This window comes from Oncorhynchus masou, chromosome 18 (genome assembly GCF_036934945.1).
Source record: "Oncorhynchus masou masou isolate Uvic2021 chromosome 18, UVic_Omas_1.1, whole genome shotgun sequence".
NCBI classification, from domain to species: domain Eukaryota; kingdom Metazoa; phylum Chordata; class Actinopteri; order Salmoniformes; family Salmonidae; genus Oncorhynchus; species Oncorhynchus masou.
The window spans coordinates 20,713,715-20,785,803 of record NC_088229.1 but is presented as its reverse complement, the minus strand read 5'-3'; the positions used below and the strand labels follow the sequence as shown (position 1 = coordinate 20,785,803).

At 42.3% G+C, this 72,089-nt stretch overlaps 3 protein-coding genes and 2 pseudogenes across 4 annotated transcripts; 3 read left to right on the top strand and 2 right to left on the bottom strand.

Annotated features, from left to right (window-relative positions):
- The window catches only part of LOC135559321 (uncharacterized), a 2,404-nt pseudogene extending 2,103 nt beyond the window's left edge, over nucleotides 1–301 (top strand).
- A 15,701-nt stretch (nucleotides 302–16,002) lies between these two features.
- Nucleotides 16,003–19,292, top strand: LOC135504173 (ORM1-like protein 2). Of its 2 annotated transcripts, none has more exons than XM_064922514.1 (4): nucleotides 16,003–16,080; nucleotides 17,110–17,283; nucleotides 17,464–17,615; nucleotides 17,774–19,292. In XM_064922514.1, exons 2-4 carry the CDS (start codon nucleotides 17,110–17,112, stop codon nucleotides 17,907–17,909), a joined length of 462 nt encoding a protein of 153 aa, XP_064778586.1. In that variant the 5' UTR covers nucleotides 16,003–16,080; the 3' UTR covers nucleotides 17,910–19,292. The 2 variants fall into 2 exon arrangements, with proteins under 2 accessions (XP_064778586.1, XP_064778585.1); XM_064922513.1 differs by having other exon boundaries at nucleotides 16,066–16,169.
- A 2,515-nt stretch (nucleotides 19,293–21,807) lies between these two features.
- Nucleotides 21,808–25,700, bottom strand: LOC135504172 (nuclear envelope integral membrane protein 1-like). Its single transcript, XM_064922512.1, has 9 exons — nucleotides 25,555–25,700; nucleotides 24,687–24,808; nucleotides 24,134–24,353; nucleotides 23,966–24,038; nucleotides 23,778–23,871; nucleotides 23,466–23,580; nucleotides 23,094–23,319; nucleotides 22,809–22,985; nucleotides 21,808–22,533 (listed from the first exon to the last, which is right to left on the bottom strand). The coding sequence occupies exons 1-9, from the start codon at nucleotides 25,646–25,648 to the stop codon at nucleotides 22,353–22,355; spliced, it is 1,302 nt and encodes a 433-aa protein (XP_064778584.1). The 5' UTR covers nucleotides 25,649–25,700; the 3' UTR covers nucleotides 21,808–22,352.
- Nucleotides 25,701–29,404: 3,704 nt separating this feature from the next.
- On the top strand, nucleotides 29,405–51,277 carry LOC135504170 (CD63 antigen-like). Its single transcript, XM_064922509.1, has 8 exons — nucleotides 29,405–29,514; nucleotides 30,706–30,791; nucleotides 44,883–45,071; nucleotides 47,432–47,506; nucleotides 47,644–47,742; nucleotides 48,920–49,066; nucleotides 49,194–49,277; nucleotides 50,841–51,277. The coding sequence occupies exons 2-8, from the start codon at nucleotides 30,726–30,728 to the stop codon at nucleotides 50,904–50,906; spliced, it is 726 nt and encodes a 241-aa protein (XP_064778581.1). The 5' UTR covers nucleotides 29,405–29,514; nucleotides 30,706–30,725; the 3' UTR covers nucleotides 50,907–51,277.
- A 2,524-nt stretch (nucleotides 51,278–53,801) lies between these two features.
- LOC135559320 (LETM1 domain-containing protein 1-like) lies at nucleotides 53,802–69,738 on the bottom strand (annotated as a pseudogene).
- Nucleotides 69,739–72,089: the final 2,351 nt, after the last annotated feature.

Sequence of the window (72,089 nt, the reverse complement as noted above, 5' to 3'; positions counted from 1 at the left end):
CATAGCAGCATATGCGGTGGTACAGCAACTCCCTGATGGCTCACACGTCACGCTTGAATCAGCCATCATCCCTCAGCCGGCATCTGCACAACTAGCTGAAATCATCGGACTGACACAGGCCCTCATCAGAGCAAAAGGAAAGACTGTGAACATTTACACCGACTCAGCTTATGCCCATGGAGCAGTCCACACTGATGGACCACAGTGGGTAAGAAGAAACTTCACCACAGCAGGAAATCTTCCAATCAAACACAAGACACAGATGGAGAAACTGATAGCGTCAGTATCATTGCCTGCATAGGTAGCTATCATGAAGTGTAAGGGACACCAGCTACTAAAAAACAGAATCAGTGCGGGGAATGCTGCAGCCGACAAAGCAGCCAAGAAAGCCGGAGGCTACCAACCTAAACAAATGGTACTGCAACCGCAAATACCGCAGACAGAGCTTACCCAGAAAGATATAGCTGAGCTACAAGACTCAGCGGGACCCTATGAACACTCAGTCTGGGCACAGAAAGGGGCAACCAAAGGCTCAGATGAACTCTGGAGATGTCACGACGGAAGATTGGTTGCTCCAGCAAAACTCTGCCCAGAACTCTTACGAGAAGCACATGGCCCCACAAACGAAGGCAAACTGAAGACCCTTCAAAAGGTCTCGCACATCTGGTGGCACCCTCACATGAAAGAAATGACTGACTTATTTTGTGACGAATGCAACATTTGTGGCAGCCACAAACCAAAAAAACGTACCAGACACCGATGGGTTCATACCCAGTACCTAATGCATGTTTTCAGGACATTAGCATAGACTACACCGACATGGTCCCTGAAAATGTATCCAAAGGAAAACGTTATCTCCTAGTCATGGTAGATAGGTTCTCCAAATGGGTAGAAGCAATACCAACAGCAAGGGAGGTTGCCAAATCAGTCATTAGGTGGCTACAGACCGAGTTAATACCCAGGTATGGCATCCCACGACAGATCAAATCCGACAATGGGTCGGACTTCAGTAACAAACACCTAAGACAGGTGGAGGAACGATTTGGCATAACACACAGATTTGGGTCTGTGTACCACCCCCGGTCGCAAGGTCTGGTGGAACGCGCAAACCAAACGTTGAAAGCTAAGATAGCTAAAGTGTGTGCAGGTTCGAAGTTGACATGGGTTGAAGCCCTGCCCCTGGCACTGATGGCTATGAGGGCCTCACCAGGAGCAGGCACCCATCTCTCTCCTCATGAGATAATGACTGGAAGAGTCATGGCACACTTCCGGGTTGGAGCGAGCGGTCGCATCTACACTTCGGTCCGCAGGTAGTATAACTTTTCATTACATTTCATTATAGTACAACGGTTTGATTTGTCTAACCTTAGCAATTTCTTCTTAGCTAGCTACATAGCCGTCTTTTTATCAAAGATAATTGCGTAATTATCGTATTTCGTCGTCCTAACGTAGTCTACACTGCTATCTGCCCAGCAGCTAGCTAACGTCCACCGTCTACCGAATACCAGCACTGTAGTAACTATTACACTCAACTGAACGACTTGATTAGTGTAGTGTTAGCTAGCTACATAGTTGTCTTTGCTGTCTTCATATCCAAGATAATTGTGTAGTTTAGAGTGTGTAGACTTAGAGTGATTATCTTAATTTACCGAGGTTAGCTAGCCAGCTATTTGTCGTCCTTAACGTAGGAGATACTGCTAGCTAGCTAGCCAACAGCTAGCCAACGTCTACCGAATAGAACGTCAACAACCCGGTCAACATTCCGCTTCGCTCCACAGGTAGTATCACATTTTCATTTCACTTCATTACAGTACAACGGTTTGATTTGTTTGATCGTAGCTAGCTAGCTACATAGCCGTCTTTGTATCAAAGACAATTGTGTAGTCTAGAGCGATTTTCTAGGTTAGCTAGCCAGCTATTGTCGTTCTTTTAACGTAACGTAACGTAATCAACACTGCTAGCTAGCCAGCTAGCCCCCGAATAGCAGCACTGTAGAAACTATTACACTCAACGAACGACTTGATTAGTGTAGTGTCAACAACGCAGCCACTGCCAGCTAGCCTACAAAGTCAACAACGCAGCCACTGCCAGCTAGCCTACTCCAGCAGTACTGTATCATTTCAATCATTTTAGTCAATAAGATTCTTGCTACGTAAGCTTAACTTTCTGAACATTCGAGACGTGTAGTCCACTTGTCATTCCAATCTCCTTTGCATTAGCGTAGCCTCTTCTGTAGCCTGTCAACTATGTGTCTATCTATCCCTGTTCTCTCCTCTCTGCACAGACCATACAAACGCTCCACACCGCGTGGCCACGGCCACCCTAATCTGGTGGTCCCAGCGCGCACGACCCACGTGGAGTTCCAGGTCTCCGGTAGCCTCTGGAACTGCCGATCTGCGGCCAACAAGGCAGAGTTCATCTCAGCCTATGCCTCCCTCCAGTCCCTCGACTTCTTGGCACTGACGGAAACATGGATCACCACAGATAACACTGCTACTCCTACTGCTCTCTCTTCGTCCGCCCACGTGTTCTCGCACACCCCGAGAGCTTCTGGTCAGCGGGGTGGTGGCACCGGGATCCTCATCTCTCCCAAGTGGTCATTCTCTCTTTCTCCCCTTACCCATCTGTCTATCGCCTCCTTTGAATTCCATGCTGTCACAGTTACCAGCCCTTTCAAGCTTAACATCCTTATCATTTATCGCCCTCCAGGTTCCCTCGGAGAGTTCATCAATGAGCTTGATGCCTTGATAAGCTTCTTTCCTGAGGACGGCTCACCTCTCACAGTCCTGGGCAACTTTAACCTCCCCACGTCTACCTTTGACTCATTCCTCTCTGCCTCCTTCTTTCCACTCCTCTCCTCTTTTGACCTCACCCTCTCACCTTCCCCCCCTACTCACAAGGCAGGCAATACGCTCGACCTCATCTTTACTAGATGCTGTTCTTCCACTAACCTCATTGCAACTCCCCTCCAAGTCTCCGACCACTACCTTGTATCCTTTTCCCTCTCGCTCTCATCCAACACTTCCCAAACTGCCCCTACTCGGATGGTATCGCGCCGTCCCAACCTTTGCTCTCTCTCCCCTGCTACTCTCTCCTCTTCCATCCTATCATCTCTTCCCTCTGCTCATACCTTCTCCAACCTATCTCCTGATTCTGCCTCCTCAACCCTCCTCTCTTCCCTTTCTGCATCCTTTGACTCTCTATGTCCCCTATCCTCCAGGCCGGCTCGGTCCTCCCCTCCCGCTCCGTGGCTCGACGACTCATTGCGAGCTCACAGAACAGAGCTCCGGGCAGCCGAGCGGAAATGGAGGAAAACTCGCCTCCCTGCGGACCTGGCATCCTTTCACTCCCTCCTCTCTACATTTTCCTCCTCTGTCTCTGCTGCTAAAGCCACTTTCTACCACTCTAAATTCCAAGCATCTGCCTCTAACCCTAGGAAGCTCTTTGCCACCTTCTCCTCCCTCCTGAATCCTCCTCCCCCTCCCCCCTCCTCCCTCTCTGCAGATGACTTCGTCAACCATTTTGAAAAGAAGGTCGACGACATCCGATCCTCGTTTGCTAAGTCAAACGACACCGCTGGTTCTGCTCACACTGCCCTACCCTGTGCTCTGACCTCTTTCTCCCCTCTCTCTCCAGATGAAATCTCGCTTCTTGTGACGGCCGGCCGCCCAACAACCTGCCCGCTTGACCCTATCCCCTCCTCTCTTCTCCAGACCATTTCCGGAGACCTTCTCCCTTACCTCACCTCGCTCATCAACTCATCCCTGACCGCTGGCTACGTCCCTTCCGTCTTCAAGAGAGCGAGAGTTGCACCCCTTCTGAAAAAACCTACACTCGATCCCTCCGATGTCAACAACTACAGACCAGTATCCCTTCTTTCTTTTCTCTCCAAAACTCTTGAACGTGCCGTCCTTGGCCAGCTCTCCCGCTATCTCTCTCAGAATGACCTTCTTGATCCAAATCAGTCAGGTTTCAAGACTAGTCATTCAACTGAGACTGCTCTTCTCTGTATCACGGAGGCGCTCCGCACTGCTAAAGCTAACTCTCTCTCCTCTGCTCTCATCCTTCTAGACCTATCGGCTGCCTTCGATACTGTGAACCATCAGATCCTCCTCTCCACCCTCTCCGAGTTGGGCATCTCCGGCGCGGCCCACGCTTGGATTGCGTCCTACCTGACAGGTCGCTCCTACCAGGTGGCGTGGCGAGAATCTGTCTCCTCGCCACGCGCTCTCACCACTGGTGTCCCCCAGGGCTCTGTTCTAGGCCCTCTCCTATTCTCGCTATACACCAAGTCACTTGGCTCTGTCATAACCTCACATGGTCTCTCCTATCATTGCTATGCAGACGACACACAATTAATCTTCTCCTTTCCCCCTTCTGATGACCAGGTGGCGAATCGCATCTCTGCATGTCTGGCAGACATATCAGTGTGGATGACGGATCACCACCTCAAGCTGAACCTCGGCAAGACAGAGCTGCTCTTCCTCCCGGGGAAGGACTGCCCGTTCCATGATCTCGCCATCACGGTTGACAAATCCATTGTGTCCTCCTCCCAGAGCGCTAAGAACCTTGGCGTGATCCTGGACAACACCCTGTCGTTCTCAACTAACATCATGGCGGTGGCCCGTTCCTGTAGGTTCATGCTCTACAACATCCGCAGAGTACGACCCTGCCTCACACAGGAAGCGGCGCAGGTCCTAATCCAGGCACTTGTCATCTCCCGTCTGGATTACTGCAACTCGCTGTTGGCTGGGCTCCCTGCCTGTGCCATTAAACCCCTACAACTCATCCAGAACGCCGCAGCCCGTCTGGTGTTCAACCTTCCCAAGTTCTCTCACGTCACCCCGCTCCTCCGCTCTCTCCACTGGCTTCCAGTTGAAGCTCGCATCCGCTACAAGACCATGGTGCTTGCCTACGGAGCTGTGAGGGGAACGGCACCGCAGTACCTCCAGGCTCTGATCAGGCCCTACACCCAAACAAGGGCACTGCGTTCATCCACCTCTGGCCTGCTCGCCTCCCTACCACTGAGGAAGTACAGTTCCCGCTCAGCCCAGTCAAAACTGTTCGCTGCTCTGGCCCCCCAATGGTGGAACAAACTCCCTCACGACGCCAGGACAGCGGAGTCAATCACCACCTTCCGGAGACACCTGAAACCCCACCTCTTTAAGGAATACCTAGGATAGGATAAAGTAATCCTTCTCACCCCCCCCCCCTTAATGATTTAGATGCACTATTGTAAAGTGGCTGTTCCACTGGATGTCATAAGGTGAATTCACCAATTTGTAAGTCGCTCTGGATAAGAGCGTCTGCCAAATGACTTAAATGTAAATGTATGGTCCACCAAGGGAGGGAGGTCATATGCCCGCCCTTGATGTGCAACAAATTGAAATGTCAGACTATGTGAAAAAACTTGATGGAACTCTCTGCAGCACTCTCTTCTCAGGTTCGCAAGGTCCAAGAGGGGGAGCTTCCGGGAGACACGCCACCACTGAAGGTAAAAGTTGGTGACTGGGTGAGGGTTAAAGTCCACAAGAGAAAGTGTCTGGAACCCAGGTGGACTGGACCGTACGAAGTAAAGGAGGTTACTTCACACTCAGTCCAGGTCAAAGGTAAATCAGGCGCACCTTGGCACCACCTTACACATTGCACTCCAGCCCCAATTCCTTCCAGAACACTGACGGAAGTCAGAGCTGATTTAAGCAGCCTAAATTCGATTCCAAATGAAGATACTCCTGACTCAGGTGATGGGGCATCAAACTCCACCTCCCCTGACGAAGGAACCTCGCCCAGTTAGAGGGCCATCTCTCTCTCCCTGGGCAAGGCTAGGAATGCCTTGTTTATGATATTCCTACTGATATTTGGAGTATCTCTGGGTACTCTGACATGGTTAATGGAACGACAATCATTCAATGGGACGTCGGGGTCTTATACCCCGACCCTTCTTACTGAAACCGTCCCTGACATCACTCTCTCCAATCACTCCCGTCCCAAACGAAGTACTACACCCACAAAACTACATTGCACCCCAGACAAGGTTAGGAGCACCACTCTATGTGTACCCTCAAATGCAACCACCACCATTACACTACCTTGGGGGGTACTGGGACATGCTAGGAATGGATTGGGAGGGCATGCTCTTTCTTACAGCAGATTTGAGTGGTATATGACGAAAGGGGGGGGTTAAGGAATGGTCCTGGAAAAACCTGGTAGCTGAGACTGGTCAAGACTGGTCCAGCTACTCATCAGGACAAACAGTTCTTATTTGGCGGAAAAGATTGTCACTAACTAGGACCGGTACCAACCTAAAACTAATTATTCGACCAAGCACTGGGACGGGTTGTCAGGATTTTATACTTGCTCCACATGTAGATTCCAGCAAGGCTCAACTCTACTGGCAATTTAAAATCTGTAGTATGGAACAGGCTCAGCCCACTGCTATTACTGTAAAAGACGATAAAATAAAACACGTTTCTAAACCTAAGGGGAAGGGAGTATGGGGTCCTGTAACTTTGGTCACCACTCCTACCACCTCTGATGACACCATACTCACTGCCACTGGAATTTCGGGTTTTCCAATAATTGGCTCTTATTAACCGAACAAGCAGCCAATACAACCCTGCAAAGTTGTGTTGTTTGCATGGGAGCCAGGCCTTTGCTCCGCATAGTGCCAGCCGTTATTACCAGTGACTGCCTAATGCCCCTTATGGATAAAGATAACCCACCTGCAAATTGCTCACAGTGGGACGCAGTCTACCCAGTAGTCTCCGCCATAGCCAAGAAACCAATATTCTCCTCTGTGGTAGCTAGAGCTAATTTCACATGCATCAACATGACAGGAGGAGGCAAATTGTTGGGACAGCTCCCTGCTAGTTGGTGCTCGCACACTCACATTCTCACGGCTATTTTTAAGCCTGTATCCAGAGCTGATGTGTGGTGGTGGTGTGGGGGAACTGGACTGTTTGACAGACTTCCCCGCAACACCACGGGTACCTGTGCACTCATAAACCTCTTGTTACCCATCTCTGTCTACCCCATAGGCATCCAAGACCTTCTAACTCGCATAACAAACCAGGCCCCTATATATTGGCCTAGCAGGACCAAGCGTGCAGTTGGCCCACTCGCTGGGGATCCAACCTACATTGATGCTATCGGGGTCCCCAGGGGGGTGCCAGATGGGTATAAGTTAGTCGATCAAGTTGCTGCAGGTTTTGAATCTTCAATCTGCTGGTGGTGCACAGTGAATAAGAATATTGACAGGATAAACTATATTAATTTTAATGTCCAGAAACTAGGCAACTGGACTCAACAGGGATTCGAGGCTGTTCATGGCCAATTGGCTGCCACATCCCTCATGGCTTTCCAAAATACGATCGCAGTCGATATGCTGTTGGCAGAGCGTGGTGGTGTATGTGCTATGTTCGGTGAACAATGTTGTACCTTTATTCCCAATAACACAGCAACTGATGGTAGTCTGACCGTTGCCTTAGAGGGACTTCGGACTCTTAATGGGAAAATGAAATACCATTCAGGTGTTGACACCTCTATGTGGGACTCCTGGATGGATGTATTTGGTAAATATAAAACCCTGATTTCCTCTGTCCTAGTGTCTATTGCCGTTTTTGTAGCTATCCTGACCCTGTGCGGCTGATGTTGCATTCCCTGTGCCGGCACATTGGCCACTAGTGTTATTACCACTGCAATTACCCCGTTGCCCAAGGATCAGGCCCATTTGTATCCTCTATTGGCCACCGAGGACCCAGAACACTCCCTTGAGGAGCATCCCCTCCTCAAGGGATGCAGGCACGTTTTTGTATTTTACTAGAGGGGGTGGAAATATTCATATATTGCCGTTATTGGAACTATTATACTATTTTTCATTTATAGTGTTCACGTCTTAAAAGACGTGAAGAGGGGGACTCAAAAAATTTGGTTGGCGCCGAATTGTTTGTTACTTCTCTTTTTTCTTTCTATTATTCACGTCTAGTAGACGTGAAGAGGGGGATTTGTTATATAAATAATCATATAACCAAGCATCACTAGTTAGCCAATATTCTGGTCAACCCAGTTGTCCTCAGACAACTCTTGCCCAGGTGTCCTCAGTCAAGCATAGAGCCTACGTGCAAAAACACAAGTATCCTTGCACAACACAACTTAAGGGAAGGACACATGACTGGCATCACTCAAAAATATACTCCCCCCGCAACCCACAAAGAACATCCTGCTCTCGGTCCTGTTCTTAGCAGATTCTCACAGCACTAACAAGCTTTGAGTGCCAAACTGTTCCACTGATATTGGTCTTTGCAAGCACTCCTGTCAAAACAGGAAACACCGTAGCCCAAGACAGTAACCACCGGCTCCCCTTATCTCACGCTTCCTTGACACACAGACATTTCATGAGCACGAACACTCACACTCTACCCCCCTCTACTGGTCGGGTTCCTAGAGCAGAGGACTCTGCTGTGCACCAACGGGGCTCCTGCTCAGGCTCGAGCAGGCCCGCCTCCAACCTTCACCATCCAGTCTGAAGACAGAACGACGAGACTCAACCTACATCATTCTATGTATAAAATCCGCTGCACACTCTGTCTAAGCAGCCTTTTCAGCTGACTCCTTCTGAGTCATATGACTAGGTCCGTGCATGCTTAACTGCAGGACAAGATATCTCTGACTTAATAAACTGCCTTTTTGCTACACTTGAATCCACTCTGTCCAGCGTCGTTGATTTGGTCTCACTCTCCAGTATTTGAACACTAACAATAGACAACATTTGATAATTTGTCATTGGAAAATAGTCCAATGCCTTGCAAACATACTCTTTCCTCTTTATCACCGTATGGCCATGCAAGACCGGAATTGTGAGCGGGGTTTAAGGGGCCTGCCACGTTCTACCGTACCTCATTGCCCGTCCAAATAAAATATTGAAATAAGTATAATTTATTTGACCGAGACGCTCACCAACAGAATGACGGATCAATCTCAGTTTAAGCATCCGAGCGAGCGAAACAGCCCCCCTCTGTCTCAGTAAATATAGACCATGTATCTGATGCTGTCTGGATCAAAATAGTATGGCATGTCATACTACTTCTGGCCAGACAGCATGAGATACATGGGCTACATATAGAGGGCGCTGTTTCGCTCTCTCGGATGCTTTCGCCAGTGAAATAGTTTCAGCAGAGGAAGAGGCGAAGCGAGAGGGCTCACTCTCGACAAATTCTGTCCATTGTAAGCCCAATGCGTTTCTATTGGAATAATATGCAGACCTAACAAAGATTCCCATTGTTAGGGCGGAGGCATAAGCATCTCGTCATTATATAAAGATATCTGGTTTCAGCCTTTTGCGAATTGGAAAGGAAAGTTGGCGGATGCACAGTTCACCGTAAATTGATGTTTCGCCGAAATTATAGAATTACTCTTGTCTAAATAAAATAATTCAAAATACTTTATCAGGGAGCATGATTTAGCCACAGTGGATCATTTGCTTCTTTAAAAGTGTATTGGTGTGGATTGCTTCAAATCACCAGTGTGTTTGGGAAGCCTACGATTTGGAGTGTGGGAAAAATCTTTCCAACGCACCCGGCTTCGATAATCACCAAGCCGTGTGAAGGAGCAAAATATAATGATCTGATGATCCCATTTATCTTGTGGAAACATCATTGCTTTCTGTCCAGTGCTCACTGGCACGGAAAACTGAGGGCCGGAGTAGGCTAATTGTTGCAAGTTCGCTAGCGACAGCGTCCGGCCATAACAAGTGATGATTTTGATACAGTGTTGCACTTCACTAGCAAAAGCTCAAGTCATGACATATAGAAAGGGAGGCAGACAGGCAGAGTACATAGATTCATGTGATTGAAAGAACTGGAATTGTCTTCGGGATATGTTTGACTGTTTTATTTCTCCGTTGTAAGCCTATGTAGTTTAATTAGTTGATGATGGAAGCCTCCTGCATCTCTGAGTTATATGCTCTCATTTATTTAGCCGCCAATGGATCACAGTGTATCAATGTGTCCATATGACAGAGGCTAGTGCTCTGGGCATAGTTTAATTTGAACTTTTAGATTTGATCATTTTGCTATGATTAAACACGTGACAATGATTTTGAGATAGGAAAACGTTATTGTTTAAATTAAACTGTTCGAAGAAAATGTACATATAAAAATAATCATAACTGTAACGCAGATCGGTAGAAACTCACGAGCTGCCTATGTTATTTAGTCTTTACTACTACATCCAATAAACGAATTGTGAACGCGCAAGTGCGTGCACACATAGGGGGTCCCGTGAAAAAGCGTGCCCCCCTTTGGAAATCAAAGGCCCGTCCAACTGATTCGTTCTGCTGCCGGGTCTGTGGCCATGGACACCATTAACTCTATAGTCTAAAATTCACCTGGGAAATCCTCCCGTGACTCATTGGGCGGTATAACGGGACAAGACCAAGTGACTCCGCTGCACTGAGATAATTAACACATGCCATACGGACCTGCAATCAAGCGTAGAAGAAATCAGTCATGTACCTGTCGTTCACAACAGTTGTTACCCTTCTTGTGGTATTTACAGGTGCATTCAGCGCTCCGGTTAACCAACCAGTTGGAATAACGTGAAATTTAAAGGGTATTCTTTACAACTGAATCAACTTGCTAAACATCTCTTAATTGAGGTAAGTTGATTATCATCAGTATTCCGTAGCTATTGATAATGGTAGGGTGATGATAGAACTGAATTTAAGTAGGCTAGTCTAGCCTAGTTCTTGATGCTTTTGTGGGACCTTGGTAGTCAGACAGTTTTAAGTGGAATTTAAAAGTCCCTGCCGCAGGTAGGTTACTTAAACGGAATTTGTGTCAAACTTTCCATCATGTCTTGCAGGAGGTCAGTCGTTTGAAAACTGTGGAAAGAGTTGTCAAATGGCCAAGAGTACTGGTGGAAGTGTCGTGGAGAATCGTAACAAAATTTAACACTTACAAGAACTTGTGAATTCAATATAGGCTTTTAATACAAACATATCAGAAGCCTAGATGGTCTGCGGAACACACCCTTTTCCAGAGCACTGGCTCTGATTTATACACATACACACATGAGTCCATCCCACATGCAAATGAAGTTACTTCCCTCAGTCCATCTGCCACCATTATATCCCAATCTGTGCATCCTGCTTGTTCAGCTCGATAACGCCCGTATCTGCTTTCAGTTAAGTTATAATAGTGGCAGGACGTCTTCATGTCCCAAAAATAATACATGCCGATCTTATGCTATGGGCCCCCTTACGTTCAGCCTGGTGTGTTCTTTGGGATGTCTGTCCTTATTAGGACTCGTAGACTGTGTCTCTTTTGACATTACTTCAGCATCTTCATGTCCTAAAAATATATGGCCTATGTCTACAGTCCATCAGTTGGTCATTTGGCTGACCCCCTCCTTTGTATGTCCCTCTGACCTTGGTTTGTCCAGCTGTCCTATGCTCTCATGGCCTTACTCTGGCCTCCTGTCCTATACAATAGACAATGCATTTTACCAGAATGGCAAATGCACTCTAAGTGTATCTTTCTCTTGTGTTACAGTATTATGTTTCTCCCTATATGTACATCTTTCTCCCACAGAAGCCACAGACAAATGTGATCCAACAAATCTAAGAGCAGATTCAACAGTAAGTCACAACTTTCATTCTGTTGGTGGAATCCATGGACAAATGTGATACAAAGAAAATCTGATCATGAGTTAACTTGGACCAACAAAGTCAACAAGACACATACGTGGTCAATGATTATACACATGCACATTTTTCAGAATTTTTAAAGCACTAACCAGTTCCATCATTTGTCACACACAAAATATTAATTGGTTGAGAAACACTTTTACAAAATGAAGATGATTAATAATATTTTGTCTTTTTACCATGATCCATAAAGCCTTGCCTTAAGAAGATGGTTTCTGCTCTGAAGAACTTCAGGGTAGTATTTGGGATAATTAGTCAGTTCAAGAGTAGCTGTACAAAAGTTGGAGAGAAGTTGAACAAAGTAGTGGAAGAAGTCCTCTTTCAAATGGAGGTAAGTCCAGTGTATTTGATGTCTGAATCTACTGATTTCAATATCTTATTGACTGAGGTGCTGCATATCCTTACTCTAATTGATTTGTAGGAGCCCCATCCTGATTCAGAAGAGAATTGGTCAAAAGTGAACAGCTGGGAAGAGCCAGGACTGTGTCGTGACAATATTGAGAAGCTGTTCTCCTTCTCCATCCTCATGGCTCGGGTCTTTGGCCCTGGTCATCCTGCAAAACACATAATGAATTCAACTAAATATTGTATCTAGAGCTGGGAAACAGGCCACAATTGATTTGTCATCTGTGATCTGTTTCAGTATTAGATATCTAAATTCATTGTATGATCAATTTGGTCAAATAGTCAGAAAAGACAAGTAACTTATGGTGTTGTGTGTTGTGTTTTAAATGTTTCATAAACGCTTATGTATCTGCCTGTGTTCCACTATGGAACAGTTGTTTATAATTACGAATGTATTTATATTTAAATGTATCCATATTAATGTATTAGCGTTTTTATCAAATGTAATTGTGAAGTAACTTAACATATTTCTTAAAATATGTATTTATTTAATTTAGGTTAACACATATTTATCTGCCAATATAATATTTTTTAAACGAAGTGTATTTATATTCTTGTATACCATTCTCTGTGTCAAATTGCAAAAAAATAAACTAACTTTTATCTCGTTGTTGTTGTGTCTATAACATGTGACTAATTTTGCCTTTACATCTACTGTAATAATAAATATCCTTCAACAGCTGAGAAAAGAGGAATAATCTATGCTGGGGGTGCTGGGGAGGTCATAGAGGAATCCCTGATGGCTGTTACACGATTTCCCAAACTGCAGTCAAGCAATAAACTACATAAGAATGAAGCTGTGCTTTCCTAAAACAATCATCTTATTCCGCGTGAAGGTGCACAGCTTCCCATTGTAGCCTCGTACTTCAATATGTCGGTGGCTGTGTAACGCTGACTACAATTCCTTCAGATAATGATTACGTAATGTTGACATTACGGAATGTTGTACTCACTTTCCCAAAATAGGAACTTGCACTCAGTGCACATGAGAGAACGAATAGAAGGAAGTTTGGTTTATGACTCCTCCCTTCGTTGAATGGGCAGATCTCTAAACAGGGCTAGTTAAAAGGGAGATTGACATACCGGTTTTATGGAAGCAAAAGCTTTTCGATGCACATTTCATGGTTCAGCAAAAGTATATATGTGTTTGCATTACAACCGAATTAATATTTAGAATACCAGTAGCATATTATGAGGCACATTTTACACGATCTAGAAGAAAAATAAACGCACACCTATTTAGGCGAGGTGCTGGCTAGCGGAGTAGAACATTTGAAAATAAAAGAGCCGCACACTCTAGGAGCTCAGATGCAAACATTTAATTACCAACGTTTCGACAGCCAAGCTATCTTCATCAGGGTATAATCACAAACACTGCGGGATGACTCGTTAATGTAGTGTTGTCAAAAGACAAGTGTCTGTAATCATGGCCAAGAGTGGCCTAATATCATCGGTTAATTATCAAATATTAAAATGTCATACAAAGAACTTCATACAAACAACAAATGGATAGCATACGATCATAGATTAATTTGACTACAAAAGTTTACAAACTATTACAATGGCAAAGTCACAATAATCACAAGAATGGCTTCAGATCAGTCTACGTTGAGACCGAAGGGCACAAGTGTCTTTAAATTAAAGATCCAGGCAGCCTCTCGTTTAACAACAAATTATCGCAGAATATAACGCAGAGACGAAATCGAGTGGCCTGCCTCCAAGAAGTGGGCCGCAACTGGATAAGTAAAGTTTTTACATCTAATGGTGCGTACTTTTAATTCGCGCTTTGTTTTACCTACATAATTTTTTACCACAAGGACAAGTTATAAGATAAATAACTGCCTTAGTGGAGCACGTAATAACACCTTTGATTGGGATCGATTTCCCTGTTTGTGGGTGTTTGAAGGATCTACATTTATAAGTGCTATTGCATTGAGCAGAGCTATTACGTTTGTAATTTCCATCCAGTAGGGGCGCAAATAGACGTTGTTCAGGAATATATCGGGGTGGTAAATCAGAGTGTACCAATTGGTCTCTGAGATTTCTGCCCCGCGAGAATACGACCAAGGGAAGGTCCGAAAACACATTACCGAGACTATCATCGGATTTTAGGATGTGCCAATGTTTGTGAACAATTCCCTTAATTTGTTCAGAGCACTTTGAATAGCGGGTAGTTAGAACACAAGAAAGCGTCTTTTTGCGAGACTGACCTTGAAAAGGTCGTACATAGCCAAAAAATCATGTTCTTTTTTTTTGGTTATCTGACCAGAACTTAAATACACATCTAGGACAGTAAAGATAGTATTCTGAAATTGGGAAGTAGGGTCACTTCTGAGTTTCTTGTAAAAGGTGTTGTCAAGCAGCTGTCTATGACACTCATGTACGTAAACTGTCCTATCCATGAGTACAACCGACCCACCCTTATCAGCAGGACGAATAAGGACTGACGTATCGGATTGTAAATCAAGCAAAAAGCTTGTTTTTCATCCTTAGGTAAATTATGGAAAGATTTGGACCCATGTTTATTCTTAAGGAGATGTCCAACATCATTTTCCACAATTCTGCAATATAGAGTGATTGCGATTGGCTGGAGGTATAAAATAACTCTTGCTTCTAAAAGGAATCGGAGTATGTGCAGGAGAGCAACCTACTGGTTCAATAGAAGTGTCAGAATTAGGGGAGCTAAAGTATTCCCTTAAACGGATATTTCTAAAAAACTTAAACATGTCTACCTTAACATCAAAATCGTTTCACTGGGTTGTAGGCACAAGAGATTACCCTTTATTAAGCAAAGAGACATGGGCAGGGCTCAATATATTGCTTGATAACTTAGACACTCAATCCCGTGGGTTCTGGGACTGTATGAACGGTCTCCTCTGCCTCTGATAGTCGTTTCTTCTTACCCCGTCGGGTGCGGCATCTAGTCGATGCGCGTGCCTGCGGCCACCTCCGCCCTTCCGTCCGTCCAGTCTCTCGTTGAATAAAAAACTACCACTGGAAGCCGATGAGGCGCTGGTTGTAGAGCGTTGATCGGACAAGGGTGGATCGAAGTAAGCGGCATCCCTCCTGCGTCTGTCAGGGAGAGGGGGAGCAGGACCTCTTTTATCAGGGTTTCTCCAGAAGTAGACTTTACCATCGGCATTGTCTTTTTTGTCTTGGTTGAAATTCTTGATTTTAAGTTACTTTATTTCTGTAGACAACTTGTCCTTGAGCGCTTGGTTAGTTTTCATCAGTTCATTGAATATGCCATCATCATTATCAGCTGTTTGTAGAGCTGTGCGTTTGTCTTTAATCGTGTTATCCATTTCAATAAAATCCTTCTTCAACTGATCAACAATTAATGTCATTAAATCAATAGAGCATTTGTTCAGGATGGCACACCAGCGCTCACAGAAATCATCTGCGCGCTGTCCCAATGATGGTTCTTTTTGCCACCTGAGTCCCCGTTTCACATTTTACACTCAGAGCTACACTTTTAATAGCCTATATTTGTTTAAATAGATGGACTTTGACATGTTTGGTAAGGCAACAGAGGACAAGGGGGATTGTTTTATTTTAAACAACCAAGATTTTGGGGCGGCAGGGTAGCGTAGTTGTTAGAGCATTGGACTAGTAACCGAAAGGTTGCAAGTTCAAATCCCCGAGCTGACAAGGTACAAAATCTGTCGTTCTGCCACTGAACAGGCAGTTAACCTGTTCCTAGGCCTTCATTGAAAATAAGTGTTTGTTCTTAACTGACTTGCCTATTAAAATTTGAATACAATTATTTTCTTTTTCCCTTTTAACATTGGGTAAAAATATGTTTAATGTATATTTGGATTTTCTGTCCACTAATAATAACGTTATTATAACGGAAGATGTATGATAAATGACGTGGAACCATTAAAACTAATCCAAAACGAACAGGGGCGGGGTTGAACATGTTTAGGGATTTCCTGGTTACAACATAAGGTGAATTTCTAACTAGCTCGGTGAGTTTCTAGCTACATTGTCAGGAAAGTTTGATATAAAATGCTAAATGTAATGGATTCGCACACGAGTTGACAGAATCTAACGCACTGTAAGTAGATTTTGCAGATGCATCTACGTTTTCACGGCGCAAACAGCTGTTGTTATTTAGTTAGCTAGCTCGTAACATTAGCTAGTTTAGCCAGTTAATCGACTGTAGTGTTTCCAGTAGTTAAACTTGGCTATATCGTAAAGATCCATGAAAACAAGAATGAGCTTTTTGGTCTTAATTGAAGGTTAGGGTTTGGCATAATGTTAGCAGTGTGGTTAAGGTTAAGAATCGTATTTTAAGAAGATCAGCTGTAGAAATAGGCTGGGTTTATGACTTTGTGGCTGTGGTAACTAGTGACGACCCGAGTGTAGTGGCCAAATCAGGCCTAAAGTTGCTTGAGCTACTCAGTCAGATGTGTTAAAGCTAGACCCACTTGCTATATATTCACAACAAGGTATTAGCTAACGTTAGTTTTCGACTTCTCTTAATTAGTCTGTGAGGGAAGCATTATGGCTGTGGGGATCAGTGGCAAAATTCCGGGAATTCTCAGTTTCCCAAATCCACTTTGATTGGAATTGGAAAAGATTTACAATATGTTTATAGCTAGCTACCTACATTAATAGTATGCAATCAAATATGGTCACTCCCCTGGCCTAGTGGCTTACTGGGAATGAGAACTAGGCTAGATTTCTACTTCCCCTTGACATCAACTTTCTGTATCTGACATAGCGTACCTCATCTTCTCTTGTTGTGATATGAGTAGTTGAGGGAACTCTGTGAAATATGCAAATTATGTACTCATTCTCCTTTTATTTTGTAAAATTTTAGGATAATTTAATTTTAGATTTTCTGTTAACACCATTATCTGGCGAGGGACAAGCCATAGGCCTAGTTCCTTTAGATTCCTTTCCTCTATTAAGCATCAATGTTTTCTGTATCAAGCCTGTATCAAGCTTCAATGTCCAATGCTCATCATGTGTAATCCTCCTGTTCCCTCAAGATGAATGTGGGCGTGGCTCACAGTGAGGTAAACCCCAACACGAGGGTGATGAACAGCAGAGGGATCTGGCTGGCCTACCTGTTGTTGGTCACCGTGCTGCACGTCGTCCTGTTGAGCATCCCTGTCCTCACGGTGCCTCTTGTCTGGACCCTCACAAATGTCATCCATAATCTGGTCAGCCCAAGCATTTATAGTTTGTTTATCATTTTTCCAATCAAATGTTCTCATTTAAATACATTTCTATTTCAACTACATCATGAAAAATGATGGGCTTGTATTATGACATTGTAATGACTAATGAGTGTGTCTGTTGATCTAATAGAGGTGTGTTTATGTGTGATCTGTCCACCACAGGTGATGTACTTGTTTCTGCACACGGTAAAGGGCACTCCTTTTGAGACACCGGACCAGGGCAAAGCTCGCCTACTCACACACTGGGAACAGATGGACTACGGCATTCAGTTTACATCCTCACGCAAATTCCTCACCATCTCACCCATTGTGCTGTAAGACTGAAAATCTGTACATACTATATTTTGTTATGTTAAGTTTTCCTTATGGCTTGCAATGATACATTAATGTGGAAGAGTAACTATTGAATTATTGCATCCTTGTTTGTTATCAGCATTGAATAATAACCCTAAACTAGCTGTTAATTCTTCAGGTATATTCTTGCCAGTTTCTACACCAAGTACGATGCCACACATTTCCTGGTCAATACAGGCTCTCTCCTCAGCGTCCTCCTTCCAAAGCTGCCCCTGTTCCATGGAGTACGAATATTTGGGATCAATAGGTATTGACTAACACAGGTGGATAATATCAGTTATATTCTATTTATGTGTACTTTACTTGTGATGTCCAGAGGCGGAAATTAATAAGAAATGTTTGGTAACTTTATGAGCTGTTTGAAGGGCATTGTTGTTTTATTGCACAGTTCATTTTCGCTCTGTGACTAAAAACAAAGAACCAAAATGCACTGAACGCCAAGCTATATGATTAAGAGTTACTGAGTGCCTCTGCTTTATTTCATTTAATTTATTTTTGTGATGTATGTGTGCAATGTGCTTGTATCCTCAAACCATTACCATTACTTTCTCTCATTACTTTCTCTTTTTGTCAGATGACATGTATTTGACGTTGTTTTCTAGAAAGAGCTATATTGTGAATGTCATCACCTTCAAACCTAAGTCTTTATAGGATGACTTGTATATGTCCACACATTGGAATGTGTGATTACATAGTTTAGGATAGTGGCATCCATATAAATATAATGTTGGATGCCATACAAATTGAATGTTGCCAGTCTTTGCAGTGCCTTAAATGTTTCACTTGGCTGATACATTTTTCCAATTAGTTTGGTAACAATCAATCCATGTGATGACTTATTGGAGGTCAATTTCCATGTGAGCATTCTCAATAAATTATAGTGTCTAATAATAAACTTTCAATATCAGGATTGATTTGTCAGTGTAAATCTAAATACTTTGTCTTTGTATGGAAATTTGGAGTACATCCCGGGGCATACATCATTGTCATTTTGTGTACAAACACAAGTGCAGCAAATGAATAGATATACCCAAGACAAAGAAAATTGTTGCATTGATTGTTCTCATCTAATTCCATAATGCTCCAAGTGTGAAACCTAAGGGGAGTGTTCAGCAGTGAGTGACAACAGCAGCACAGGAGTAAAGTGACGTTGCAGGGGACTGAGGGGTCGGACCATCATGTAAATTCTCAAATTACCTGTGTAGGCGAGGCTGTGAGGATTCTGGGAAACTCCACACACTTTATATGAGGCCTGTGTGGAGGGATATACCAATTCCTATGATGTGCTGATAGACTGGACCCTAGTATTTTTACTTAAGTAGTTTTTGGGGGTATCTTTACTGTTTATATTTTGACTACTTTTACTCCACTACATTCCTAAAGAAATGTATTTTTTTCTTTTCTTTTTTTTATGTACTTTTGCCGCCCATACATTTTCCCTGAAACGCAAAAGTACTCATTACATTTCGAATGTTCAGACAGGACAGCAATATCGTCCAATTTACACACCTATCAATATAATGCGTTGTCATCCCTACTTCCTCTGATCTGGCGGACTTAACACAAATACTGTGTTTGTAAATTATGTCTGAGTGTTGGAGTGTGCCCGTCTGTAAAAAATAAAAAATAACATTTGGGCTGTCTGGTTGCATTTACTTTTTACTTTTGTTCAAGTATGACTTGAGTACTTTTTCCACCACTGTACTTAAGTATGTTTAAAATGAGATACTTTGACCTTTACTCAAGTATTTTTTTACTGGGTGACACTTTTACTTGAGTCATTTTCTATTAAGGTATCTTTACTTTTACTCAAGTATGACAATTGAGTACTTTTTACACCACTGACCAGATACATGTAGATATCTCCATTTACAACCATATTACCTGAAGATTAGCCAATAATTTACCCTAAAACCAGCTCATAGAGCAATAGGTACTCGAAAATGGTTCTACTTCCAGTTTTTTTTATTTTACAACCATTGATTTGATGCATGCCTTTGAACTACTACATGCAAAAATAACCAAGCCGGTATTGACTATGAATATAAATAGCATCGTTAGATACAGTTTTCCATCATTATTGACATCATTTCTGAGTATAGGTTTTTGTCTGAAGTATCCTAGAAGTTTCAAATAAAGCTGCATGTTCCTGGATGTTCCTCTACGGTTTCTATGAAACCACAACTCCTTATAAAACTAGAGATATTTTCCCCAAATTATAAAATATTCAGTTTGGACATCATTTCAGAAATCTGTGCACTTACTCATCAGTAAAACTTGGGGAATTTCATGTAACTGTCCTAGAGTAGCTTGAGAACCACTCAAATAAAAATAGGTGAGTAAAGATAAGTCTATGCTGCAAGTAATCAAACCAGAAAACTGAAGTACACGGTATATAGATAAAGAAAAGGTATATTGCACCCGCTGTTGTTTGTGTACAGTAGTTTCAACAGAACGCATAGACGACAACATTCTTTTGAGGTTTTCTACTCTGTATTCCCCTTCTACAAGCAACAGGCTAGTGGAAATGTCTCAAGATTAAGTGGCGTTTTACAATATCATGAATTTATTAACATCCACATGATTATTTACAGTTTCAACCTTTTAGTTGATAAAGAACAAGATGGACAGAGTGGTCCTGATCCTAGATCAGCACTCCTACTCTGAGAAGCTTTGGCCCAGATCTGTAAAGGTATATGCAAGACAAATTACACAACATAATACAGAATTGCAGCCAGGATACTAAAGTACAATATCTCATAGTATAAACATAGTATAAAAATATTATCCATTTCAACACGTTTTGTCTAAAATAAAATAAAGGCAATGCTTGTGGTATGAAACCTAGAAATCTCAGTACAAATAAAACAAGAAAAAAGATTCAAGTTAAAAAAAACTAACAACCATTTTGTGATGTGTCACACACGTCAAAGAACGATTAAACTACTTGCAATGATATCCTTAAACATTACATATATAAATGGTATCCTTAAACATGTGTTTATATATATATATACATATATATATATATACTCAAATCAATGGCTGTAAACATGCTGCTTCAAATACCAAAATACACTGAACAAATATGTAAACGCAACATGTAAAGTGTTGGTCCCATGTTTCATGAGCTGAAATAAAAGATCCCAGAAATTTTCCATACGCACAAAAAGCTTATTTCTCTCAAATTCTGTGTACAAATTCGGTTACATCCCTTTTAGTGAGCATTTCTCCTTTGCCAAGAGAATCCATCCACCTGACAGGTGTGACTTATCAAGAAGCTCATTAAACAGCATGATCACTACACAGGTGGAACTTGTGCTGGGGACAATAAAAGGACCCTCTAAAATGTGCAGTTTTGTCACACAACACCACAGATGTTTTGAGGGAGTGTACAATTGGCATGCTGACTGCAGTAATGTCCACCTGAATTGTTGCCAGAGAATTGAATGCTGATCCCTCTACCATAAGCCACCTCCAACATTGTTTTAGAGACTCTGGCAGTATGTCCAATCGGCCTCACAACTGCAGACCACGTGTAACCACGCCAGCCAGGACCTCCACATCTGGCTCCTTCAACTTCAGGATTTTCTGAGACCAGCCTCCCGGACAGCTGATGAAACTGAGGTGTATTTCTGTCTGTAATATATCCCATTTGTAGGGAAAAACTCATACGGATTGGCTGGGCCTGGCGCTCAAGCAGCCCACCCATAGCTGCACCCCTGACCAGTCATGTGAAATCCATAGCTGAGTGGCTAATTAATTTATTTCCTGATATGAACTGTAACTCAGTAAAATTGTTATAGTTGCTGCATTTATATCTTTGCTCAGTATACTAACTTATTCCCAACAGATGTCAGCTACGAAATCATTTCCTGTTTACATCAATGCGTTTCACAACACAAAAAGTCAGTTATTTCACATCAACAATAAGACCAAAGAAAACATTTTTACATTAAAACACCTCCAAAATTGTGCCCTGGCAATTTACTAATGAGGAAAGATAACAAAATAATGTTCTGTCATTGCTCCCAGAAAATGAAATGCCAAACATTCTTAAGTCTTCATAAACTTGCTCTTGCTGAGGAGTGTAACACAACAAAGCATGACCAATGACTTAGCAAGCTGATTTGCAAGAATATTCTGATATAATTTTATTTTTTTAGATAGACTAGCATGAAATGTGCATTGTCTAATTGACTCAACCAAAACACATACTGTACCCAAGCTTAGCTTTCTTAATGAAACCAAAAAAATCTAGTTATTTCTGCTTGTTTATCAATGTTAGCTAGCTACCTCATTAATCCTGCTTTGTAGTATACCCCTGTGGTCAAGTTTCTCAGCTGAAATTAAAACACTGGGATAAATCCAAACTTTTTAAATATGCCCCTAACTCGAGGGAGTTCTCCACATGAATTAGATTTACATTTTCAGTTCAGTACATTGCACTCAGGGTTTGGCTTTAAGTGTCAATTTACAAAAATGGTGGTTGCCATCAGCAATCTACAGTAGGATCTATGCTTCAACTTGGATGCAAGACATTCTCACAGGCATACTAATGGCAAGATTCCACTATCTCCTGGTGATTCATGAACACCAGTCTTCGGGTTGGAGGAGAGCTGTGAGGGTGAAAGGCCAGTCAGCACTTTGCTCCATCAACCTTGCTGCTACAGGGAAAAACACCCATCTATGCATCATCACAAGTCTCTGTCATTCCACCCAAGGTCTCCTCTTTTCAAACCGTTCACCATATTCTCCTCATCATTGTCCTCATCCGTGTCAAAGAAATCATCCTCAAAGAAGGATCCATATTCCTGTGCATGCACAGAAACCTCATTTGATATCAGGTGAGGTGAGCCCTCCACAAAATCTGCAAACCTGTGGATCAGACAAAGCATTGTCTTTATTCCAAGGTACTGTACCACAAAGACACATTTTTAGTTAAAACAATGAATGGGAAAGAGACAGTTATATAACTAGTTGACCTAAAAAGACAACCATCACCCACAGACCAGAAGCTAGCTTTTCGATCCAGCAGTAGCCAATGTACATTTGACTTGTTTAGATCACAGACAACCAGGGGTTAATACCAGATCATTAAAAGCAGAATGAACATCATTAGTCAGTATTTCAATGCAACAACTTTCTGTCACCTTTTTGGGGACTGAAGTCGAGAGACTGTCTTCCAGGTGCTGAAGTCTGGACTGCTGCAGTACTTTCTCAGCTCCTCCAGGGCATGTTGCGTCTCCTCCTCCCCCTGTTTCTGGAACTCTTCTTCAGTCAGCAGTCGACGAGGCTCTGGCTTCCAGCGTAGAGTTGGCTTGACCTTACTGCACAAGAGGATTGTACACTATAACAGCAGCAGACAACATGTCACTTGACACCAATACAGGAATGTACACATGTTACCTTGAGTAGTACTACAAACTAACACCTACTGCCATGCAAGAAGGAGCAATGAAACAGGGTACTCCAGGTTCTTAGAGCAGAATGTAGCAATGATGGTGGCCAACGCCACTTGCTGAACCTGGATACCAGCATAGATCAGCAGCAGGCCAAAAAACTGCAGCGTCCAGGACAGGATATTGATACTCCTCTCCTCCACAAGAGGGCCATGACGATAGCACACAGCAAAACTGATAAAACCAACCACTGCAGCATAGCCTAGGGCACACAGACAAACAATTCATGTAACTGTTCCTATTACAAACATGGAGCAATGGTTGTGAACTAATAAGATGTTAAAAGTTTGAGAGGCAATGTAGTTCTCAGAGTTTGTTGTGATTGTGTTGAATACAATCAATATTTACCAAAAGCCACGTGCCAGTGCTCTTTCAGAATCAGCTGCAGGTTCCTGAACACAAGCTGGATGACGTAAACCGAGAAGGACCAGCCACCAACTATCACCACGTAAAATGGGCTTTTCTGAGAAAAGAAAAAGATGATATGGGTTGTGGAATCTAAACATATTTGTATGACTCTCACACACATAGTTAAAGTTCTGGTGACCTTTCTGATTTCTATCTGGGTACTCTGACTTGTTCTTGCTTTGTTCAAATCAAACTGTTAGTAGTGGGTGTGATTAGCTATGAGACTTTGATATAGAAGTGTTGACTTCTTACCTTTGGCAAAAACCGTGCCATGATGAAGATGAGAATGATGAGGGAGGCAATCATACCTGTGCTCATGCCAGCAGAGTAATAGAATACCTGACTCCTGTTAGATATCAAAAAAAATAAATAGCCAATATTATCTGGACCATGTCATTTATAAAGAGGGGGTAAAATGTGAACACAATCCATTTAGTTACCTGCTAAGCGAGTCTGCAAAGATGAACAGCAGCACTCCAGCCAAGAATGTCACAAATAGGAAAACATCAAACTCTGTGGGAGTGAAGCACAGATAGCAAAGATAACACAAAATGAATGGGTAATAGACATGTAACTAACAAAGCAACCCCACCTTTCCCTTTACTTACTTCGTGTGGGCTTTACAGTGTATATTGCTGTAGGGTCGATGGGTTTGATCTTGAAGCAGGTCTTTGGGCTGAACAGGCTGATGCTGAGGGTGGTTTCATTGGTCTGCTCATGCATTAGGTACTGCACCAGACCCCAGACACTGAAATGTTCTAGCTCCTGCAGCTTCTCCTCATCCTCCACAACAGTTACCTTCAGCTGGTTTGAGCTCCATACTCGAACCTATCAGCAATACAACACAAGTATTAGCTACACCCAAATACACACATTACATACATACAGGCTCTCTTTCAAATAAGAGACTTATCATCAAACCCTGAGATCCGATCTGTTTGTGCCATCATGCCAACCCTTTTGTCACTCTAGCAATGGACATGACAAGAGCACAACCAAATACACACATTACATACATACAGGCTCTCTTTCAAATAAGAGACTTATCATCAAACCCTGAGATCCGATCTGTTTGTGCCATCATGCCAACCCTTTTGTCACTCTAGCAATGGACATGACAAGAGCACAAATAGACCTGGGAAGAGGAAATTGTTCTCTTGCCTGGATTCTTGTCCATGTTTCCTTCCAACCTGGGACAATGGGGTTGAGATAGCAGTAGTGATTTGACCCTGTTTTGGCAGACTCTTGGCCATCTTTGATATTGACTATGTTGATCTTACTTCCTGTGAGAATGATAAGATGTTAGGGTCAGCTTCGTGCATTTACTATCCATCAAATCAAATTGTATTTGTCAAATGCACAGGATACAGCAGGTATAAGTAGTACAGTGAAATGCTTAACCAGCTAGCAAACTCTCCTCAACAATGCAGTAATATTAAATCAGAAGTCAGCCCGGACTGTATTCACCAGTAAACTTCTGTATGCTTTACACATCTGCTAGCAAGCCAACTAAAGCTGGACATTGGCTTTCACAGGACTGGATTTAGTTAGTTATCCAGCTAGTAGTAACTACTACTAGCAAGTGGTAACTAACGTTACTACTAGGTTATGTAACGTTAGTGAGCCACCAGAAATAAACCACGAACTATTTGACTAACGAGGTTAGCTGACTAGCTAGAAAAGCAAGCTGACGTTGTGGAAAGTGAAGGGCGACACCAGCTGGCTAGCTAACTAGTTACTGGTAACAGCTCAACTTTCAATTAATCTCTTAGAATTAAGATGTATTAGTTCATGTCTAATCACCTGGCTACTGACAGACTAGCTAACGTTAACAGACTGGCTAGATAGTTCACCTGGGACAGTTAACGTTTGCTAGCTCCGTTCATATAAGCCTTGTTAATGCCTTGGGTCTCAAGAACAACAGTAACTACGCTAGCTGGCCTCATCGTAAACGAAAAGTTCGCCTCTCACATTTCATATTGGCTATCAAATTCCCCGAACAAAATGACCTAGCGAGAAACAACTCTACCTGAGGTTTGTTGCGTACTTAATATACAAAAAAGCACAATTATAAAAACTATTTCGGAGAGAGGTCCATTTTTCCATTTCAGGAATCCCGCCATGACAGACGACTATATAGAAATCACATGGTTCTTGTTACAACAACCAACCAATCACATAAGTAAACTGTTCCGATACGTTGAAGATGCGAAAATGGCATGGATGTTTATGAATTTGTAAAAAAATATATATGGGAAATAAGACATTATGGGGTGTATTTTCTAATTATGATGAGTTTATTTGAAATAATTTAGGTAAATAAATCACACGTCTTTGTGTGAAATAAATACTTTAAAGAAATCTCGTATGCATCATAATCCAGAAATGACAACATTTCCGGTTGTCTCTTTCTGCCACAGTAGGCCCTCCCCGTAACGTTAAAATAACCGCGGGACAGCAATCCCCGGCAGGCGAGGCAAACAAAGGACAGTGTGTGCCGGTTTCCAATGGCAGTAGATGCAGCATCTAATAAGCGTGACTAACAAAAATTTAACAATGTCTCCCTGAACAAAGGGGGATCAAATTAAAAGTAACACTCAGTATCTGGTGTGGCCACCAGTTGCATTAAGTTCTGCTCATGGACTGCACCAGAGTTGTCAGTTCTTGCTGTGAGATGTTACCCCACTCTTCCACCAAGGCACCTGCAAGTGCATCATTGGACTGAGCCTTGCCCTCACCCTCCGATCCAACAGGTCCCAGACGTGCTCAATGGGATTGAGATCTGAGCTCTTGCCTGGCCAAGGCAGAACACTGACATTCCTGTCTTGCAGGACATCATGCACAGAACGAGCAGTATGGCTGGTGGCATTGTCATGCTGGAGGTTCATATCAGGATGAGCCTGCAGGAAGGGTACCACATGAGGGAGGAGGATGTATTTCCTGTAACGCATAGCGTGGAGAATGCCTGCAATGACAACAAGGTCAGTCCGATGATGCTGTGTCACACCGCCCCTGGACATGACTGACCCTCCACCTTCAAAACGATCCCACTCCAGAGTACAGGCCTCAGTGTAATGCTCATTCCTTCGACAATAAACGTGAATCCGATCATCACCCTTAGGTGAGAAAAACCGTGACTCATCAGTGAAGAGCACTTTTTGCCAGTCCTGTCTGGTCTAGCGGCGGTGGGTTTATGCCCATAGGCGAAGTTGTTGCCGGTGATGTCTGGTGAGGACCTGCCTTACAACAGGCCTACAAGCACTCAGTCCAGCCTCTCTCAGCCTATTGCGGACAGTCTGAGCACTGATGGAGGGATTGTGCGTTCCTGGTGTAACTCAGGCAGTTGTTGTTGCCATCCTGTACCTGTCCCACAGGTGTGATGTTGGGATGTTCTGATCCTGTGCAGGTGTTTTTATACATGGTCTGCCACTGCGAGGACGATCAGCTGTCCGCCCCATCTCCCTGTAGCTCTGTCTTAGGCGTCTCAAAGTACGGACATTGCAATTTATTGCCCTGGCCACATTTGCAGTCCTCATGCCTCCTTGCAGCATGCCTAAGGCACGTTCACGCAGATGAGCAGGGACCCTGGGCATCTTTCTTTTGGTGTTTTTCAAAGTCAGTAGAAATGCCTCTTTAGTGTCCTAAGTTTTCATAACTGTGACCTTAATTACCTACCATCTGTAAGCTGTTAGTGTCTTATCAACCGTTCCACAGGTGCATGTTCATTAATTGTTTATGGTTCATTGAACAAGCATGGGAATCAGTGTTTAAACCCTTTACAATGAAGATCTGTGACGTTATTTGGATTTTACGAATTATCTTTGAAAGACAGGGTCCTGAAAAAGGAGCGAAGTTCATTCATACATTTTTTTTGCTGAGTTTACCACATCCCCGTTTGATGTTGTAAATTATCACATCACATAACATAAAGGCCTTTATTCACAGGCACTTCATTTTCTGCTCCTGTGCTGACCAGTTGGTCCCTCAACTCAGATGGTAACTACCACGGATTCGTCCTTTAATGTAGGCCTAAGTGGTCGTCAATGAAAGACCATAGAGCTCGGTAGAGCTCACTCTTCCTAAAACCTGGAAATGAGTTACCTCTTGTTCGTTCAACCATCCCTATGGGGAAAATGAATGGGGAAAGAATAGGATTTTGGGATGAACGCCAAAAGTAAGTCCAAACCAGGCTGAGGAGATCTCCTATGTTTTGTTCTATTAGATAATATCAGTCAGTTAACATGACCTTTATGAATGATGAAGCCTTTATGTGCTTTTTCAAAATGACATAAATGCTTAAAATTCACAGAAATTTACTATAGCTGATGGCGATTATCTCATAGAACAAAACGTATAAGATCTCCTAAACCTGTTACCGCAGACCTTATTTTTCGCGTTGATCCAAAAACCCTACAAAAACATAATTAATTTCTCTATAGACCTTGTCCAACGAACCATGGCGGAGTTCGTGCCTACAAAAAGATGCCATTAGCCTAGCGGTTAACTGCTTCCCTGGGCACGGATGATGTTGATTAAGGCAGCACACCGCACCTCTCTGATTCAGAGGGGTTTGGTCAAATGTGGAACACTGAATGCAGTTGTGCAACTAACTAGGTATTCCCTTTTAGGATTTAAACATGTATTATATGTACACTTTGATTCTTGAAGAATATAGCTTATAAATTTCTCATGAGCTTAGTTCAACTGTTTATATTGGTGGCAAATCTGATGACCGAATGGTAAAGAACATCTCGTCGCTCGAGAGCTCCCTTACCTGCCGAACTATAAATTATGTCTCTGTAATCTAGCATGGGTAGGATGGTCATCTGAATCAGGGTTAGTTTGGCAGTTGGGGTGAAAGAGGAGCGATTACGATAGAGGAAACCAAGTCTAGATTTAACTTTAGCCTGTAGCTTTGATATGTGCTGAGAGAAGGACAGTGTACCATCTAGCCATACTCCCAACTACTTGTATGAGGTGACTACCTCAATCTCTAAACCCTCAGAGGTAATAATCACACCTGTGGGGAGAGGGGCATTCTTCTTACCAAACCACATAACCTTTGTTTTGGAGGTGTTCAGAACAAGGTCAAGGGTAGCTTGTTGGAAAGCTTTGTTGTAAAAGCATTTAAAACAAAATCTGGGGAGGGGCCAGCTGAGTATAAGACTATCATCTGCATATAAATGGATGAGAGAGCTTCCTACTGCCTGAGCTATAGGAAGTCCCATTGCTTTAGGACTTGGTCAGGTGGTTTAAGCATGTCCTAGTTTAGGTCACCTTGCAGGACAAATTCAGACTTAGTGTAAGGGGCCAGGAGAGAGCTTAGGGCAGGTAGGGTACAGGTGGGTGCTGATGGAGGACGATAGCACCCAGCAACAGTCAAATATCTATTTGAAATTTTAATATTTAAAACCAGCAAATCAAATTGTTTGGGGACAGACTTGGTGGAGACAACCAAGCACTGAAGGTGATCCTTGGTAAAGATTGCCACTCCCCAACCTTTGGAAGATATGTCTTGCTAAAAAAGGTTATAACAAGAAAAGGTTAACATCAGTTTTCAAAACACTCTTCCTTATCCACGTCGCAGTAATGATCATATATCATATATGCATAGTCAATTTAACTATACATTAATGTACATACTACCCAAATTGGGCCGACCAATAAGTGCTCCCGCACATTGAACTAAAATAAATATTTCAGATATCTGCATCTGAAATAAATAGTGCTTCACCTTGAAAGAGTACAGTCTCCGCTCAACTGATAACTGCTAATGTGTGTTGGTGTACTGTAGATGAAAGTGAATCTTGGCTTGTGTTGACTTCTCGGTCATTTTCCATGATCATGTTAACGATTGCTGGATCCGACGTAGAGAGGGAGGGGCTTATAAAACGGAGAATTGCGTCGCTTACTTCACCAGTTTGTTTCCAAATTTCAACCATCGCCTCGAATTACTTTGACGCCTCTACTATTTTCTTGTTGGGAAAAGGTAAATAGTACGCCTATTTAATCCATATATTGTTTTGTTTAACGTTGTAGCCTATAGTTATTATGAAATTAAATTTTTAAAAAGAAGGTACGAGAGATAAATAGAGGTTCGTTTTGAGAATGCGCAATCGACACGTTGAACTAAGATTGAAGTCTAATATAATAACCTTCTGTCTTTACGGTTACTTAGTAGTAATGGAATTTAGCTACATACTGTACAACAAATCAAATTTGGCTACAACAATAGTTCACTTCGTATCCTCTGCCCCGGTGTGTTTTGTTGTGTGGTTGGTGGTTCACTGCTGTGGCGAGCAATGGATGTCGCAGTCTTGTAAAGTAAACTTTCAGTCAAAATGCTATAAGGCTTCTCACGTAGTAATCGTTCCAATATCCATTGTTTTCCCCCATTGTTATGTTATGTGTTAATAATTAATAGCAGGCCTACATAGCTAATGCAGATCATTAGATGTGAATTGAACTAATCTGAAACAGGAAAGCAAAAAAACAATATTTTTATGAACCTGTCACCCACTATTAGAACCAACTTTATTTTTATGAACCATAGCCTACATTACAGACCATTCTGGATGCTAATCGAGCACAAAACAGGAGATTTTTCATGTTGCCTAATGAAATCCAATGAGATTACATTTACCCCAGATTTGAACGCATATAGTGTTGCGCACTAAACTCTTGAAACAAATGTGGTTTTATGGTGTAATGTTAATCTGATGCGGAAAAAGGCCTTTCACTGTCAGCAAGCCTGTGATTCTCAACTGTTGATCAGACATCACACCCTTGTGAATTTATGAGTAATATTTTACTGGACAGTTTCTTTATGTTCTTATGTGTGTTGACTCACTTTTGCCTTCGGTGACAATTAAAATGTTCCCCCACACATCAGCTGATTCCTTACATTGACACTCTTTAAAAAATGTTTTTACATCAACTGATTACCGGCCTACCCGTCAATATTTTCCTTTTTCCTATTCGTACATATTCTCAGCATACCATGCCAGTTTTCTGTCACCATTGACACAATAAAATGTGAGCCGAGCTAAACACACTAGGCCTAGATGATGCAGCAACAAGCGATAACCTGAAGTGATAACCTGAAATGATATCACACTATTTGTAATAAAGTTATTTAATGTCTCTGGTTCAAATGGATTTTTCTTTTGTGTTGATCCAGGGACTTGATACGGACTAACCATGGGTGTCGAGGGGGGAATGAAATGTGTGAAGTACCTACTCTTCTTTTTCAACTTCATCTTCTGGGTGAGTAATGCAGATGGAAGTTTGGAATCAAGACTGGCTAGGATGTGCTGCTTCTGTCCTGTGACGTCTGTTAAGTGTTAACTTGTGGCTCTAATACAGCTCAGCATCTGGATTGATTGTGAAATGCCTCTGACACTTGGTTAACAATCACATGAGTAATTCAGGGAGTTGAGTTCCTCAAACTGCTGCAGAACAATTCCATGGTTACGTAATTACGCTGAGATCAGATTTGTCAATGAAAAATGTATACCAAACAAAACCACTGGATTTCAGAGTTTAACAAACCAAAGAACTCTATGCACTTGGACTACTTTTAATAATTTCCACTGAACATTTTTACAAAAACACATTTACAGGAAGAACTGTACAGATACCAAATCTTTGTAACCAAATAAAACTGAGGGAGATTTGACTAATTCTGAAAGTTGTTGGGGCCATCAACTATCAACTTTCAGATGAGACTGAATTCAGATGACGATTAATATTGACTGCTATTGATGTAAGATATTACTAGGTCTTTCAGAGTTTATTCAGAAAATAACAGCTCTATAAATATTATTTTGTGGTGCATGACTCTCTAGTTAATTACATTTTACATGATTAGCTCAATCAGGTAATATTAATTATGGACAAATTATTTGATAGAATAGCATGTCATATAATTTAATCCGGCATAGCCAAAGACACGACACAGTGGTTAGATTCACAACAAGTTAATCTTTAAACCTATGTAAAATATGTTTTGTTCTCTGAATTTTTGAGTATTTCTGTATTTGAATTTAGCGCTCTGCAATCTCACTGGATGTTGGCCAGATGGGACGCTAGCGTCCCACATACCCTAGAGAGGCTAATGATGGTGTTGGAGTCGTGTTTGGCCACGCAGTTGTGGTGAATGGAGTACAGGAGGGGACTAAGTGCACACCGCTGAGGGGCCCCAGTGTTAAGGATCAGCATGGCAGAAGTGTTGTTGCCTACCCATACCACCTGGGGCCGGCCCATCAGGAAGTCCAGGATCCAGTTGCAAAGGGAGGTGTTTAGTGATGAGCTATGTGGTGTAGTCAATGAACAGTATTCTCACATAGGTGTTCCTTATGTCCAGTGAGATTGCGTCATCTGTTGGGGCGGTATGCTTTTATCAGCCTTTCAGAACACTTCATGGCTACCAACGTAAGTGCTATGGGGCCGTAATAATTTAGGCAGTTTACATTTGCTTCCTTGGCCACAGGGATTATGGTGGTCTGCTTGAAACATGTAGATTTTACAGACTCTGTCAGGGAGAGGTTGAAAATGTCAGTGAAGACATTTGCCAGTTGGTCCGCGCATGCTTTGAGTACACGTCCTGGTAATCCGGCTTTGTGCTTGTTGATTTTTTTTTTTTTTTTTTTAAGGTCTTGCTCACATCGGCTATCGAGAGCGTTATCAGTCATCCACAACAGCTGATGCTCTCGTGCATGCTTTGGTGTTGCTTGTCACTGGACAGCTCACGTCTGGGTTTCCCTTTGTAGTCCGTAATAGTTTTCAAGCCCTGCCACATATGAAAAGGACTCAATTTAATACTGTCTTGACGCTTTGCTTGTTTGATGGTTTGTCTGAGGGCATAGTGGGATTTCTTATAAGTGTCCGGCTCCTTGAAAGTGGCAGCTTTTGCCTTAAGCTCGATGCAGGTGTTACCTGTAATCCATGGCTTCTGGTTGGAATATGTACGTACAGTCACTGTGGGGACGATGTCATTGATGCATTTATTGATGAAGTCGATGACTGAGGTGGTACTCAACCAACTCGATAAGGCCATAAGCAAACAAGAAAAGTGGCACTCCTATGCAGGCATACTTAAATCAGTTACCAGCATGTCACATGTGCAACCAGAGGGGGAAAAAACAACCATCTTTTCTTCACACATGCATACATACAAAGCTCTCCCCTGCAAATCGGACCATAATTCTATCCTCCTGATTCCTGCTTACAAGCGAAAACTAAAGTAGGAAGTACCAGTGACACTCAATACGTAAGTGGTCAGATGACGCAGATGCAACCGGACTGTTTTGCTAGCACAGACTGGAGTAAGTTGCGGAATTCATCCAATGGCGTTGAGGTACTCCTTATGGCCTTATCGAGTTGGTTGAGTGCGGTCTTAGTGCCAGCATCGGGCTGTGGTGGTAAATAGACGGCTACGAATAATATAGATGGTGTCGTCTACAGCTCACCATAATGTACTCTACCTCAGGCGAGCAATACCCTGAGACTTCTTTAATATTAGACATCGCGCACCAGCTGTTATTGACAAACCCCCACCCCTCGGTTTACCAGACGTAGCTTCTCTGTTCTGCCGGTGCATGGAAAATCCCGCCAGCTCTATATTATCTGTGTTGTCGTTCAGCAACGACTCGGTGAAACATAAGATATTACAGTTTTTAATGCCCCCTTGGTAGGATAATTGTAATACATTTTATTTTCCAATGATTGCTTGTTAGCCATTTAGAACGGGTGGGAGTTTACTCGCTCTCCTACGGATTCTTAGAAGGCAAATGATGGGGATTTGGACCTGTTCCCAGGAAGGCAGTATATCCTTCTCATTGGACTTGTTAAAGGAAAAAGCATATTCCAGTTTGTGTTGAGTAATCGCTGTTCTGATGTCCAGAGGTTATTTACGGTCATAAGAGACGGTAGCAGCAACATTATGTCCAAAATAAGTTGCAAAAAAACAACCAACAAAATAGTAGTTGGTTTGGAGCATGTAAAACGTCAGCCAACCTATTCGGCACCATCTTAAAACCAGCATATCAAGATCCGGATATGGACCTCTGCCAAGAGAAGCATATCTGGAATCAATATAGCTTAATCTATTGAATGTGCTGAGAACACATGCAATGTATTTGTCACCATGCAACATCCTATTTTCTCTCTTCATATCTCAGGATATTGAACAAGTCCATATCCTGCCATAGGAAATGGCCATGTGTGATATTGGGAGTAATATCATGTGTGTAAAGGGGGTGTGGTGGTGGGGAGGAGGAGAGAGAATCAGAGGCTAAAAGTGGAATTTGAGTCTTGTGACCATTTCAGTGTTATGACAATATCATGTGACTTGTTCACTGATACAAAGCGTTCGTGTGAAAAGTTAAGATCGCTGGTCTAATCCCTTACTGTGTAGATTTCCAGACTAATTCTGGGTCTTCTCTCTTCTTGAGAGAAGGCATGTACATAGTCAATGGTAGGCTTCGACGGGGCCTCCTATGGTAGGTACACCTATAGCTCACCTACTTTATCACTGACCTCAACACAGTCTCTTAGGGGTGTCAGTGGACTGACTGAAATGAATGCTCTATCAGAACATAGCAAAATCACACTACTACTTGAACAGAGCTCTGCTCAATCATGCAGCATCAATGCCAAATTAACTGAATAATATTAAGAAATGCTATAGATGGAAGGAAAGTAATGTGGAAAACTACCAAACAACATTCAATCCATTCAAGACAATTTCCTGAGCAATATATTTCACTGTAATAGGGAAGGTAGAAACTTGGCAGTAGAAAACCTAAACAGTATATTTGACCTCTCAGCTTCCCTATCAAATCTAAAAATCTCAAATAGAAAACTGAAGAAAATTAACAATGATGAAGAATGGAAAAACCTAAGAAGGCAATTGAGAAACCTATCCAACCAAAAACGGGGAGACAGAACCTGAGCCTACTTCTTAACTATGGTCAATCACTAAAACAATGCAGAAATACAGTACGGAAAAGAAGAAACAGCACGTCAAATCAGCTCAATATAATTGAAGAATTCATAGACTCTAACCACTTCTGGGAAAATTGGAAAACATTTATCTATCCAAAATGGAAGTGTATGGATAAACCACTTCTCCAATCTTTGTGGCTCTATAACCAAAGAACAGCAAAAACATATACATGATCAAATACAAATCTTAGAATCAACTACAGTTGAAGTCAGAAGTTTACATACACCTTTGCCAAATACTTTTAACTTTATGGCTGCAGGGGCAGTCGAGGTTGTATGTATTCACCAGGGTCCCCAATGAAATCCCCTTGAGATATGAATGTTGCACTGCCTAGGGGTTCCACTAGATGTCAACCATCAATATAAATTATAATGAGGCTTCTATGTTGTTGTGGGAGTGAATGAGAGCAGAATATATCAGATGTCCATCAAGCAGCCATTTTGTGATTGCATTTTTTCCTCATGGTAGTCACTTGCGTTCCATTGCGCACGGAGACAAGAAGGAATACTCCGGTTGGAACTTTATTAAAGCTATATGTTAACATCCTAATGATTGATTCTGTACTTAGTTTGAAATGTTTCTTTGACCGGTAATATCACTTTTTGAAGTTTTTGTCCGATATAATGCTGAACAGAAGAAGGTATTTGGACATAAATAACGGACATTTTCGAACAAAACAAACATTTTATTGTGGACCTGGGATTCCTGGAGTGCTTTCTGATGTAGATCATCAAAGTTAAGGGAATATTTAATATGTAATTTCTTGTTCATGTTAACGCCATCTTTGCGGCTGTGGTGTTTTTACTTTTGAGCGCGGTCTCAGATTATTGCATGCGTTTTTTTGAAATCTGACACAGCGGTTGCATTAAGGAGAGGTATATCTATAATTCCATGTGTATAACTATATTATCATCTACATTTATGATGAGTATTTCTGTTGAATGATGTGGCTATGCAAAATTACTTGATGTTTTTGGAACTAGTGAATCTAACGTGCCAATGTAAACTCAGATTGTTTGATAAAGTTCATATTTATATAAAACAAAGTCCTATGAGTGTCATCTGATGAAGAGAGAATTAATCACTAACATTGAATTATCTTTATTTCTGTTTTTTTGTGAATGCTATATTTTGCTGGAAAATGGCTGTGGTTTGGTGGAGACCTAACATGATCGTTTGTAGTGCTTTCGCTGAAAAGCACATTTGAAATCGGACACTTTGGTGGGATTAACAACGAGAATAGCTTTAAAATTATATAAAACACATGTATGTTTTAGGAATTGTAATTATGAGATTTCTGTGGTTTGAATTTGGTGCCCTCTATTTTCATTGGAAGTTGTCATATCGATCCCGGTATCGGGATTGCAGCCATAACAGGTTAACTTCTTATGGCTGGGGGGCAGTATTGAGTAGCTTGGATGAATAAGTTGCCCAAACTATAAAACGGTCTGCTCCCCAGTCTCAGTTGCGAATATATGCATATTATTATTGGATAGAAAACACTAAAGTTTACAAAACTGTCAAAATATTGTCTGTGTATAACAGAACTTATATTGCAGGTGAAACCCTGAGGAAAGTCAAAACAGGAAGTGGCTTCTATTTTGAAAACTCGATGTTCCATAGCCGCCTTCGCTCCATTTAAAGGGATATCAACCAGATTCCTTTTCCTATCGCTTCCTCAAGGTGTCAGTCTTTAGACAGTTTCAGGCTTCTATTTTGAAAAATGAGCGAGAAAGATAACATTGCGTCATTGTATGGCCGGGTGCCTGCAGCCTTTTGTATGCGTAACAGAGTTTGGGCAGCCATGGCCATTCCCTCTCCGACTGAAAAAGACAGTTGCGGTTGATATATTATCGATTATATATTTTAAAAACAACATGGGGATTGATTATTAAAAATGTGGACATTACGGATACATACAATTTGGAATTTGTCTGTGTTGTCGTGACCGCTCTTTCCTGTGGATTTCTGAACACAACGCGCCAAACAAAGAGGTATTTTGGATATAAAAATAATATCTTTGGAACAAAAGGAACATTTGTGTAACTGGGAGTCTCGTGAGTGAAAACATCCAAAGATCAAAGGTAAACGATTAATTTGATTGCTTTTCTAATTTGTGACCAAGCTACTTGATGCTAGGTGTACATAATGTTTTGTCGAGCGATCGATAAATTTACAGAAACACTTGGATTGTTTTCGCTGTAAAGCATCCTTTCAAAATCTGACACGACAGGTGGATTAACAAAAGGCTAAGCTGTGTTTTGCTCTATTGCGCTTGTGATTTCATGAATATAAATATTTTTAGTAATATTATTTGAATGTGGCGCTACGCAATTCAGCGGTTGTTGATGACAATTATCCCGTTAACGGGATGGTAGCCATAAGAAGTTAACAGACTTTCCAAAACTATAGTTTAAGGACATCTACTTCGTGCATGACACAAGTAATTTTCCCAACAATTGTTTACAGACAGATTATTTCACTGTATCACAATTCCAGTGGGTCAGAAGTTTACATACACCGAGTTGACTGTGCCTATAAACCGCTTGGAAAATTCCAGAAAATTATGTCATGGCTTCAGAAGCTTCTGATAAATGATGCCAATTAGCCTGATTATTGGAGGTGTACCTGTGGATGTATTTCAAGGACTACCTTCAAACTCCGTGCCTCTTTGCTTGATATCATTGGAAATTCAAAAGAAAATCAACCAAGACCTCAAATCTTTTTTGACGTAGACTGCCACAAAAAAAGTAGACCTCCACAAGTCTCGTTCATCCTTGGGAGCAATTTCCAAACGCCTGAAGGTACCACGTTCATTTGTACAAACAATAGTACGCAAATTTAAACACCATGAGACCACGCAGACGTTATACCGCTCAGTAAGGAGAAACATTGTCACCTAGAGATGAACGTACTTTGGTGCGAAAGGTGCAACTCAACCCCAGAACAACAGCAAAAGACCTTGTGAAGATGCTGGAGGAAACAGGTACAAAAGTATCTATATCCACAGTAAAACGAGTCCTATATCGACAACCTGAAAGGCCGCTCAGCAAGGATGAAGCCTCTGTTCCAAAACCGCCATAAAAAAGCCAGACTACAGTTTGCAACTACAATGGGGATAAAGACTGTACTTTTTGGAGAAATGTCCTCTGGTCTGATGAAACAAAAATTGAACTGTTTGGCCATAATGACCATTGTTATGTTTGGAGGAAAAAGGGGGAGGCTTGCAAGCCAAAGAACACCATCCCAACCGTGAAGCACGTGGGTGGCAGCATCATGTTGTGGGGGTGCTTTGCTGCAGGAGGGACTAACATACTGGTGCACTTCACAGAATTGATGGCATCATGAGGAAGATAAATTGTGTGGATATATTGAAGCAACATCTCAAGACATCAGTCAGGATGTTAAAGCTTGGTCGCAAATGGGTCTTCCAAATGGACAATGACCCCAAGCATACTTCCTAAGTTGTGGCAAAATGGCTTAAGGACAACAAAGTCAAGGTATTGGAGTGGCCATCACAAAGCCCTGACCTCAACCCTATAGAAAATCTGAGCAAGGAGGCCTACAAACCTGACTCAGTTACACCAGCTCGGTCAGGAGGAATGGGCCAAAATTCCCCAACTTATTATGGGAAGCTTGTGGAAGGCTACCTGAAACATTTGACCCAAGTTAAACAATTTTAAAGGCAATGATACCAAATACTATTTGAGTGCATGTAAACTTCTGACCTACTGGGAATGTGATTTAAAGAAATAAAATAACTCTTAATATTCTGACATTTCACATCTTAAAATAAAAGTGGGGATCCTAACTGACCTAAGACAGGGAATGTTTACTAGGATTAAATGTCAGGAATTGTGAAAAACTGGAGTTTAAGAAATGTGTGGAGTGGTTGAAACACTTCGGTTGGTGTCATTAAAACTAGTTTATGTAAACTTCTGATTTCAACTGTATTAGGCTCCCGGAACCCACTGGATTCTGCAATTACATTGAATGAACTACAGGACAAAATGCAAACCCTCCAATCCAAAAATGCCTATGGTGTTGACTGTCTATTTTATCATTCAATATATATGGGTGGGTGTTAAGTTGCATCCTTGTCTCACCCCCTGTCCCTATGGGAAAAAATTGTTATGACAATTTTAACCGCATACTTGTTTGTGGGCTCCCAAGTGGCACAGAGGTCTAAGGCACTCCATTTCAGTTCTAGAGACATCACTACAGACCATGGTTTGATTCCAGGCTGTATCACAACCGGCTGTGATTGGGAATATATCTCAATGAATTGGCGAGGGACCTAGAACAGTCTGCAGCACCCGTCCTTACCGTACTAGAATCTGAAGTCAAATGTCTACTATTTGCTAATGATCCTGTCTCCAACCAAGGACGGTGTACAGCAGCACCTAGATCTTCTGTGCAGATCTTGTCAGACCTGGGCATTGACAGTAAACCTCAGTAAGACAAAAACAGCAGTGTTCCAAAAAAGGTCCAGTTGCCAGGACCACGAATACCAATTACATCTAGACACCATTGTCCTAAGAGCACACAAACTATACATACCTCAGCCTAAACATCAGCGCCACAGCTACCTTCCACCAAGCTGTGAGGAATCTGAGAGACAATGCAAGAAGGGGCTTCTATGCCATCAAAAGAAACATAACATTTGACATACCGTTTTAGAATCTGGCTAAAAATACTTGAATCAGTTATGGAACCCATTGCCCTTTATGGTTGAGGTCTGGGGTCTGCTCATCAAATTCACAAAAATGGGACAAACACCAAATTGAGACTTAAATTTTCAGCAAAAATATCCTCCCCGTATAATGTAGAACACCAAATAATGCATTCAGCGCAGAATTAGGCCGATACCCGCTAATGAGTAAAAATTCAGAAAAAAACAGATGAATTCTACAATCACCTAAACAAAAGCGATTCCCAAACCTTCCATAACCACAGAGAAATTAACCTGGAGAAGAGCCCCCTAAGCAAGCTGGTCCTGGGGCTCTGTTCACAAACAGAGCCCCAGGACAGCAACACAATTAGACCCAACCAAATCATGAGAACCGAAAGGTAATTACTTGAGACATTGGAAAGAATTTACAAAAAAACAGCGCAAACTAGAATGCTATTTGGCCCTAAACAGAGTACACAGTGGCAGAATGCCTGACCACTGTGACTGACCCAAAATTGAGAATCTTTGTGTACAGACTCTGTGAGCATAGCCTTGTTATTGAGAGAGGCTGCTGGAGACAGACCTGGCTCTCAAGGGAAGACAGCCTATGTGCACACTGCCCACAAAATGAGGTGGAAATTGAGTTGCACTTCCTAAAATCCTGCCAAATGTATGACCATATTCGAGAAACACACTTCCTCAGATTACACAGACCTACAAAGAATTTGAAAACAACTCCAGCTCAAATAACCTCTCATATCTATTGGGTGAAATACCACAGTGTGCAATCACAGCAGGATGTGACCTGTTGCCACAAGAAAAGGGCAACCGGTGAAGAACAAACACCATTGTAAATACAACCTATATTTGTTTACTATTTGCACATCATTACAACACTGTATATAGATAGACATTACATTTTAATTGTCTTTTATTCTTTTGGAACTTTTGTGAGTAATGTTTACTGTAAAACAAATGTTACCTATTTCACTTGCTTTAACAATGTAAACATATGTTTCCCATGCCAAGAGAGCCCCTTAAATTGAGAGGGAGATTTCCCTCCTTCTTTTGGGGTGTTTTAATAGCACACAGTTCATTTGATTTTATTTTTACATGATAATCTTAGTGAGTGATGTGTTATATTTAAAAAAATATATATATTAAAAAAAAAATTGTATTGACATTTAGTTTCATGGCCTCTCTCCTGTGTTATCATGTTTGTCTGTGTACCTACCTCCACTATATAGAAACCAGGCAGCGAATAATCCTAATCATAACCCATGTCAAGTATTTACATTGGTCCTTTCATCATTGGTAACCCCAAAGTGGGGGCTGGATGTACCTAGATTAAAATATATATATATATATATATATAGCAATGACTTCACAGAACTGACCTGCCATTGTGGGAAGAAGTAGATTTTGTTGGGTTCTTCCTCCTGTATCTTGAATCACAACTTTAATTAATGATTATCTATAATGGTAGCATCCACGATTGTAACTCAAATTACACAACATTATTCAACATTCAGTTCCTATTGAGCAAAGCACAATCTGAAAAACAAACTGGAAATGCATCCAACAAGTTTGTAGAGTCACAAGCTTGATGTAGTCATTGCATGCTAGGAATATGGGACCAAATACTAAGGTTGACTTTGAATTTGTCTAAATACTCTTCAAATGGGGGGAGGACTAAGTACTAATTTTCAAATGACTACCATCTCTTTTCAAGTAAAGATGCAGCAAATGTGACTACATGGTTACCTCAAAGTATTTCTTGTTTGTGTCCTGGATCCATATTAGTTCATTTGAATGCTAATTTAGGACCCAGTAACCTGACTGGTTCCAGCATTCCTGAGTGACAAGGGGTTACTAGAAGTTGCTCTGGGTCTGAATGCTACTCTGAACTAATTTGTTTCCATATTTCCGTCGCCGACAGATGGCCGCCTCGCTTCGCGTTCCTAGGAAACTATGCAGTTTTTTAAATTTTTTTTACGTGTTGTTTCTTACATTAGTACCCCAGGTCATCTTAGGTTTCATTACATACAGTCGAGAAGAACTACTGTATATAAGATCAGCGTCAACTCACCATCAGTACGACCAAGAATATGTTTTTCGCGACGCGGATCCTGTGTTCTGCCTTACAAACAGGACAACGGAATGGATCGCATGCAGCGACCCAATAAAACGACTCCGAAAAAGAGGGAAACGTGGCGGTCTTCTGGTCAGACTACGGAGACGGGCACATCGTGCCCCACTTCCTAGCATTCTTCTTGCCAATGTCCAGTCTCTTGACAACAAGGTTGATGAAATCCGAGCATGGGTAGCATTCCAGAGGGACATCAGAGACTGTAACGTTCTGTGCTTCACGGAATCATGGCTCACTGGAGAGACTCTATCCGAAGCGGTGCAGCCAACGGGTTTCTCCACGCATCGCGCCGACAGAAACAAACACCTTTCTGGTAAGAAGAGAGGTGGGGGTGTATGCTTTATGGCTAACGAGGCATGGTGCGATGAAAGATACATACAGGAACTCAAATCCTTCTGTTCACCTGATTTAGAATTCCTCACAATCAAATGTAGACCGCATTATCTACCAAGAGAATAATCTTCGATTGTAATCACAGCCGTATATATCCTCCCCCAAGCAGACGCATCGATGGCTCTGAACGAACTTTATTTAACTCTGCAAACTGGAAACCATTTATCCGGAGGCTGCATTCATCGTTGTTGGGGATTTTAACAAGGCTAATCTGAAAACAAGACTCCCTAAATTTTATCAGCATATCGATTGCGCAACCAGGGGCGGAAAAACCTTGGATCACTGTTACTCTAACTTCCGCGACGCATATAAGGCCCTGCCCCGCCCCCCTTTCGGAAAAGCTGACCACGACTCCATTTTGCTGATACCTGCCTACAGACAAAAGCTAATAAAAGAAGCTCCCACGCTGAGGTCTGTCCAACGCTGGTCCGACCAAGCTGACTCCACACTCCAAGACTGCTTCCATCACGTGGACTGGGACATGTTTCGTATTGCGTCAGATAACAACATTGAATACGCTGATTCGGTGTGCGAGTTCATTAGAACGTGTGTTGAAGATGTCGTTCCCATAGCAATGATTAAAACATTCCCTAACCAGAAACCTTGGATTGATGGCAGCATTCGCGTGAAACTGAAAGCGCGAACCACTGCCTTCAATCAGGGCAAGGTGTCTGGTAACATGACTGAATACAAACAATGCAGCTATTCCCTCCGTAAGGCTATCAAACAAGCTAAGCGTCAGTACAGAGACAAAGTAGAATCCCAATTCAACGGCAAAGACACGAGGCATGTGGCAGGGTCTACAGTCAATCACGGACTACAGGAAGAAATCCAGCCCAGTCACGGACCAGGATGTCTTGCTCCCAGGCAGACTAAATAACTTTTTTGCCCGCTTTGAGTACAATACAGTGCCACTGACACTGCCTGCAACGGAAAAATGCGGTCTCTCCTTCACTGCAGCCGAGGTGAGTAAAACATTTAAACGTGTTAACCCTCGCAAGGCTGCAGGCCCAGACGGCATCCCCAGCCGCGCCCTCGAGCATGCGCAGACCAGCTGGCTGGTGTGTTTACGGACATATTCAATCAATCCCTATACCAGTCTGCTGTTCCCACATGCTTCAAGAGGGCCACCATTGTTCCTGTTCCCAAGAAAGCTATGGTAACTGAGCTAAACAACTACCGCCCCGTAGCACTCACTTCCGTCATCATGAAGTGCTTTGAGAGACTAGTCAAGGACCATATCACCTCCACCCTACCTGACACCCTAGACCCACTCCAATTTGCTTACCGCTCAAATAGGTCCACAGACGATGCAATCTCAACCACACTGCACACTGCCCTAACCCATCTGGACAAGAGGAATACCTATGTGAGAATGCTGTTCATCGACTACAGCTCGGCATTCAACACCATAGTACCCTCCAAGCTCGTCATCAAGCTCGAGACCCTGGGTCTCGACCCCGCCCTGTGCAACTGGGTACTGGACTTCCTGACGGGCCGCCCCAGGTGGTGAGGGTAGGTAACATCTCCTCCCCGCTGATCCTCAACACTGGGGCCCCACAAGGGTGCGTTCTGAGCCCTCTCCTGTACTCCCTGTTCACCCACGACTGCGTGGCCACGCACGCCTCCAACTCAGTCATCAAGTTTGCGGACGACACAACAGTGGTAGGCTTGATTACCAACAACGACGAGACGGCCTACAGGGAGGAGGTGAGGGCCCTCGGAGTGTGGTGTCAGGAAAATAACCTCACACTCAACGTCAACAAAACTAAGGAGATGATTGTGGACTTTAGGAAACAGCAGAGGGAACACCCCCCTATCCACATCGATGGAACAGTAGTTGAGAGAGTAGCAAGTTTTAAGTTCCTCGGCATACACATCACAGACAAACTGAATTGGTCCACTCACACAGACAGCATCGTGAAGAAGGCGCAGCAGCCCCTCTTCAACCTCAGGAGGCTGAAAAAATTCGGCTTGTCACCAAAAGCACTCACAAACTTCTACAGATGCACAATCGAGAGCATCCTGGCGGGCTGTATCACCGCCTGGTACGGCAACTGCTCCGCCCTCAACCGTAAGGCTCTCCAGAGGGTAGTGAGGTCTGCACAACGCATCACCGGGGGCAAACTACCTGCCCTCCAGGACACCTACACCACCCGATGTTACAGGAAGGCCATAAAGATCATCAAGGACATCAACCACCCGAGCCACTGCCTGTTCACCCCGCTATCATCCAGAAGGTCAGTACAGGTGCATCAAAGCTGGGACCGAGAGACTGGAAAAACAGCTTCTATCAAGGCCATCAGACTGTTAAACAGCCACCACTAACATTGAGTGACTGCTGCCAACACACTGACTCAACTCCAGCCACTTCAATAATGGGAATTGATGGGAAAGGATGTAAATATATCACTAGCCACTTTAAACAATGCTACCTTATATAATGTTACTTACCCTACATTATTCATCTCATATGTATACGTATATACTGTACTCTATATCATCTGCATCCTTATGTAATACATGTATCACTAGCCACTTTAACTATGCCACTTTGTTTACATACTCATCTCATATGTATATACTGTACTCGATACCATCTACTGTATCTTGCCTATGCTGCTCTGTACCATCACTCTTTCATATATCCTTATGTACATATTCTTTATCCCCTTACACTGTGTATAAGACAGTAGTTTAGGAATTGTTAGTTAGATTACTTGTTGGTTATTACTGCATTGTCGGAACTAGAAGCACAAGCATTTCGCTACACTCGCATTAACATCTGCTAACCATGTGTATGTGACAAATAAAAAATTTGATTTTTTTTCATTACAGGACCTGAAACATCTTTTGATTGAGACTGGGTTAAGCCAGGATCTGATGTACATTAGTCTTAAATACACTTTAGTACTTTCTTGCCATTTTAAAATGATGGCCTCTTACAATAACAAATGTATAATGCAGTTGTACAGATTATGAAATTGTCTTCACATGCTTTGGTTTAGACTAGGATCCTATTCACATACATATTTCAAAACGTTTGAATATCTGTTATGTTGTAGAAAACCGTGCGTGAAGATGTAAATTTGTGACTTCTAATCATGTACTCCATCTCTGTTTCTTTCTCTCCAGCTGTGTGGTCTGACTCTAATAGTTCTGGGAGTCTTGGTTCAGATGGCTGTCCACAACACCGTAGTGATCAATAATGTCTCATCCTCGTCAGCCCCCATTGTCCTCATTGTGGTGGGGGTCGTTGTCTTCTTCATCGCCTTTTTCGGCTGCTGTGGAGCCTGGAAGGAGAGCTACTGCATGGTCACCATGGTATGTTCACGTATAACATGACACGCATGATAGAACCTCTATGCAGTAGAACTGCTGCATAGTGGTCACCATAATAGAACCTCTATGCAGTAGAACTGCTGCATAGTGGTCACCATGATAGAACCTCTATGCAGTAGAACTGCTGCATGGTCACCATGGTATGTTCACGTATAACATGACACCCATGATAGAACCTCTATGCAGTAGAACTGCTGCATAGTGGTCACCATAATAGAACCTCGATGCAGTAGAACTGCTGCATAGTGGTCACCATGATAGAACCTCTATGCAGTAGAACTGCTGCATAGTGGTCACCATGATAGAACCTCGATGCAGTAGAACTGCTGCATAGTGGCCACCATGATAGAACCTCTATGCAGTAGAACTGCTGCATAGTGGCCACCATGATAGAACCTCGATGCAGTAGAACTGCTGCATACTGGCCACCATGATAGAACCTCTATGCAGTAGAACTGCTGCATACTGGCCACCATGATAGAACCTCTATGCAGTAGAACTGCTGCATAGTGGTCACCATGATATTCCAAACAAAATGTGTTGTATACACGTTTGATCTTGTGTCCACAGGGCTGTGGCAGTCATTCAATTATGTCGGGTGGTGATTTATCAAGCGAATAACTGCCGGTCTCACAGTAATTGACTATTAATTAACATAAACACATTTAGCATCTCCTGCAGGCCATAGGAACATCTAATTTTTTTTAAGTTTAATAAATCCATGTAATATAGCCTACACCTTCACAATAAATCCATTTATTTCAGACTGGTCTAAAGAAACTTTATATGAAGAAAATGTAGTCTATTTCAGAAGAACAGAATAGCGTACTCTGATTTGTCCTTATGTTAGGCCCTGATCTGGCTATGTCATTTGGCTGTGGGCTACACTAGTTAATTTAGCAGATGAGATTTGCTTATAATTCTGTGGCATTTTATAGTATGAAGAATATAATTGAACATAGCTGAATAAGATAGGAAGCATACTTTCTCCAAACGATTTGAGGGGTTAACAAAGCGACAGGTCCTCATATGCTTAATTTAGAGATTTATTTAACTTTAGTTGTGATAAAAACGCCGGGCTATATGTTTTAGATTTTCAAATCATTGTCAGGCTGCATGATGTGACTGATTTGAAAAAAAGGTGTACATGAAAAGTACATGATGTGGACACCCCTTCAAACTAGTGGATTCTGCTACTTCAGCCACACCCGTTGCTGACAGGTGTAAAAAAAATTGGGCACAGTCATGCAATCTCCATAGACTAACATTGGCAGTGGAATGGCCCTACTCAAGAGTTCATTGATTTTTGAATGTGACACCTTTTTATAGGACGCCACCTTTCCAACAAGTCAGTTTGTCAAATTTCTGCCCTGCAAGAGCTGCCCTGGCCAACTGTTAGTTCATGTCCTCGGTTACAGCTGTCCTCCGTTGCAACACTCACTACAGAGTTCCAAACTGCCTCTGGAAGCAATGTCAGCACAATAACTTGAGAGGGAGCTTCATTAAAAAAAATGGAAGCCATTTAATGTGTTTCCATGACCGAGCAGCTGCACACAAGCCTAAGATGACCATGCACAATGCCAAGCATCGGCTGGAGTGGTATAAAGCTCAAAGCCATTGGACTCTGGAGCAGTGGAATCGCGTTCTCTGGAGTGTTAAATCACACTTCACCATCTGGCAGTCCGACAGACAAATCTGGGTTTGGCGGAAGGCAAGAGAACACTACAATGCATAGTGCCAAATGTAAAATTGTGGAGGAGGAAAAATGGTCTGGGGCTGTTTCATGGTTGGGCTAGGCCCCTTAGTTCCAGTGAAGGGAAATCAATTCTGTGCTTCTAACTTTTTGCCAACAGTTCGGGGAATGCCCGTTCCTGTTTCAGCATGACAATACCCCCGTGCACAAAGAGATCCATACAGAAATGGTTTGTTGAGATTTAGTGTGGAATAATTTGACTGGCCTGAACAGAGCACTGACCTCAACACCATCGAACGAACACCTCTGGGATGAATTGGAACACCGACTGCAAGCCAGGCCTAATCGCTCAACATCCGTGCCCGACGCTCTTGTGGTTGAATGCTGCAGGGCCTTGCTTCCAATGTTCCAACATCTAGTGGAAAGGCTTACCAGATGAGTGGAGGATGTTATCGCAGCAAAGGGAGGACCAACTCCATTAATGCTCATGATGTTGGATTGTTCAAGAGCATGCGTCTACATACTTTTGGCCATGTAATTATTTGACAATAGCTCAATCTAAATCCTTATACATTTTTTTTGCTTATTTGTTTAAATCCTTTAATCTTCCAAAAATAGCTGTTTTTCATCTGTATATTTTTCTCCCAAGTTCTCTCTCCTTCTGGGTCTGATCATTATCACAGAGATTGGTGCGGCCATCGCTGGATATGTCTTCAGAGGCAATGTGAGGATACTCGTATTTCAGGCAGCTTTTTTTCTTTTTTTACATGTCTAATTATCTATACTGTAACGTATGTACAGTCTACACCTATCAACTTAATTTTGTAATTACACAAGTTAATCATGTTTTTCTTTATTTAGCTGACAGTCATTGTCCATGAGAGTCTCAATGACATGGTCACCAAATACAGCAACGGCACCGACGAATTCCAGAAGGCCCTGGATAACCTGCAGATTGATGTTGGTATCAACCATTTAAGTATTGGTAGATGCTAGATCTATATACTTTGAAACAAAAGAAACAATTGACATACACTAGCTAGTTTTCCATCCAATTGGAGATTGTCATTATGCAGATTTGAATATTCGCATGAAAACCAATGTACACACTTTTATACCAGAGATGTTTCCGTCAAATTGACTTGTTGCAGATAAAAGGCTTTGCATGAGGACGTAGTGCACATAAATACATTTTGCAGTTAAATTCCCCAAAATAAAAAGGTTAAATGGGTTTCCATCACATTTTCAACCCTACTGATATTTTCTTCACAATTTTTGTGCCCACTCTGGTATTGGCACCTGTGCTCTAGCCAACAGCTGGCATGTAGTGCGGTTATAGCCTACGTGAGATTATTACGCACAAGTGTTTTTGTTTGTCAAATGACAGCCAAGCATCGACGATCACCAGAATAAGACCCTCAATATTTATTGGAAAGGAGCATCAAGCTCATCACATTGCACATTCACCACCCTGTGAAGTTCATCATAACTTTATTTAATCTGTAGCTGAATAAACTGCATGCTTTCCCAACGAGTCATAGTTGGCGGACCACAAATGTCATCGCATGACTCCAAGTTTACTTCGAATTGATGGTTATATAAATATTTCCGCATTAAAGCATTTCCACTGACATTTCATGCTAATACATTTTACCGTTTTGTCGACGTTTGGAAAGTTTACCGACGTTTCCATCAGGACTGTCATTACATTTTTTTTGTTGAGGCAACGTACTTTACTCACAAAGTTGGATGGAAACCTACTTACTGACACTTGTGACGCCACCTTCAGGGGAGTTGCAACATATTATTTGCAAATCTAGACATTTTACTGCACTCGATCCTGCATTTTACATTTGTCGTAATGTGAAGAGTTTGCATTCTGTGTGTCTTAATTTATTTGCTTAATTTGGCACCTCGTGTAACATGACTATCTTGTTAGTGTGTCTATTATGCCACGATGTTTATCTTGTCTTTATCTTCTGACATTGAGGAATATCCTGGCCTGATCCGGTCTGTTTCCCCCGTTGAACTTACTAACCTTACTACCTAATTTTGCTGTTGTCTCTTCCTCTATCTGGCTTTCCCTGTATACCTTTCATGTTCAAACTCATTCTCAACCTTCTTGCTGTTCATCCAGCTGAAATGCTGTGGAGTGATCAACGCCACAGATTGGAGAGGAAACTTTGGGCCTGGCACAAACTCTGTGCCAGACTCCTGCTGTGTCAATGACACCGCTGGCTGTGGTCAGGGGTCCATGGAGGATTCAAGTAAGGTGCACCAGATGGTAAGGTTCAACCCAGTGGTTGATTTGTTTTTTTTTGCGTGAAATGAAAACACCAATTCATCCAAGCAAAAAGACCTCCCGAACAGTATTGGAGTCGGGAATGACATTTCTCTGATTTGCTATCTAGGGGTGTCAGACTGTTGTGGAGGAGCTGTTGAAGAAGAACATCATGTGGGTCATTGTAGCGGCACTGGTGATCGCTTTCCTGCAGGTAGGAACAAACACAAAGCATATACATTTGCACACACAAATCCTGGGCTCAGAAGACACATAGATTGTAGATGCTAGTTCAACACACAGTGCCTTCGGAACATATTCAGACCCCATGACCTTTTCAACATTTTGTTAGGGTACAGCCTTATTCCTCAATCTACACACAATACCCCATAATGACAAAGCAAAAACATATATTTTTTATGTTTTTAATATATAGCAAATACAAAACTGATCACGTTTACATAAGTATTTAGACCCTTTACTCAGTACTTTGTTGAAGCACCTTTGGCAGTGATTAGTCTTGGGTGTGACTCTACAAGCTTGGCACACCTGTATTTGGGCAGTTTCTCCCATTCTTCTTAAGCTCTGTCAGGTTGGATGGGGAGTGTTGCTGCACAACTATTTTCTTGTCTCTAGTAGATGTTTGATTGGGTTCAAGTGCGTGCTCTGGCTGGGCCACTCAAGGACATTCAGAGACTTGTCCCAAAGCCACTTCTACGTTTTGGCTGTGTGCTTAGGGTCGTTGTCCTGTTAGAAGGTGACCCTTTGGCCCAAGTCTGCTCTGGAGCAGGTTTTCATCAAGGATCTCTCTGTACTTTGCTCTGTTCATCTTTCCCTCGATCCTGACCAGTCTCCCAGTCCCTGCTGCTGAAAAACATCCCCACAGCATGATCCACCACCATGCTTCACCGTAGGGATGGAGCCAGGTTTCCTCCAGACGTGACGCTTGGCATTCAGGCCAAGGAGTTCAATCTTGGTTTCATTAGACCAGAATCTTGTTTCTCATGGTCTGAGTTTTTAGGTGCCTTTTGGCAAACTTCAAGTGGGCTGTCATGTGCCTTTTCAGTGAGAGGGGCCAGACGGAAGAGACTCCTATCATAAAGACTTGATTGGTGGAGTGCTGCAGAGATGGTTGTCCTTCTGGTAGGTTCTCCCATCTCCACAGAAGAACTCAAAAAGCTCTGTCAGTGACCATCGGGTTCTTGGTCACCTCCCTGACCAAGGCCTTTCTCCTCCGATTGCTCAGTTTGGCCGGGCGGCCAGCTCTAGGAAGAGTTGGTGGTTCCAAACTTCTTCCATTTAAGAATGATGGATGCCACTGTTCTTGGGACCCATGCTGCAGAATTATGTTGGTACCCGTCTACAGATCTGTGCCTCGGCACAAACCAGTCTCTGAACGCTATGGACAATTCCAAGGCTGCAACACATAGCTGGGGATCCATAATAAATATAATCAAGTTGTAAAAACATCTCAAAGTTTATCAATGGAAACAGGATGCAATTTTGAGTTTCATAGCAAAGGGTCTGAATACTTATGTAAATATGGTATGTTTTTTGTTTTGAGTAAATTTGCAAAAATTTCTATACCGGTTTTAACTTTGTCATTCTGGTGTATTGTCGATTGCTGAGGAAATGGTTATATTTAATTCATTTTCGAATAAGGCTGTAATGTAACAAAGTGGGAAAAGTCAAGGTGTCTGAATACTTTCTGATGGCACTTTATTTATTTAATATATATTATACTATGTTTTCTAACTTTTTTTGTGTGTGTTTTCAGATCATGGGCATCATATTCGCCTGTATGTTGATGAGGGGCATTCGCAGTGGCTACGAAGTCATGTGATCATTCTGCCAATGAGGGGAGTGGCTCAGTCCGCTGCTCTCTTGTCAAATTATGTTCCAATATTTGTGACTGAGAGTAACATCTATCAGTTCTTTACAAATTTCTTATTCTCAATGTAAACACATAACAGGTGACTTTGCATTGAGGCCAAAATGTAACCTGCCAAGAATATAAATGTTGAGTCATTTTGAGAAAATTATGTATTTAAATAGAGCAGCATTCTGAAATTGGAGTTTGTACTTGTTTTTGTTGACTCACATTTTTAACCTTGATTTTTATCAACATTTTTCTACTCGATACTTTTTTTTCTGATAAATACATTCTAGTCTAATGTTCTTGCTGATTCACATTAAAGATTTCAGTTAATGTTTCACCTTTGTTGATTGACTCCGATGCTCTCTAGTGTTGTCCAAGTGGAACATTCTTTGTGGCTCCTCACTGAATCTACACTAAACAAAAATAAACGCAACATGTAAAGTGTTTTCATGAGCTGAAATAAAAGATCCCAGTAATGTTCCATTGGCACAAAAAGCTATTTTCTCAATGTTGTGCATACATTTGTTTACATCCCTGTTGGTGAGCATTTCTCCTTTCACAAAATAATCAATTCAACTGACAGGTGTGGCATTTCAAGAAGCTGATAAAACCGCATGATCATTACATGTGTGTGCACCTTGTGCTGGAGACCATAAGGCCACTTTAAAATGTGCAGTTTTGTCACACCACAATGCCAGAGATGCCTCAAGTTGAGGGAGTGTGCAATTGGCATGCTGACTGCAGGAATGTCTACCAGAGCTGTTGCAGGAGTTTAATGTTAATTTCTCAACCATAAGCTGCCTCAATGTCATTTTAGAGACTGGCAGTACGTACAACCAACTTCACAACCATGTGTAACCATGCCAGCCCAGAACCTCCACATTGGGCTTCACCTGCGGGATCATCTGAGACCAGCCACTAGGACAGCTGATAAAACTGTAGGTTTGTACAGCCCAATAATTTTTGCACAAACTGTCTCAGGAAGTTCATCTGTGTGCTCCTCTTCCTCAACAGGGTCTTGACCCACGCTGGAGAAATGTGATCTTCAGATTCCCGGTTTCAACTGTACCGGGCAAATTGCAGACAATGTGTATGGTGTGTGGGCGACTGGTTTGCTGATAACATTGTGAACAGAGTGCCCCATGGCGGTATGGGCAGGCATAAGCTACAGACAACACAATTGCATTTTATCCATGGCAATTTGAATGCAGAGACACAGATCCTCAGTGCCATTCATCCGCTGCCGTCATCATGTTTCAACAATGCACTGCCTCATGTTGCAAGGATCTGTACACAATTCCTGGAGGCTGAACATGTCCCAGTTCTTCTATGGCCTGCATACTCACCAGACATGTCACCCATTTGAGATGTTCTGGATCAACGTGTACGACAGTGTGTTCCAGTTCCTGCCAATATTCAGTATACAGCCATTGAAGAAGAGTGGGACAACATTGCACAGGCCACAATCAACAACCAGATCAACTCTATGCAAAGGAGATGCTGCATGAGGCAAATGGTCACACCAGACACTAATTGATTTCTGATCCACGCCCAAACCTAAGGTATGTGACCAACCAAATCCATAGATTAGTGACTGATTTCCTTATGAACTGTAACTCAGTGAAATTGTTGCATTGATATAAGTATGTTCAGTAAATTTGCATTCAAGGACAAGGCTGTAGGTTTATTTAAATAATTGGTGATGACAATGCTTGTAAACATGCAATGTGCAGGTCAACTGGTTCTTACTGTAAATAAGAGTATTTCTCTACATTGACAAGTACTTTAGGTGGTACATTTTATTTCAGAAATGATCTTAATACACCAGATAATGGATTCCAAAGCCCCAAAGGAGTAGAACAAGTAAATCAAATGCATTTTGTAAAAAACAGTTTGCATATTTATCTGAGAATCTTATTGGCAACTTCAAAATGACTGACTGGCAATCCCATACATTTTATAATGGATTGCACCCATCCACCAGCAAGGCACATTGATTGAGAGGGCATTTGCCATTTACTGGAGCTGTGCAGTTTGTCACTGGTTGGTGAATAAAGTTCTAACAATTTTTCCAACATGAAATGCATTTCCTATCAACTAAACAATGCTTGAACAAGTAAAGTGCCATCATAGCTGAAACATTTTTAAATGTGTCTAATGGCCTGTTGAATTGCAGTGATTTTTCACCAGTGTCCTGAGAGCCAGTATCACCTTACTACAGCATTGGCAAGCAACATTAGGTGCTAATGTAAAGCAACATTCTATAAAACATTGCACTTACTACTCTACTATCAGTAGTTGCTCTTTGCTTTTCCCCAATGTCAAAAGCATCCTTATTACAACCCACTGTACAGGGTTGGGTAGGTTACTTTCTAAATGTAATCTGTTCGTTACTGGTTACCTGTCCAATTGTAATCAGATTACTCCCCTCAAACTATTTTGTTATTTTTTTTCTTCATTAGTCCACTGATTTGACTTAAGCGCTTCATCTTGCTAATTTGACTGCAGACATGCAAAACATTTTGGAACTGTATCAACAGTGGACTAATGAAAAAAAGTAAAATGGGTTTCCATCGCATTTAACTCTACTGACAGTTCTCAAACAAAATGTTGGGGTATAGCATGCACATGACATAAGATTTGATTTGGAGCCTGAAATTATCGACCAGTTTGAGACTTTGCAATGTTATCACATTTCTGTCACAATCACCACAGAAATGCAATGTATCAGGTAATCACTTTGCCCTAAAAGTGAGATGAATTGTAAAGCTTGGTGTTTATTCCATTGCGTTGGTAGACTGCAGATGTTGACGGCCTATAGGAAAGTTGCCCTGCCCAGCATGGTGAGAGATGGCTGAATTAATGGAAGTGGCAGATCACTCCTTGTTCCTTCCTGTTAATGTTGGTAGGGCTTTGGGTAGTTGGTAGAGAGCAAGACTGCCAGATGCTGAGACTGCCAGAGTCAAGCCCCTTGACAGCAGGCCTAACAAGACCAGGGTTGAGTTATCAATTTAACTAGTGGCAAATTACTAGTATTTGATCCATTTGGGTTTTTGCTGACAGAGTGCATTCTGAAAGTATTCAGACCCTTTGACGAGGGCCGTTACGTTGACTGTAATACCAGTGACCGTTTAGTGACGATAATTAGGCTTCTCCAAGCTCTGATGCTGCTGATGGTCATTAGTACCCTACCAAACTTGCTAACTGCCTGGAACTCAGCACTCTATTGTCCCTGTAATCACTTGACATCAATGCAAAATTAATCGAAAATCTAAAACACTAAGAGCTTATGTTGCGCAACATTTCTATAGGCTATGCAATTGCTGAGAAAACAGAGTGATGGCCTCTACTAAAAAGAGGATCCCATCAGCTTTTTATAGGCTAGACGTACTATTTATTTCTCAACTTCTCTAATATTAAGCACATTGCTTTTCTTTACAACAGGAGTATAGCCTACCTACCTGGCTGGCATGAAAATGAACCACAGGAAAAGCTTCCTCCGTTCGCTCTAAGTGCATAGATGACATGTATTTTTTCCCCATGCCCCTGTTGAGACGGGTGCATGATAATGGTCCATTCTAAAATCAAAACAATTTCACATTATTTAGTATATATAAAGACAAGATTAAATCAAGAACAGTCTGATGGGTGACAATTTTAGCCTATCACTTGTGAATGACGCCCAGCATAAGAAACAATGCCTTTTTGCAACTTAAAAAAAAATCAGTCACACATTTCATGTAACCTAGCCCATAGGCCTATATGTTTTGATAAGGTTATCAAAACTAAAGTGGCCAAAATTACTTTAAAATTAGGCACATTTAATCTGCTTTACAAGGGGCATAGAGCCTGACTGGCATACATAAGCAGTGCGTGAGTTTTAAGTTTGGGGAAGATTATTTTCACCATAAATGTACCTTTTTTTATAATAAAAGCATGACATGCATAATTGTATTTATGGTGTTTTCCAATGGAACATTCACGCTTATAGCCTAGTGCCATGTGTGCATTGCTGTGCTTATAAAGTGAAGAAATAGCCTAAATTTAAACGTTCTGATCTGTTGCGTCAGCCACATTGCTTAAAAAGTTTGATGCTAGTGGTTGTATTAATTTGGGATCGATCGCATCCCACAACTGTCCCAGACGGTTTGGAATATTTATCTCGCACAGAAATGAATAGATAGACTTTTGTACTATGGAGGATAGATTCATATTGGCTAGTGCTTTTGCTGTTCGTTAGGCCAACTTATCTTGTTGGCTGACAAAGTAAATGTGGACAGTTATTCCAATATCTTCACTACGCTCCTTGGAATTGGATAAGGATGCGTGCAGTGGCGTCCCCAATCTGTCTGTCTTCACCTGTAGCCTGTGAGAGACCTGATCACGTGATGGAGAGCCATGTGAGTGAGCGGCGCTTCGAGGCACGCACCACTCAGGAATAAGAGCGCAATGCAGCACTCTGGGCCAAGGGCACAATGGCCACTGGTTGCAAAAGGCATGGATTTTTGGGGGTGCATTACGGCCACACAAAGGGGATGCCTCCATCATTTAAGGCATTATCAAGTGCTTGTCAATTTGGGAATGAGAGACTTATGACGTGTGTGTATAGTCTGCTCAAAAAAGAAAGCAGAGCTCATGCAATTCAAGCGACTTTTTTTCTAATCATCATTAGTCACATCATGCAGCCTTACAATGTATTAAAAATCAAAACCTATAGCCCAACGTTTGTAGAACTAAAGTTACATTAACTCTAAATTAAGCAGGAATACCTGTTTTTGTTCATTGAAATTTCCACCACACCATTCAACAGAATAGCCACACTCCCTCAAATCGTTTGGAGAAAATATCCTTTATTTTATTCAGCTTTGTTCAATTGTATTCTTCATAATATAAAATGCTACGGAATTCTAAACAAATCTTGTCTGCTAAGTGAACTAGTGTAGCCCACAGTCATTTGGTATAGCCAGATCAGGACCAAACATAAGGACAACTCAGAGTATGCTATTCTGAAATGGACTACATTCTTTATATCATGCTACTTTAGACCTGTAAAATAAATGACAGATTTATTGTGAAGGTGTAGGCTATAATACATGGATTTATTAGACTTTTTAAATATAGATGTTCCAAAGGTCTACATCAGTGGCTTGTAGGCTCTGTGTGGAAGCCAGGACATGCTAAATGTGTTTGATAATTACTGTGAGACCAACAGACTGACTTGAACCTCACAGGTGACATTGTGACCGCCACCCTTTACTTTTTCCACATTTTATTACATTACAGCCGTATTCTAAAATGGTTTACATGTGTTTCCCCCCCCCTTCAATCTACACACAATACCCCATAATTACTTTTTTCATTTGTGCAAATTTATAAAAAATAACTGATCACATTTATTCAGACCCTTTACTCAGTACTTTGTTGAAGCACCTTTGGCAGCGATTACAGCCTTGAGTCTTCTTGGGTATGACGCTACAAGTTTGGGCCACCTGTATTTGCGGAGTTTCTCCCATTCTTTTCTACAGATCCTCAAGCTCTGTCAGGTTGAACGGGGAGCGTTGCTGCACAGCTATTTTCAGGTCCCTCCAGAGATGTTCGATCGGGTTCAAGTCCAGGCTCTGGCTGGGCCACTCAAGGACATCCATAGACTTGTCCCAAAGCCACTCCTGCGTTGTCTTGGCTGTGTGCTTAGGGTCGTTGTCCTGTTGGAAGGTGAACCTTTGCCCCAGTCTGAGGTCCTGAGTGCTCTGGAGCAGGTTTTCATCAAGGATCACGCTGTACTTTGCTCCATTCATCTTTCCTTCGAGCTTGACTGGTCTCTGTTCATGCCGTTGAAAAACATCCCCACAGCATGATGCTGCCACCACCATGCTTCACCGTAGGGATGGTGCCAGGTTTCCTCCAGATGTGACGCTTGGCATTCATGCCAAATAGTTCAATCTTGGTTTCATCAGACCAGAGACTCTTGTTTCTTATGGTCTGAGAGTCCTTTAGGTGCCTTTTGGCTAACTCCCAAGCGAGCTGCCATGTGCCTTTTACTCTGGAGTGGCTTCCGTCTGGCCACTACCATAAAGGCCTGATTTAGTGAAGTGCTCCAGAGATAGTTGCCCTTCTGGAAGGTTCTCCCATCTCCACAGAGGAACTCTGGAGCTCAATCAGTGGCCATCAGGTTATTGGTCACCTCCCTGACCAAGGCCCTTCTCCCCCGATTGGTCAGTTTGGCCTGGGCGGCCAGCTCTAGGAAGAGTCTTGGTTGTTCCAAACTTCTTCCATTTAAGAATGATGGCGGTCACTGTGTTCTTGGGGACCTTCGCTGCAGACATTTTTTGGTTCCCTTCCACCAATTCCTTCAACTTCATTGCTTGGTTTTTGCTCTGTCAACTGTGGGACCTTTTTATATAGACATGTGTCCTTCCAAATAATGTCCAATCAATTGAATTTACCACAGGTAGACTCCAATCAAGTTGTAGAAACATCAAGGATGATCAATGGAAACAGGATGTACCTGATCTCAAATTTAGTCTCATAGCATAGGGTCTGAATACTTAATAAAACCCCTTATTTACATGTTTTAATAAATATGCAAAAATGTATACAAACCTGTTTTGCTTTGTCATTATGGTGTATTGCGTGTAGATTTTATGAAAAATGAATAATCCTTTTTAGAATAAGGCTGTAACATAACAAAATGTGGAAAAAGGGAAGGGGTCTCAATACTATCTGAATGCACTGTATGAATCCGATTACATGTAGATCTTAAGAATGAGGTCCAGTGACGTGCACTGACCTGTCTCAGCTCTGAGTCATCCAACTGGTGCAGGCCATGTCTGCTGAGAGCACGGTCCAGCTGTAGTAGCTCTATGTCGTGGCTGTTCAGTCGAGTGGCAATCATGGGAGTTGGGAAGCGGGGAGTCATGAAGAACAGGGGACAGAGTTGCCTCTGGAGACAAAGAGGCTTACAGTGAGCTCAAAGTATTGGGACAGTGTTATATTATTTGTTGTTTTGGCTCTGTACTCCAGCACTTTTTGGATTTGAAATGATACAATGACTGAGATTAAAGTGCAGACTGTTAGCTTTAACTGGAGGGTATTTTCATCCACATGAGTGAATTGTTTAGAAATTCCAGCACTTTTTGTACATAGTCCCCCCCATTTTAAAGTATTGTGACAAATTCACTTGTAGTAAAAAGTTAAAGGTAGAAGTGTTTAGAAACATTATATTCTTATTTACAGTGACTTTTAAATGACTTACCATGATGTAGTCCTTGTGTGCTATGAATATGGCACCAAATACTAAATGTTTTACTACTTTATACACAAAAGTGAATTTTCCCCAATAACTTTGCTCTCCTACAATGGGGGGACTTAGTATGTTCAAAAAGGGTTGTAATTTCTAAAACGGTTCACCCGGTATGGATGAAAATACCTTCAAATTAAATCTGACAGTCGAAACTTTAACCTCAGTCATTGTATTATTTCAAATCCAAAGTATTAGAGTACAGAGCACCAACAACAAAAGTGTCACTGTCCTAATACTTTGAGCTCACTGTAAGTTGTGTATTTCTGACGAGGCAAATCCAGTAGGTCTGATATCCATTCCGTAAACCCATGACTCGTTTTTCAGGAAATTTCTGAATAAAAGGAAGCACTGACCATCTGATCTACGTTCATTCTCTTGATACCCAGGGGAGGTCCAGAAAACAAGTCTCGAATTGCCTGGATGTCAGATATGTACCCCAATTTGCACCTAAAAACACAAGGACCGGTCAGACATCGGTGTCTAGAGGCCCTTATTAGCTGCATTGCAGTCACCCATGGAAAAACTTATCCATATTTGCCCAACAAAATGTTGGACAGTGAACACATTGAAACATGGGCGTAACCTATACACTGCTCAAAAAATAAAGGGAAAACTAAAATAACACATCCTAGATCTGAATGAATGAAATATTCTTATTAAATACTTTTTTCTTTACATAGTTGAATGTGCTGACAACAAAATCATCAATGGAAATCAAATTTATCAACCCATGGAGGTCTGGATTTGGAGTCACACTCAAAATTAAAGTGGAAAACCACACTACAGGCTGATCCAACTTTGATGTAATGTCCTTAAAACAAGTCAAAATGAGGCTCAGTAGTGTGTGTGGCCTCCACGTGCCTGTATGACCTCCCTACAATGCCTGGGCATGCTCCTGATGAGGTGGCGGATGGTCTCCTGAGGGATCTCCTCCCAGACCTGGACTAAAGCATCCGCCAACTCCTGGACAGTCTGTGGTGCAAAGTGGCATTGGTAGATGAAGCGAGACATGATGTCCCAGATGCGCTCAATTAGATTCAGGTCTGGGGATCGGGCGGGCATCAATGCCTTCCTCTTGCAGGAACTGCTGACACACTCCAGCCACATGAGGTCTAGCATTGTCTTGCATTAGGAGGAACCCATGGCCAACCGCACCAGCATATGGTCTCACAAGGGGTCTGAGGATCTCATCTCGGTACCTAATGTCAGTCAGGCTACCTCTGGCGAGCACATGGAGGGCTGTGCGGCCCCCCAAAGAAATGCCACCCCACACCATGACTGAACCACCGCCAAACCGGTCATGCTGGAGGATGTTGCAGGCAGCAGAACATTCTCCAGACTCTGTCACGTCTGTCACATGTGCTCAGTGTGAACCTGCTTTCATCTGTGAAGAGCACAGGGCGCCAGTGGCGAATTTGCCAATCTTGGTGTTCTCTGGCAAATGCCAAATGTCCTGCACGGTGTTGGGCTGTAAGCACAACCCCCACCTGTGGACGTCGGGCCCTCATACCACCCTCATGGAGTCTGTTTCTGACCGTTTGAGCAGACACATACACATTTGTGACCTGCTGGAGCTCATTTTGCAGGGCTCTGGCAGTGCTCCTCCTTGCACAAAGGCGGAGGTAACGGTCCTGCTGCTGAGTTGTTGCCCTCCTACGGCCTCCTCCACATCTCCTGATGTACTGGCCTGTCTCCTGGTAGCGCCTCCATGCTCTGGACACTACGTTGACAGACGCAGCAAACCTTCTTGCCACAGCTCGCATTGATGTGGCATCCTGGATGAGCTGCACTACCTGAGCCACTTGTGTGGGTTGTAGACTCCGTCTCATGCTACCACTAGAGTGAAAGCACCGCCAGAAGTGACCAAAACATCAGCCAGGAAGCATAGGAACTGAGAAGTGGTCTGTGGTCACCACCTGCAGAACCACTCCTTTATTGGGGGTGTCTTGCTAATTGCCTGTAATTTCTACCTGTTGTCTATTCCATTTGCACAACTGCATGTGAAATATATTGTCAATCAGTGTTGCTTCCTAAGTGGACAGTTTGATTTCACAGAAGTGTGATTGACTTAGTTACATTGTGTTGTTTAAGTGTTCCCTTTATTTTTTTGAGCAGTGTATATACAGTGCCTTGCGAAAGTATTCGGCCCCCTTGAACTTTGCGACCTTTTGCCACATTTCAGGCTTCAAACATAAAGATATAAAACTGTATTTTTTGTGAAGAATCAACAGCAAGTGGGACACAATCATGAAGTGGAACAACATTTATTGGATATTTCAAACTTTTTTAACAAATCAAAAACTGAAAAATTGGGCGTGCAAAATTATTCAGCCCCCTTAAGTTAATACTTTGTAGCGCCACCTTTTGCTGCGATTACAGCTGTAAGTCGCTTGGGGTATGTCTCTATCAGTTTTGCACATCGAGAGACTGAAATTTTTTCCCATTCCTCCTTGCAAAACAGCTCGAGCTCAGTGAGGTTGGATGGAGAGCATTTGTGAACAGCAGTTTTCAGTTCTTTCCACAGATTCTCGATTGGATTCAGGTCTGGACTTTGACTTGGCCATTCTAACACCTGGATATGTTTATTTTTGAACCATTCCATTGTAGATTTTGCTTTATGTTTTGGATCATTGTCTTGTTGGAAGACAAATCTCCATCCCAGTCTCAGGTCTTTTGCAGACTCCATCAGGGTTTCTTCCAGAATGGTCCTGTATTTGGCTCCATCCATCTTCCCATCAATTTTAACCATCTTCCCTGTCCCTGCTGAAGAAAAGCAGGCCCAAACCATGATGCTGCCACCACCATATTTGACAGTGGGGATGGTGTGGTCAGGGTGATGAGGTTTGTTGCTTTTACGCCAAACATAACGTTTTGCATTGTTGCCAAAAAGTTCAAATTTGGTTTCATCTGACCAGAGCACCTTCTTCCACATGTTTGGTGTGCCTCCCAGGTGGCTTGTGGCAAACTTTATATGACACTTTTTATGGATATCTTTAAGAAATGGCTTTCTTCTTGCCACTCTTCCATAAAGGCCAGATTTGTGCAATATACGACTGATTGTTGTCCTATGGACAGAGTCACCCGCCTCAGCTGTAGATATCTGCAGTTCATCCAGAGTGATCATGGGCATCTTGGCTGCATCTCTGATCAGTCTTCTCCTTGTATGAGCTGAAAGTTTAGAGGGACGGCCAGGTCTTGGTAGATTTGCAGTGGTCTGATACTCCTTCCATTTCAATATTATCGCTTGCACAGTGCTCCTTGGGATGTTTAAAGCTTGGGAAATCTTTTTGTATCCAAATCCGGCTTTAAACTTCTTCACAACAGTATCTCGGACCTGCCTGGTGTGTTCCTTGTTCTTCATGATGCTCTCTGCGCTTTTAACGGACCTCTGTGACTATCACAGTGCAGGTGCATTTATACGGAGACTTGATTACACACAGGTGGATTGTATTTATCATCATTAGTCATTTAGGTCAACATTGGATCATTCAGAGATCCTCACTGAACTTCTAGAGAGAGTTTGCTGCACTGAAAGTAAAGGGGCTGAATAATTTTGCACGCCCAATTTTTCAGTTTTTGATTTGTTCAAAAAGTTTGAAATATCCAATAAATGTCGTTCCACTTCATGATTGTGTCCCACTTGTTGTTGTTTCTTCACAAAAAAATACAGTTTTATATCTTTATGTTTGAAGCCTGAAATGTGGCAAAAGGTTGCAAAGTTCAAGGGGGCCGAATACTTTCGCAAGGCACTGTATATGCAAGGGAGTGGTTTAATTGTTCTGTGTCATTCACCCACCTTGTGGCAGAGGTCTAGTAGGCGACTGTCTTTGACATGTGAACCTGCACTCTCAAGCCCCTTCACCACTGCCCAGTGGTGTTGGACCCTGTGGGAATGGTTCACTTCCTGGAACTCTGTCTGCTGCTGGCGGGTCCAGAAGTGGCGGATCAGGAGCTGGCGGGGGAAAAGGTACCTGGTCGTAAATAGGAGAGGGAAGCAGAGAGGAGAAACTTGACACATGAACAAAGAGGGTTTCAATACATTGTAGGGGGGGCACAATGTATTATCATTGAGGGCATAAATGCACAATTATTTGACATTTTAACTGCCATTTAATTGATCATTAAGATATTTGCTAACTGAATATGAGTCAAGAGGAGGATGTTGATGACTTAAGTGAACTCACATTAGGACAAACACCAGATAGTTGGCAAATGGAGGAATAGAAATTAACAGCAGCAGAATGGCTTTAATCATGTCTCTGCGAAACTGAGAAAAACAAACATCGAAAAAGTTACCATTTTCATGCTTTTCAGACAATACTATTAATACTACTACTACTAGGCAGATTATAAAGAAAGACTGCTTACCATATAAGAACTTGTTATTCATGTGTATGTCCTAACCTCCACCGACCTGCCTGAGTTTCTCCATATCACGATAGGTTAGGTCCTGGACTTTGACACTGTTGGCGAGCATCCTTGTTTTTATCACCTTCACCTCTTTGGCATCTTGGAAAAAGAGCCGAAATCCTGAAGAATGGTAATACAAAATATGGCTTCATTGTAATGGCAGCACAGAAGCTGCCAAAAGCCAAATTAACTAGGCTACATCTTTGTGTTTCTTTTGCCTTCAAACGTGAAATCTTATTGGTTGACCGAATCCAAATAATTTTGCTACAGATCTGTATAAATAGAGATGCCAAACAAAGGCTTGATGACAAAACAACACAATTTATGTACCCACTTATGAGAGTTTAACATGGTGCTGTGGCGGGCTGAGTTTTTACCTTTCGTAAAAGTGCTATAGAGAACATAAAAGCGAGGAACGTCTTTGGAGGAAGTGCTCATATTTGGCATTGACCCTTTGAAGCCTGGACACAACTTGCTGGCCATTCCCTAGCCTGGATTTGGAGGATGAGCAGTGTCTATACAGCCGCAGTCTAAAAGACACAAAAAAATGGTAATGAAAGTACATTGCATAACCAAACGTATGTGGACAACGGCTTGTCGAACATCTGATTCCAAAATGATGGGCATTAATATGGAGTTGGTCCCTCCTTTGCTGCTATAACAGCCTCCTCTTCTGTGAAGGCTTTCCACTAGATGTTGGAACCTTGCTGTGGGGACTTGCTTCCCTTCAGCCACAAGAGCATTAGTGAGGTCGTGCAATTAGGCCTGGTTCGCAATCGGCGTTCCAATTTATCCCAAAGGTGTTTGATGGGGTGAGGTCAAGGCTCTGTGCAGGCAGGCCAGTCAAGTTATTCCACACCGATCTCATCAAACCATTTCTGTATGGACCCCGCTTTGTGCACAGGGGCAATGTCATGCTGAAACAGGAAAGGGCCTTCCCCAAACTGTTACCACAAAGTTGGAAGCACAGAATAGTCTAGAACAGGGGTTCTTATACCTTTTCAGCCTGGGACCCAAATTAGAAATGTGTTTTCCTGGCACCCAAGCATAGGAAAATGACTATATGTAAATATCAGTACAGTTCATTGCCCTTACACCGAAAACAAATGCAATATAGACAAAAACAAATAATGAAATATCTATTCATGTTTAATTTCCCCATTAAAAACACTTACATACCTGTCTCAGTTGGAACTGCTGCTGTTAAAATACAAGCAATTTCCATTCTAAACAGGAATAAACTGATTGATCACATCACACAGATGTAGAACAAAACACACACACAGTCCTAATGTGAGGTGTGTGGCTGGTTGAAGTTTTCAACAAGCATGTCTATTCTGGGATCAGTATTTGACAGTGAAACACAGGTGATGCTCAGCCTTGAAACTGTTTCTGTACTTGAGAACCCTGACTTGCATAGGTATGTGGTGCCAAACTGGATCTGAACATCTACTGCTTTCTCAGTCAGGCAGGAGACCGTTCCTGCTGCAGATGAGCAACCCAGAACTGTGTTGGTCTCAAAAAACATCTTGCTTCAATCAGTTTATTCCAGTTCAGAATAAAAAGTAGTATTTTTTTAAATTTTAAAACAGCAACAGTTCCAACCTAGACTAGTTTAACAATTTCTACAGTAAGATGTACAGCAGGCCTCATTTTCCATCTGTACAGTTACCGGGGATTGCATCAGTAGCTAGCTAGGTTTCTTTGGCTAATGCTAGTGGTAGAGTTGCGTAAATTCAAATCTGGTATCATGATAAATATAACAATGAGTCACCGATTTTATACTATGTATTTTTTATTAGCTAAATGGCAAATGCAACTTTCATATATACAGGCTCACTGTAATACCACGCAGGGCAGAACAGGGAACTGACAAGACGTATGTAAAACAGTATTCTTTATACTGTGATAGGCCAACAGACGGGTTGGAACTGTCTATCACAGTAGAGACTGGGCGTGGTTTAAACTTGTCCAGTCTATTGCAGGCGCTCAGGCGGGTCCCCGCCTCTCGGCGCTTCTGTTGTAAGATGTAACTTGCTTGTGAAGAACATCCAGGTTCTCATGCTCCATACCGTTATCTCGCACCTGGCTCCTGTTATCTAACAAAAGACCGCTTGTTCTCGCAACACCCCGCTCCGAATGTTCCCCCCTCCCAACTAATTTGAACAGTTCCTGTCTTCATGCTTCTCTGTATTTTTCCATCATGAGAAAGTCCCATGGCCCTGATACTTTTAACAATGTTTCAAGTCAGCTATGTTGCATAACACATACATACATCCACACAAGCCAACAGCAGATAATATTCAATCATATATATGGTAATGGCTATAATGTAAAATACAGGATCCAACACTAGCTATTAGCTGTGTACAAGGCCTGGGGACTGATGGAAAGAGAAACTTGTATCTACTACTATGAGAGATAGTACTCCCTTATTTCTGCTTATCATCACCTGTTATAAAATGACAATGCCTTGCTAGCAGACTTAGTTTTTCACTGTCAAGGCACTGTTAACTGAAGCATTCTGCCCTGTTCTGAAAGTATTCCCTGGGTTTAGCATCATTACATTTACATTTAAGTCATTTAGCAGACGCTCTTATCCAGAGCGACTTACTAATTGGTGAATTCACCTTCTGACATCCAGTGGAACAGCCACTTTACAATAGTGCATCTAAATCATTTAAGGGGGGGGGAGGTGAGAAGGATTACTTTATCCTATCCTAGGTATTCCTAGGATATTCATGCTGTGGATATTAGGTCAGGACGTGTCGTTTTTATTAATTTTTTCGTTTTGATATACTCATTACTAAACTCTTCCCCACCCACATTGTGGGCGCTCCTCGTTATTTCTCAAAGTTTGTATGAAAGAGAGAAACTCGTCGTTGCGTTTCATTACAATCGAGCTCAGTCAGAATTCGTGGCTAACATAACTCCATTTGATTTATATAAAAAATATATTTTCTAAAGTCCATTTGATGAGTGATGGAGAGTGGGAATTACAAGTCAGTGGCTGAAAGCGCATCATCTGCATCTGAACGACAGTGCTGCATCGAGTGTGTCGCGGAGTGATCTTCAAGAAAACTGCAGAAAATGGATCCGGTAAACCTCGAAGCACAAGGGCATCTCCCACTCGCGCAGCTGCCAAACTGAGCTGAGACCGCTGCTAAGCAGAGAGCGCAGATGCCAAATCATTCCAGTAATTAATTAGGTAATTAAATATATTCTGACACGTCGCGACAGACTTTGGGTCGCGACCGATACTTTAAGAAAGGCTGGTCTAGAATGTTATTGTATGCTGCAGCGTTAAGATTTCCCTTCATTGGAACTAAGGGGCCTAGGCCGAACCATGAAAAACAGACCCTACGCATAGGGGTAGTTAGCGTTCTCCTGGCATCCTCCAAACCCAGATTCGTCAGTCAACTATCATATAGTCACTTTAACAATGTTTACATACTGCTTTACTTATTTCATATGTATATACTGTATTATATTCTACTGTATTTTAGTCAATGCCACTCCGACATTGCTCCTCGTAATATTTAACTCCATTCTTTTACTTTAGATTTGTATGTATTGTTGTGTGTTAGATATTACTGCACGATTGGCGCTAGGAACACAAGCATTTTACTACACCTGCAATAACACCTGCTAAATATGTGTATGTGACCAATAAAATGTGATTTGATGAAGCTTGATTCATCACTCCAGATAACCTGTTTCCACTGCTCCAGAGTCCATTGGCAGCGAACTTTACACCACTCCAGCCAGCCGACACTTGGCATTACGCACTGTGATCTTAGGCTTTTGTGTGGACACTCGGCCATGGAAACCCATTTCATGAAGCTCCTGACAAATAGTTATTATGCTGACGTTGCTTCCAGAGGCAGTTTGGAACTCTGTAGTGAGTGTTGCAACCGAGAACAAATGATTTTTACGTGCTTCAGCACTCGGCGGTCCCGTTCTGTGAGCTTATGTGGACTACCACATGGAGGGTGAGCCGTTGTTGCTCCACAATAACAGCACTTGCACAGTTGACAGGAGCAGCTCTAACAGGGCAGACATTTGACGAACTGACTTGTTAGAAAGGTTGCATCCACCCCTCATCACTGTCAAACACTCCCTAAAACACTTCAGCGAGCAGGCCTTTCTAATCGACCTGGCCCGGATATCCTGGAATGGTATTGACCTCATTCCGTCAGTAGAGGATGCCTGGTTAGTCTTTAAAAGTGCTTTCCTCACCATCTTAAATAAGCATGCCCCGTTCAAAAAATGTTAAACCAGGAACAGATATAGCCCTTGGTTCACTCCAGACCTGACTGCCCTTGACCAGCACAAAAACATCCTGTGGCGTACTGCATTAGCATCGAGAATAGCCCCCACGATATGCAACTTTTCAGGGAAGTTAGGAACCAATATACAAAGGCAGTTTGGAAAACAAAGGCTAGCTTTTTCAAACAGAAATGTGCATCCCTTAGCACAAACTCCAGGAAGTTCTGGGACACTAAAGTCCATGGAGAATAAGAGCACCTCCTCTCAGCTGCCCACTGCAATGAGGCTAGGAAACACAGTCACCACCGATAAATCCGCAATAATTGAGAATTTCAATAAGAATTTTTCTACGGCTGGCCATGCTTTCCACCTGGCTACCACTACCTCGGTCATCAGCCCTGCACCCCCCACTGCAACTTGCCCAAGCCTCCCCATTTCTCCTTCACCCAAATCCAGATAGCTGATGTTCTGAAAGAGCTGCAAAATCTGTACCCCTACAAATCAGCAGGGCTAGACAATCTGGACCTTCTCTTCTTAAAATTATCTGCCGAAATTGTTGCAACCCCTATTACTAGCATGTTCAACCTCTCATATCGTCTGAGATCCCCAAAGATTGGAAAGCTGCCGCGGTCATCCCCCTCTTCAAAGGGGGAGACACTCTAGACCCAAACTGCTACAGACCTACATCTAGCCTACCCTGCCTTTCTAAGGTCTTCGAAAGCCAAGTTAACAAACAGATCACCGATCATTTCAAATCCCACCGTACCTTCTCCGCTATGCAATCTGGTTTCCGAGCTGGTCATGGGTGCACCTCAGCCACGTTCAAGGTCCTAAACGACATCATAACCGCCGTCGATGAGACAATACGGTGCAGCTGTATTCATCGACTTGGCCAAGGCTTTCGACTCTGTCAATCACCACATTCTTATCGGCAGACTCAATAGCCTTGGTTTCTCAAATGACTGCCTCGCCTGGTTCACCAACTACTTCTCTGACAGAGTTCAGTGTGTCAAATTGGAGGGCCTGTTGTTCAGTCCTCTGGCAGTCTATGGGAGTGCCACAGGGTTAAATTCTCGGGCCGACTCTTTTCTCTGTATACATCAATGATGTCGCTCTTATTGCTAGTGATTCTCTGATCCACCTCTACACAGACGACACCATTCTGTATACTTCTGGCCCTTTGGACACTGTGTTAATTAACTAACCTCCAGACAAGCTTCAATGCCATACAACTCTCCTTCCGTGGCATCCAACTGCTCTTAAATGCAAGTTAAACTAAATGCATGCTCTTCAACCGATCGCTGCCCACACCTGCCTGCCCGTCCAGCATCACTACTCTGGACGGTTCTGACTTAGAATATGTGAACAACTACAAATACCTAGGTGTCTGGTTAGACTTTAAACTCTTCTTCCAGACTCACATTAAGCAACTCCAATCCAAAATTAAATCTAGAATCGGCTTCCTATTTCGCAACAAAGCATCCTTCACACATGCTGCCAAACATACCCTAGTAAAACTGACTGTCCTATCGATCCTTGACTTCGGCGATGCCATTTACAAAATAGCCTCCAACACTCTACTCAGCAAATTGGATGCAGTCTATCACAGTGCCATCCGTTTTGTCACTAAAGCCCCATACACTACCCACCACTGCGACCTGTATGCTCTTGCCTGCTGGCCCTCGCTTCATATCCGTCGCCAAACCCACTGGCTCTAGGTCATCTATACGTCGTTGCTAGGTAAAGCCCCGCCTTATCTCAGCTCACTGGTCACCATAGCAGCACCCACCCGCAGCACATGCTCCAGCAGGTATATTTCACTGGTCACCCCCAAAGCAAATTCCTCTTTTGGCTGCCTTTCCTTCCAGTTCTCTGCTACCAATGACTGGAACGAACTGCAAAAATCACTGAAGCTGGAGACTCATATCTCCCTCACTAGATTTAAGCACCAGCTGTCAGAGCAGCTCACAGATCACTGCACCTGCACATAACAAATCTGTAAATAGCCCATCCAACTACCTCATCACCATATTTATTTTGCTCCTTTGCACCCCAGTGCCGCTACTTGCACACTCATCTTCTGCACATCTATAACCCCAGTGTTTAATTTGCCATACTGTAATAATTTCGCCACTATGGCCTATTTATTGCCTCACCCCCCTTATCCTACCTCAATTGCACACACTGTATTTATTGTATTATTGACTGTATGTTTGTTTATTCCATGTGTAACTCTGTGTTGTTGTTTGTGTCGCACAGCTTTGCTTCATCTTGGCCAGGTCGCAGTTGTAAATTAGAACTTGTTCTCAACTAGCCTACCTGGTTAATTAAATAAGAGGTAAAATAAAAATAAAATGATCAGAGAGTATTTATAGTGCATGGGACACAACTTAACCACACATTCAAGTCCATTATAAAGTAGTATTGTCTATGACAACTCAAGACAGAAAAGTAAACTATAATACTAGTCTGGTCAAACAACTGTTTGTGCAGTATTTTTTACCAACTGCTCCCATGATGGTTGTCGTGCCAAACATCTAGAAATGGCAAGTCAGCTGTGACAGCACTTGGACAGATCTGGAACCAGGCTCGTGCTTACTTGCCCTATGTTGTTGTCAGTATCTTTGGTTGGGCGTTACCAAAGATTTGCCAAGATAGGACTTTAAGCTACATTTACATAAAGTTTTGAATGAGTTGTCAATACATTGCTCGAGAGGTGGCCTTGAAAGAGGAGCATATAACTGTAACCCCATTAGGTCTGATTCCGTAAAATGTCACAGCCAACCCACGGCACACCCCAACACAGAACAGCGCCATTTTTAGGAAGCGCAAACTACCCGTTGCGCTCTTCAGCAATTGGCTGTATGATTACCGTAATGTACCTACTACAATGTTACTTGTTCAGCAGACTGCAATTTGTTGCTACTTTTTTTCACAGTGTTGAGATAATTGATGATGAACATAGAGGAAAAGGCAGACCTTTTGTACGGAAGATACCCCGCTGTTATGTGGATGCTTTACATTTTGCATATTGTGATACACAGATGCATGTACCGTTGACAACGTTTCTCAGAAAATCTGTTCTGAGATCATTTTCTTGTTTCAACTAATCGATCTTTATCACCATAGATGTGTGCTATTGGCTCTGCAAAGGAGTACTTTGTCAAACATATTCAGGGCACAATTTGTCAAATGAAAAGTTTTACCTTGAATTGTTGATATTTCATTAGAATGCCATTTTATTGATCAAGAATCACCAGATATATATATACTATATGTGGACACCCCTTCAAGTTATTGGATTTGGCTATTTCAGCCACACCCATTGCTGACACGTGTATAACATTGAGCACATAGCCATGCAATCTCCATAGGCAAATATTTGCAGTAGAATGGCCTTACTGAAGAGCTCAGTGACTTAACATGGCACAGTCATGATGCAACCTTTCCAACAAGTGAGTTCGTCAAATTTCTGCCCTGCTAGAGCTATCCACCCAGTCAACTGTAAGTGCTGTTATTGTGTAATGAAAACATTTAAGAGCAACAACAGCTCAGCCGCAACATGGTAGGCCACACAAGCTCACAGAACGGGACCACCGAGTGCTAAAGCACGTAAAAATCATCTGTCCTCGGTTGCAATACTCCAGACTGCCTCTGGAAGCAACGTCAGCAAAATAACTGTTCGTCGGGAGCTTCATGAAATAGCTTTTCATGGCTGAGCAGCCGCACACAAACCTAAGATCACCATGCGCAATGCCAAGCGTCGGCTGGAGGGGTGTAAAGCTCGCTGCATTGGCCTCTGGAACAGTGGAAACGGGTTCTCTGGAGTGATGAATCACAATTCACTATCTGGCAGTCCGACTGACGACTCTGGGTTTGGCGGAGTCCAGGAGAACGCTCCATGCCCCAAAGTATAGTGCCAACTGTAAAGTTTGGTGTAGGAGGAATAATGGTCTGGGGCTGTTTTTCATGGTTTGGGCTAGGCCCCTTAGTTCCAGTTAAAGGAAATCTTAACGCTACAGCATACAATGACATTCTAGATGATTCTGTGCTTCTAACTTTGTGGCCACAGTTTTGGGAATGTCCTTTCCTGTTTCAGCATGACAATGCCCTTGTGCACAGAGCGAGGTCCATACAGAAATGGTTTATCAAGATTCCATCAAACACCTTTGGGATGAATTGGAACGCTGACCGCGAGCTAGGCCTAATCATCCAACATCAGTGCCCGACCTCACTAATGCTTGTGGCTGAATGGAAGCAAGTCGTCGCAGCAATGTTCCAACATCTAGTGGAAACCCTTCCCAGAAGAGTGGAGGCGGTTATAGCAGCAAAGGTGGGACAATGATTTTGGAATGAGATGTTCGACGAGCAAGTGTCCACATACTTTTAGTCATGTAGTGCATATACTGAACCAAAACATAAACGCAACATGTAAAGTATTGGTCTCATGTTTCATGAGCTGAAATAAAAGATCCCAGAAATGTTCCACACACTAAAAAGCTTATTTCTCTCATTTGTTTACATATTTTTTTGTCAGCATTGATCCTTTGCCAAGATAATCCAGGTGTGGCATATCAAGAAGCTGATTAAATGACATGGTCATTACACAGGTTCACCTTGTGCTGGGGACAATAAAAGGCTCTTCGTCAGGTCAAACAGTGCTCACTTCCCAAAATATACACATTTCTCGTCACATGACCATTCCGCAAATGCAAAATCATGTGTGGAAACAATTTAATTCACTTTTGTGCACAATAAATCATAATTAATCACAGAGGTACATATGGTCATAAAGGATTACATGCAGTGCATTCGGAAAGTATTCAGACCCTACATTGTTACGTTACAGCCTTATTCTAAAATGTATTAAACAAGAATCCTTTATCTACACACAATACCCCATAATGACAAAGCAAAAACAGGTTGACATTTTTGCAAATGTATTAAAAATAAAACATACCTTATTTATACAAGTATTCAGACAATTTACAATGAGACACGGAATTAAGCTCAGGTGCATCCTGTTTCCATTGATCATCCTTGATGTTTCTACAACTTTATTGGTCCACCTGTGGTAAATTCAATTGATTCATTTGATTTGATTTGGATGCCAAGAATTACGTCTGGAAGAAAACTGGCCACAGAAACCTGGCCACATCCCTATGGTG

Excerpts from the sequence above, each read along its gene's own strand:
- LOC135504172 (XM_064922512.1), bottom strand. The coding sequence starts at position 25,648 with ATGGCGGGATTCCTGAAATGGAAAAATGGACCTCTCTCCGAAATAGTT. Across the intron at positions 24,809-25,554 it reads AAGTACGCAACAAACCTCAG|GAAGTAAGATCAACATAGTC; the intron begins GTAGAGTTGTTT and ends TCATTCTCACAG. Across the intron at positions 22,986-23,093 it reads TTGCTCCTTCTTGCATGGCA|TAAGGTCAAGCCAACTCTAC; the intron begins GTAGGTGTTAGT and ends CCTCTTGTGCAG.
- LOC135504170 (XM_064922509.1), top strand. The coding sequence starts at position 30,726 with ATGGGTGTCGAGGGGGGAATGAAATGTGTGAAGTACCTACTCTTCTTT. Across the intron at positions 30,792-44,882 it reads TTTTCAACTTCATCTTCTGG|CTGTGTGGTCTGACTCTAAT; the intron begins GTGAGTAATGCA and ends CTTTCTCTCCAG. Across the intron at positions 49,278-50,840 it reads TGGTGATCGCTTTCCTGCAG|ATCATGGGCATCATATTCGC; the intron begins GTAGGAACAAAC and ends GTGTGTTTTCAG.
- LOC135504173 (XM_064922514.1), top strand. The coding sequence starts at position 17,110 with ATGAATGTGGGCGTGGCTCACAGTGAGGTAAACCCCAACACGAGGGTG. Across the intron at positions 17,284-17,463 it reads CAAATGTCATCCATAATCTG|GTGATGTACTTGTTTCTGCA; the intron begins GTCAGCCCAAGC and ends TGTCCACCACAG. Across the intron at positions 17,616-17,773 it reads ACCATCTCACCCATTGTGCT|GTATATTCTTGCCAGTTTCT; the intron begins GTAAGACTGAAA and ends TTAATTCTTCAG.